The sequence below is a fragment of the Myotis daubentonii genome, chromosome 2 (assembly GCF_963259705.1).
Source record: "Myotis daubentonii chromosome 2, mMyoDau2.1, whole genome shotgun sequence".
Lineage (NCBI taxonomy): Eukaryota > Metazoa > Chordata > Mammalia > Chiroptera > Vespertilionidae > Myotis > Myotis daubentonii.
This window is the reverse complement of record NC_081841.1, coordinates 183,076,711-183,145,321: the sequence shown is the minus strand read 5'-3', so window position 1 is coordinate 183,145,321 and position 68,611 is coordinate 183,076,711. Positions and strand designations below refer to the sequence as shown.

At 40.2% G+C, this 68,611-nt stretch overlaps 2 pseudogenes; both read left to right on the top strand.

Annotated features, from left to right (window-relative positions):
* The first annotated feature begins 33,032 nt into the window (after positions 1-33,032).
* On the top strand, positions 33,033-34,642 carry LOC132226775 (lupus La protein homolog; annotated as a pseudogene).
* Positions 34,643-51,984: 17,342 nt separating this feature from the next.
* Positions 51,985-52,860, top strand: LOC132226774 (high mobility group protein B1-like; annotated as a pseudogene).
* The last annotated feature ends 15,751 nt before the right edge of the window (positions 52,861-68,611 follow it).

Sequence of the window (68,611 nt, the reverse complement as noted above, 5' to 3'; positions counted from 1 at the left end):
CATCTCTAATTAGCATAACAGGTGGGCCCGTTTTTCTGCACAGGGCCCTCTGTAGCATTTAAACATTTGCATATAAACTGTAATTACTCTGCTAGCTTCTTTATTCTAGCCCAGTAAATTTGTTTCCCAATTACATAATAAGAATGATCTAAATAAGAAATTAGGGAATTGTGGTGATGTAAAGGGAAAAGTATAGAATCTAGAATTAGGACAGCTGTTCTTCAGTCCTTAATTTACTATTTTCTGCCTGTAGCATCTTGAATGAGTAATTAAACATTCTCTATCCCCAGTCTCATCACCCATAAAAAGAAAATAGTATCTCATAAGGAGTTTCTTATAAGGCCAAACGATCCAATAAATGGGAAAGCTTGTTGATAACTATAAAGTTCTCTAGAACACATTTGTTTTCACCCCTGAGAGACAAGTAAGAAAATAGTGTTACTATGAGATTTGGGGTCAGACAAACCTAGATTCAAAATCTTGCTCTAATAGTGGTTCTCAACCTTCTGGCCCTTTAAATACAGTTCCTCATGTTGTGACCCAACCATAAAATTATTTTTGTTGCTACTTCATAACTGTAATGTTGCTACTGTTATGAATCATAATGTAAATATCTGATATGCAGGATGGTCTTAGGCGACCCCTGTGAAAGGGTCATTTGACTGCCAAAGGGGTCACGGCCCACAGGTTGAGAACCACTGCAAGATTTATAAGCTGTGTGGTGTAGGCATGTTATGGCAGATCTTAAATGGCACCCAGATCATCAGCCCTAAACCCTGGAGCTGTAACTATGATAGGATATCACATTCATAGCAAAACTATGTTGACATTGAGTTGGTATATATGGAGATTATGCAGGTGACCTTAATCTAATCACATGTGCTTTTTAACAGCAGGGAGTTTTCTTTGGCTGCTAGCACAGGTGAGAGCCTTAGTAATGGTAAAGCTATTGCTTGCAGAGGGTTATCATCTTTTTCCTTATCACCAGTAATGGGGCCCTTATTGCTGTCTGACTTGAATAATCCAGCTCTTCCCAGACTGATTCTCTTAGCCTCAGTTTCCCTCAGAGCTGATTGCAAGAACTTTGCTGGGGAGGTGGTCAAGGAGCCAGAAGAGAGCAAGCAAAGCAGAGAAGCAGTTTCCCTCAGAGCTGATTGCAAGAACTTTGCTGGGGAGGTGGTCAAGGAGCCAGAAGAGAGCAAGCAAAGCAGAGAAGAGTGAATTAACATAAAGATGTGTTTATAGAAGTTGGAGGTGGCCCCCACTGTAGGCAACCTGTTGCTTAGTTCTACAGGACTTTTGTCCAAGGAGAAGAAAAGAGGAAGCCTTTAACATTGGCTGCTGTCCCGCTCTAATCACTGGCTTCCACAGGACTGGGGGTAAAGATAATTCCTGTGTTCTGCATTAACTCAGGGAGTGTTGAACAGGTCCTCAAGGCTCCTCCATGTGCCAGGACAACTGAGAAGTCCAAGGCACAAAACGAGAGCCATATGCAGGGGCCTGTGGTGAATGCTGTCAGTAGCCAAAATAAAAGACTAGACCTAGAGGAACCAAATTGGTGCTCAAGAGATGACCAATGTCCCTCCCAACTCCATCATTCCCCACAAGCCAACTACCAGATAAAAGCAAGGGAAATCTCCCTCCCCGCGTGGGATCTCCTAGGAAATTTCTTGGAAATGAGTCCAGAGAAAGTTAGAGGAAGCATTACAAAAATCCTCACCTGGTCCTAGCTACTCAGGAATCATAGGCTTCTCAGCAGCCCTGGCCACTGTTGGCTGCTCCCTCCTTGAAACTCTTATTCTACCCTGGACCTCTAAGTCTCTTCTCATTCCTGATTTTTCTCTTACCTCTCCGGCTTCTGCTTTACTGTCTGTTTGGCAGGCTCCTTTTCCGTGTCTAAAATGTGGATGTTCCCCACACATATTTCCTAGGCTCTCTTTCCTTCTCATTTCAAGTGTTCTTCCAGGGGAAACTTATATGTATGTTCATGCTTTAACTACCTCCTCTGGACAGGCAGTGCTAAATCGTATGTCCCTATTTGTCAGACAGACCATTAGGCCCCTGCTCATTATCTCCACTTCTACATCAACAGCATAGTGGAGTCATAACTGTATGTATCTGCAAGAATTGGTCTGAACTGACACCGAGAAAGACTGATCGGCCAATGAATGTTTGCCCCTATTTAATATAGCCCCAGAGGAAAGAGGAAGAGAAGCATCTTATATTGAATAGTCACTTGGCTCTTTCAGCAAATTGTGACCAGACTATTTCTATCACTGATGGGGCCACAGTCTCCCCCCAGGTCTTTCCACTATGAAATGTCCTATGGGAGGTAGCAAAAGAGATCTTTCATGAAACTTAAGGAATTTTGCTTTATTAGGGCATGGGTTGTGTTGGCCTTCTTTGATCCCAGAGCCCATTGAGTAATGGCTAGAAAGATGTATGTGAAAAAAGAAAGCATTTTTGCTTTAATACCTATAAAATGGTTTGGAGATAGGAAAGACTGTGAGAGGTGGGGGTGGAAGAAATTGGGAAGAGGAGAGAGATATCTTATGATTTGAATTGCTATCTAATCTGACACAGGAAATAAAAATATGGTGAAAAACAAAAAGGAATGAGGGAAAGTCTCTGTAACTTTATTTTGGAAAAGAAGATACACATCTCTTATGGGATGAATTGTGTCCCCCAAAATTCATATGTTGAGGCCTAACCCCAAGTACCTCAGAATGTGACTATATTTGGAGATGGGGTCTTTAAGGAGGTAATTAAAGTCAAGTGAGGTCATGAACATGGGCTCTAATCCAATATGACTATCATTATAAGAAGAGATTAGGACCCTGGCTAGGTAGCTCAGTTGGTTAGAGCACCAATAAGCCAAGGTTTCAGGTTTGATTCCAGTCAGGGCACATATAAGAAGCAACCAATGAATGCATAAATAAGTAGAACAAATAGTATTTACCCCCCTTCTCTATTCTTTCATCTCTCTCTAAAAAAAATAATAAAAAAAAGATGATTAGGACACAAACACACATACATGGGATGACACGGGGAAAAGACAGCCATCTACAAGCCAAGGAAAGAAGCCTCAGAAGAAATCAGCCTTGCTAACAAGTTGGTCTTGGACCTTCAGCCTCCAGAGCTATGAGAAAAATAAGTATCTGTTGCTTAAGCCACTTAGTTTGTGGTATATTGTTATGGCAGCCCACACAAACTAATACTACACTTTATCTTATGGTACCTCAAATTCAGAGATGACCTTATCTGAGAAGACATTTCTTCTCTAGTTTGTTCATAACAGAAAGGATTTATTTCCCTCTTGAAGGCTTGGCTGAATGAGTCCCAGGAGAAGCTAATACTGAAAAAATTTCAAATACAACTTCATCCTAGTCTGTGACTCCACAACTTCAGGTGAGCTATCAGGAATTCCTGTCTCCTATGCAGCATTGACAGTGAGACCCTCCTCCCCAGTCGGTTGGCAGGCTGAGAGGCTGACAACCTCCTGGGAACCTCCTTGGGTACAGCTGAGACTTATGACGCTTTATTTTAAATAGCTCTTATTGCCATGAACTTCCATAATCTGAAAACCTAACTCTTTCAGTGGAATGGATTACAAAGGCAATGTAGAAAATGTAACAACCAATTACTGCAAAAAACTCCCCCTTCATTTCCCCTTTTGACTTACCTTATTAAACCTGGCGGTTTGTAAGCCAAATCTTCCAATTTTTGGAGTCAATGGAAAGTGCCTGAAGGTATTAAAGCCCTGGACATTTATGAGACTGCACAACCAGACAAAGCAGAAGGATTGTTGACTTCCCAAACAGGCAACTTAGTTTCCCAATTATCTTCCTTAGGCAAATGGTGGACCTAAATATAGCATATTGTAATCTTTGCCATTTTTCTGCAGGGCTGATGCATCAATGTTTTGATCTCTTGTTTTCTCTCTGCTGATTATGAAAACAAAGGTGGGTGAGGGTGATCTAGAGGCTTGTCAAGTAAGACATTGTTAAATTAGAAGGGAAACTTGCATGATATTCCCAAGCTAGCAGCCATGAGGGGAAATGGGAGGTTTTGAGCTCCGCATGCCCAGGACACTGAGAAGGAATTAATTAACATTTCTAAATTTAGACTCTTCAGGCAGCATCTCTGAGTCACAGGAAGTCCAGTGTGTTATATTTCAGGGTGATATTGGTTGATAGACAATGGACCCCAATAAAACATAATGTTAATGGCAGTTGATAAGGGCCCATGGAGCAAGTCAGACAGACCCCCCACACTATTAGGGTGGGAGTGGGATCGAGCAACAACTGAGTGTGGCTGACTTCTAAGTCTATGCTCTTTGGAAGATGTCTCATCTCAACTCAAACCCTCTTACCTCCAACAGCTTCTTGGAAATCTCCAACTGAAGTCCTAAATGTACCTTTCCCTTAACATAATCCTGAGCCATCTAGCTTGACTCCTCAGTTTTTCTATGCTCAAATAGTTCTTAAACAGTGGCTGTATTCACTTATTGAAGAACAAAAATTAGTCATACTTTTGTAAATCAAATGCTCAGAATTTCATTGTGTCTACTTATTCAATTATTTTCTCTCTTTGCTTTGGAAATATTTATATTCATAAAATGCTTTGCAAAAATATTGTCAATAATTAAAGCCTCTTAAATAGACTACTATTTTTCATGTCTTACAGATGCGTGTGTTAAGTATTGAAATGAATACACAAGTAACAAACATCAAATAAATTATTTAAACATGAAAAAAAATAGTTCTTAATCCCCTACAATCAAGGAAAACATTTAAGGTGTGTCAAACCCCTTCATGTGGCACCCTAACTCCTGGCCACCTCCCTCGGGCCCACTACCCACCTTCTTCTCACCTGTCCTGGTGATGCATTTTTGTTTTGAACCTGTTTTTCCAATGTGGTTTAAATTTACATTCTAGTCTTTAGCCTCACATTGTAGACTGAGTTGTGCACCTTCCTCCCTAAACTCATTATCTCATATGTTGAAGTCCTAATCCCTAGTACCTCAGAATGTGACTTTATTTAGAAATATTAACTTTAAAGACTTAATTAAGATACAATGAGCTTACTGAGGAGGGTCCTGAACCAATAAGATGTGTGTTCTTATAAAAAGAGGAGACTAGGATATAGACACACTCAGTGGGAAGACCATGCAAAGAAACAAGGAGAAGGCCTCAGAAGAAACTAACCCTGCTGACATCTTTAAAATATATATACCTCAGAGATGAAAGGAGAATGGGAGAGAGAGATAGAAACATCAATGTTGAGAGAGAATCATTGATCGGCTGCCTCCTGCACACCCTCCACTGGGGATCAAGCCTGCAACCTGGACATGTGCCCTGACCGGAAATTGAACCATGACCTACTGGTTCATAGGTCGATGCTCAACCATTGAGCCATGCTGGGCAGGCTGACAGGTTAATTCTTGGTACCAGAAATCCCTATATATAAGTGTAGGCACCTGATTTTTTAAAAAGTCACTTTGGAGCAAAAATGATAGGTAATTACAATTATGATTTTTTTGTCAATCAATCAAAATTATACATATTTTTTGGTGTGCCACAGAATTTTTGTAATTAGCTTACCCATGCCATGAGATGAAAAAGGTTGGAAATTGCTACTATAGACAGCAGCATTATAAAACAAAAAACTAGTCAGTTTTAATAAAACACATTAAATTAGTTTAATTTATTCAAAATGGTGCAATTAATCTAAAGTCCTTTAATATCCTGACTCCCCAGAAGTTAACACTATGAGTCACCCAGCCCTTCTGAGGTGTGTTCAGAGCAGAGAAAGTGAAGGTCCAGCCTGCTTTTTGCCTGTCGAGTCTGTTCCGTTGCTAACAGAAGTCAAACATAGTTACTTTTAATATCTGCTATACTTTCCTCTACATTTCTTCTTTTTATTAATTGCAGGATAAAGGTTTGTTGTCTTAGATTAGAGATAAGAGAACCTCATAATCTCACTCCTCTCTTTCTTACAAAGAAAAAGACAAATAACTAATACAAAATTAGACAAAAGACAAATAGCCACTTCACAAAAGACAGGGAGGATAATCGCTGGAGTGTTCAGATATTCCTAGAAGGTGAGCATGAGAAAAAGGAATCCACTAAGGAAGAGTAGCCCCAACAAGACCTTAGGCCAAGACTAACGAAAGAAACTGCATGTAGGAATATGGTGAATGGACTTCAGATGCAGTGACATATGATGTTGAGGGCTTTCTAATTTTTTTTACACTATCCTCACATCCCTATTGGGGATGTGGTGGTGAGAAAGCTGCTGTTACTAGAGAGAACCAGGAGCAGCAGTTGATAAGAGCTGATCTACTTGGATGTTGGTAGGTAGCAGAATGCAAGCTAGGACCCTCAGAGGAATATACTGTAGTAAGGGCTGGGACCTCCCAATCATGTGAGAGTAAAGCTCATATTGACTGCCACATAGTAAATGGAAGGAGTCAGGAAGACTAGGTTTGCATATATAGAGAATCTTGCACATAGCAGGTAGCAAAGGCAACTAGCGATTATTCTGATCTTCTAGTTCATGCTACAAGAATGTCACGAAAGCCTTCATAATGCTGTTCAAACTGGAAAGGTCTATAAGAACATATGCAAAACCTATCCAAAAATAGCTTGGACTAGACACCTTACAATATAGAAGTTGTGATATCATGACTAAGAAAAGTCACTGTTTAAAAAATAGGACATTCGAGCAAAAATAATGACTTTCTTATAAAGTATGGAGGATGTTGTCAACAAGGAAAATGCAGGTGGAGGCTAAGAAAAATTTCAGAGAGAGATTTACTTAGAAACTGTATGAGTTGTGGAAAATTGCATGTCACCATAGAGATGCACTCTGTGACTTTTCTTTCCTGCTATTTCTCCTTTAATAGGGAGATGCAGATGTCAAATGACACATCTGATACCTTTTGCAATGTGAAACTGTCAGGGAGGAAAATGTAAGACTACCAAAGAGCATAAAATTCAAGTTTTTAGTGGATTTATTAAACACAAATACCTACTCCACTCCTGGCTTGTTGTTCAGTGTTATGGGAGTGAAACAGATTCACTGAAACAAGGCCGTGGGAACAAGATGAGTAGAAATACATATAACGTACTCCCTGGTGATTAAGAGGTGAGCTCTATGTAGGATGTACAACATGGGGTGTGACTGAGGGACAATTCTGGTAGGATGCACTCAGCTGTATTTGGATCAGCTCTATAAGACAGCAGAGACCATCAGAGGTTATTGGCCAGACTGACAGAGGGAGAAAGATAGTAGATAATGGTGACACACTTATAACTTGGAAGCAAGTTCAAGAAGATTTAAAACATCTGGGATGGGACCATCTGAGTAAGTCGAAGCGAGCTGTCTGGAGGCCACATCCAAATAAGAAACATTAGCAATGGAGTTGAGCTCAGTTCCTATCTTCCATTACCAGATCCATGGTAGCAATGTGGAATTTCAAAACCAAACCAAACCAAAAAGACCTATTGGTGTGGCTCGGAGTTTGTCTTTTCAAATATTTCCTGTTACGTTTGGTGCCACTGCAAGCATCATCTTTGGTAGAGGTTGTACTCCTCTCTCATGGGTGGCATGGGAAATAAGCATGCCAAGGACGTCTGCTCTGGTGAGGCCAGTGAGATGCTGAGCTGTCTGAAATGCCCATGTCTGTACTGCAGGGTCCAACACACAGCCCGGCTCATGCATGGGCCTTCTATGTGGGGAGGTGTTGCACTGCTTGTCTACTGAGATGCTCCATGTGAAATCAATACTGCCTTTATTTTCCACATTCATAATGTACCTCACCACACCCTCAACAATGATAGCTCATGAAATCTAACATCATTATTTCTATGAAGAAATGACTGGATGACCAATGTCTTGACTTCTTCTTCAGCAGTGATTTGTCTAAGTGACTTTAAAATTACTTCCAAAAGTACAGAGAGGAGAAACCAAGATGGCGGCATAGGTAAACACTGGAGATTGCTGCCTCGCACAACCACTTCAAAAATACAACTAAAAGACGGAACGGACATCACTCAGAACCACAGGAAGGCTGGCTGAGTGGAAATTCTACAACTAGAAGGAAAGAGAAAAGCATACCGAGACTCAGAGGAGGTGCAGTGTGGAAGTAAAATACAAAGGTGCGGTGGTGCATGCGGAGCGGGCTGGCGGCTGAGGGCGCGGTTGTCATTTTCATTCGGGAGGGAGTCTCAGGCTCTGAGCTCCAGTTCCAGGCGAGTCTCTGGGGACCCAGACTCAAACGGGAGAAGCGGGACTGTCTGGCATCGGTCAGAACTTGAGGGCAGCTTTCTCTCCGAGGTATTTGCAGCAATTACCGGTGCCGGGGTCCAACCCCAGCAGGTCCAGGGGTCCCCAAAGGTGTGGATGGAGTCGGCGAAGAAGGAATGACACAGGGACTTCTCCAGCCAGGTTTGGTCGCCATGTTCTAGTCAGGTTCTCTTGCCAATTTCTGTAGTCAGGTTCAGTCCAGGATCTATTGCCATGTTCTCTCCAGCGAAGTTCTTCTGTCTCCAGGCTCCCTGTAGGTTCTGTCTTCTGAATTCTGTCTCATGAGTTCTGTGTTCTGAGTTCTGAGTCTGAAGTTCTGTGTGTTTCTGTCTTGTTACAACTGTATTTATACCAGTTGATTCAATCCTATCAATCTCTATTACAAAGGTTAGGGCGTTTCTTATCTCCATTCCAGGGAGAAAAGATTATGTAGTTTAAGCATGATTGTTCGTAGTTAAAGGGATTCATTACCCGCCTGGCACTTAGTTGAGGGGTTTTATTCCCTCCCTAACTTCAGGGGAAAATCCCTACCTGGGGATTCAACCTTTCTCGGAGAGGTGACCTTGGTTAAAACACAGCGCCAAGAAGGTGAGCAAACATATTAAGAAAAAGTATGCCATATATGCCAGGTCCCTTGAAGCAGCAAGCATGGACCGGCTCCCGGCATACCGGGACATTGAGAAGCAGAGCCTCTGAGGACAGGACTGAGAGCAGCCATAACTGCTCGCTCCACCCACCCTGTTGATCGCCTGGGACCCACCCTGCCCAAGCCCTGCAGGGAGGCTTTTGCTGGATAGCCTCAGGCAAAGGCTAGATTAGCACCTCCCTAGAGGACAGAAGTTCTCCCACTGCGGACACAGCTGATTCACACAGCCAGATGGCCTGGAGGTCAAATCCCCCCCAGTGTTACCTACAACAATCAAGTCTTAACTACAACAAGACTGCACACAAAGACCACTAGGGGGTGCACCAAGAAAGCATAAAAAACGTGGAGACAAAGAAACAGGACACAAATGACAGAAATGGAGGAAAGCAAAATGCTGGATATAGACTTCAAAACCACACTTTTAAGGTCTCTCAAGAACTGTCTAGAAGCCGCTGATAAATTTAGTAAGGACCTCGAAAAGACTGGTGGGACCGCCGATAAATATAGTGAGATCCTCAAGAAATCTAATGAGAACCTTGATGTTGTGATAAAGGACCAACTAGAAATTAAGCATACACTGATTGAAATAAAGAATATTATTCAGACTACCAACAGCAGACCAGAGGAGCGCAAGAATCAAGTCAAAGATTTGAAGTGTGAAGAAGCAAAAAACACTCAACCGGAAAAGCAAAATGAAAAAAGAATCCAAAAATACGAAGATAATGTAAGGAGCCTCTGGGACAGCTTCAAGCGTACCAACATCAGAATTATAGGGGTGCCAGAAGATGAGAGAGAGCAAGATATTGAAAACCTATTTGAAGAAATAATGACAGAAAACTTCCCCTGCCTGGTGAAAGAAATAGACTTACAAGTCTAGGAAGTGCAGAGAACCCCAAACAAAAGGAATCCAAAGAGGACCACACCAAGACACATCATAATTAAAATGCCAAGAGCAAAAGACAAAGAGAGAATCTTAAAAGCAGCAAGAGAAAGAAACTCAGTTACCTACAAGGGAGTACCCATACGACTGTCAGCTGATTTCTCAACAGAAACTATGCAGGCCAGAAGGGAGTGGCAAGAAATATTCAAAGAGATGAATAGCAAGAACCTACAACCAAGATTACTTTATCCAGCAAAGCTATCATTCAGAATTGGAGGTCAGATAAAGAGCTTCACAGATAAGGAAAAGCTAAAGGAGTTCATCACCACCAAACCAGTATTATATGAAATGCTGAAAGGTATCCTTTAAGAAGAGGAAGAAGAAGAAAAAGGTAAAGATACAAATTATGAACAACAAATACTCATCTATCAACAAGTGAATCTAAGAATCAAGTGAATAAATAATCTGATGAACAGAATGAACTGGTGATTATAATAGAATCAGGGACATAGAAAGGGAATGGACTGACTATTCTTGGGGGGGAAAGGGGTGTGGGGGATGCGGGAAGAGTCTGGACAAAAATCGTGCACCTATGAATGAGGACAGTGGGGGCGGAGGGTGGGAGGGGAACCGGGTGGAGGGGAGTTATGGGGGGAAAAAAGAGGAATAACTGTAATAATCTGAACAATAAAGATTTAATAAAAAATAAAAATAAAATTACTTTCAAAAGATTCCTTATAATTTGTTTCCTTATTAATCTGCTAATCTAACTTTTATTACAATAGTATTTATTATTGCAATTGTCATTTTTATGGTGCCTTAGATCATTTTAGTGATTCAAATAATTTTCTTACTTTGCTTCCACCTCTTCCTTTACCGAGGCTCCTACAGATGGAACTCTCCTAACCACTTCCAGCTTGGGGCTACCTAATAAGAATCAATTTTTGCTCAAATACATTCTTTAAAAATGTTTAATATGCCTCAGTTTATCTTTTAACAAAAGCCAACTAGAGTGGCTTTCCAAATGATTTTAGAACATTTATTTTATCACTTTCTTGGAGTAATGTGTTATCTCCCATCTTAATTTCACACCTGCAATACCCAGTCTTAAACAGCAGATGTTATGACACAAAGCAAGGAGCTGGTTCTTTGGTTTTTGGCCTTTCGGAGGAAGCTGGCATCTGCTTCATGTCTTCTCTCTTTCTTGGCACTGTACTCACCCACAGAGGCCACCGCTGAGCATTTCGAACTTTCACTGGAGCATCACTCTAGCATGCCTTTTCCAGTCCTTCATGCACTCGCAGACACTTGCTATTTTTGATTCGAAGGGGGAGACCTTTTTTTTTTTCTAGAACTATATTAAATTCAGATTTTAAATGGTATTTATTTCACAATTAACCTCTTCAAAAAACAAAATAGCAATCATTCTCAGATTCCTTACTTATTCCTAACTTTTGTTCAGAATGGTGCACAAGACATGAGGAAACCCACAGAAATATCACTTTGTCTTTAAGTTGTCGCTGTCCTCTCTGTAGAAAACATATGGACGCTGGATAAAGAAATAGCTGGGACATGAGCTCAGGAAACAGACAGGCCAGGAAAGGTTTCTCACCCTCAGCACTTGACATTTGTGCTGCATAATTCCTTGTTGCGGAAGCTCTCCTGTACACTGTAGGATGCTTAGCAGCAGCCCTCATCTCTACCCACAGACACCAGTAGCACACTCCCCTGAGTTGTGTCAACTAAAAATGTGGCCAAATGTCCCCTGGTGGGGGAGGGCGTGAGGAGGGGGTCACCCTAAGTTGAGAACCACTAGCCTAGAGGTTTAAATTCCCATTCCACCACTTACCAGCTGAATGAATTTAGACAAGATGACCTCACTGTGCCTCAGTTCCTCATTTCTTACATTGAATAATAGTACTCCTTTCTGGTGTATATAAGGATTTAATAAAATAATACATGCAAAATAATATAAAATAAAATAATACATGCAAAATAATATAAAATAAAATAATACATGCTTAAAACAGAGGCTGGTGCATCATAAGCACTCAGTATTATTTGGAAAGAGAATTCCAAAGTACAATGCAAGGCTGACTGGGCTTGTCTAATGATGAAGTGACTCTGAGTGTAGATTTAAATACAGAGTTTTATGTACAGAGTGTATTACACAAAGGAGCTTAGCAAATATTAAGTAAAAGAATCATATGGAGAATCATAATAGGTGATGTTTTTTTTTTTTGAGTGCTTACTAGTTACCAGATACTATGCTAAGAGTATTACATATATTTTCTCACTTTGTCCTGAAAACAAAATAGTCCCATTTTAGTCCCTTTTTATAGTAGGAGGATTTTGGTCTCATAAGGATCAAGCAACTTGTCCAAGCTCACCCAAATTGAATGTGGCAGAGCTAGAACTTGAGTCCAGATCTGTCTGATGCCAAAGCTTATGCTCTTATATGCTAGTTTATATCACTTTAAAATGAAAGAAAGCAGTTTTTGAGAAGTGGAACCCAAGATCTAGAGAAATTAATATCTTGTTTGAGTTCCATAACTCATCAGAGGGTCAGAAGTCAATGGTTGTATTCCAATGATTTATCACCTCGGTCATGCTATTTTTTTCATAGATTTTTGTTTCTAAGTGCCCATACTCCAGTGAATGTGCTAGGGTCCTCTCTTTTAATAAGCTATCTTATGTCTCTCCTTTCTAGAAAGTATCATTGTTGTAGGACCATTGACTCTAGAATTCTGTTCATATGCAGACGATGCAGGTAGGCAGAGACCCTGTCATTTCTCTCTAGCCATTCACAGTAAGGACAAGGCTAACTGTCCCCTCTTTTGTGGGGTTAGTCACTATCTCCAAAGGTTTACTAAAGGGGGTACTTCCATGGAACTTGCACACAAACAACAACAAAAGAAGAATTATCTTAATTCCTAATTTTCAACCCATCTCAAGGAAACCTGTTAAAGTGAAGGATTCAAAGTAGGAAAGAACGGCAAACTACTGAAGTAAGCATTGTAGTGACTGCTTTTGTAAAATTAGCCATAACAAGCTGTCCCAGGCAAGACTCATTCTGCATATACTAGCTAATGCTGTATTTGGTGCTTTAAATGTGCCCACATATATTTGTGCATTGGCAACTTGTTGGGCAATAATAAAAATCATTAGTCAGATTTCTGAATGGTTGCTTATCAAATTTCTGGAGCTCACCAATGTGTCCTGATATAACAGGAATTACCACTGGAGAACTGAGCAGTAATACTTTGCATAATCAGGCTTTAAGAGTTCCATGCTATTATAGACAATATGCATTTGGACATTGCCTCTGGGTCACATATCAAAGGATAAAGCAAGAACTCAATTCTGGCACACTCTGCTATTTGCATTCTAATGCCCATTCTTTCTCTTCTTTCTTACTAACAGAATCCCAAATTTGACCAGGTTTGCAGTATGCTCAGATAAAATAATTTGACACAGTTCTGCTATGCCATAAGCTGAGGAATTCTGGAAGGCTTCTGATGATCTAATCTAGGCAACACTCCTCTTCCTTCCCCTTCCTTTCTTTTTGCCTGGAATGCCGACCCAATGACTGGAGCAGCAGCAGTCCTGATGTGTGCCTGAAGCCCAAACCAGGCACTAAGAATGTGAGTGGAGGAAGATAGAAGGAGACTAACATGAAAGTCAGCAAATCTGACCTGCTGAATGCATTTATACAGCCTGCAAGAGAAGTGGTTTTTACACTTGTAAATGGCTGGGAGGAAATCAAAAGAAGAAGAATATTTTATAACAAATCAAATGATGTGCAAATTCAAATTTCATTGTCCATAAATAAAGTTTTATTGGTAGACAGCCATGTTCATTTGTTTACATTGTCCATGGCTGCTATTTATTTGTTCATTATTTATTTGCCTACTTTCTATGGATGCTTTCTCATTCCAAGGGCAATGTGTTCATACAACCCTCAAGGCTTAAAATACTCTCTTGCCTTTTACAAGGTTTTCCAGTGCCTGCTTGAATAACATCCTTGACCACCTAACTCTAGACTTTATAGTGTGATAAAAATAAATCCTTGGTTATACAATCCACTATTATGGATATTATGTCACTTGCAGCCAAAGGCAATCTAACTGATGCACAACTAAATGAGATTTGATGAACCGGAAGAACCAAGGGTGGTGTAACGAGGATAAGTGGCTGGAGGACATTCTGCAAATGTCAGGCCTCTTAATCTATTTTCCTGTAATTTCCCAAGAACTTTCCTTGGAATAGGTTATGGCTATAAGACTAGAGAGGCAAGAAGAGGTGAAAACTTTAAAGAAAGAGAAATCCCTACAGGACTCAGCAGCCAAGTGGATGTTCAGAGTTAAGGAGAAGGAGATTGGTGCAGTGAAGCATCTCACGTTTCCTGTAATTCAGGAACCTGGGCATGGTTTAGCTGGGCCTCTCCTTCAGGTTCTTGCCCAGGATGAAATCAAGGGGACAGAGACTGTAGTTATCTGAAGGCTTGTCAGAACTAGGATCCACTTCAAAGCTCCCTCACATGGTTATTGTCAGGGATCGGTTCAGTTTTTTGCAGGTTGTTGGGCTGAGAGCCTCAGCTCCTTACTGGCTATTTGCCTGAGGCTGCCTTGCTTTGCAGCTCACAACATGACAGCGGGTTCCATCAAGCAGACAAGTGAGAGGCCAAGAGATGAGTGGGAACAGGACATCCCAGCACTCATTAGAAGTGAGTCACTGAATAGAGCCCACATTCCAGGTGAGGATATTAAGCAAAGGTGTGAATACCAGGAGAGGGATCACTGGGAGCCCTATCAGCAGCTGCTCACCATACTCAACAGAGTTAGCATTCCAGAAAAGCCATGGATTAATTTCACTTGGATCATCTTTGCTGTTGGTCTTGTGAAAAGCGAAGGAAGTGAACCCAGGACCACCTTGGAGTACATTTGGATGACACTCCCTGTGTTCATGCCCTCACCAGCAGGTGGTGCTTGCTCCCAGCTCCTCCAACACATGTGAAACCCACCTCCACCCACCTCATCCCTACCTTAAGAATTCTTGATCTTAGCCAAACAAACAAGAGAAAAAATTCTAGCCTTATAATCTAGATAATTTGGGGAAAGTTTCTCCCTGTGGGTAGTCAACCCTTTTATCTTAAAAACATTTGTTGGTTTTCCCACAATCTGAATTCAGAAATGCAGACTGGCATTCTCCTGAGTACCTCTGCCAATGAAAGCAAACTGAGAGTCCTCGGCTTACATCTTCTGTCCAGTCATGACTGTGGTCTTTCCCACTCTCCCTTACTTTCCTCCTTAGCTTTCCTCCTCCAAAAGAGGGCTCCCTCAGTTCACATTCCCTCCTCCGAATGCGAGGCACTTTCTGAAACAAAGAAGCCTTTGCCCAACCCTAAGGCTGCTCAAGTGGCCACTTCTGTCCAAATAGGCTTCAAGTTGGTGCTACAACCATCCGAGGGTCTGCGATTTAGACTCCTTAACATGTGCAATGCTGCTTTGATCTTGGCAGACAGCTGTCCTCATTTGAATGCCCCCTGCCTCTTCTTCTAAGCAGACACTCGGCTTCTCTTTGCTGAGCCAAACCAAAGAGTTAATCAAACCCCTGAAATGAGCCCCAGGGAGTTGGAAACATGGAATCATGCCCTGCCTGCCTGTTCTGCAAATTTAAAGACACTGGGCTTCCAAAGAGCTGATACTTGAAGGTCTTTTAAGTGTCCAGAATACTAAATGGGTTGGTGTGTTTTCTTTCAATAGCTGAAAGAGGAATATGAGAAGGAAAACGTAAAATATTTTCATTTCTACTTTTGGCCAGATCTATTCTGATTTAAAAACAGGCTAAATCAAGAGGTTCAAAAAGTAAAATATGCTCAAATTTATACATATCCAATAGTCACACTCAATTCTTTACAGAGCTTTTCTTAATGCACCTTTTTCTTTTCTTTTTTTAATGTAACATAGTCTTCCTGGACACCCAGAAGTGGGTCAAAGTGACGATCCAGGAAGCTAAACAATAACTTCCCACTCTGGCTAGTGTGCTCAGTGGTTAGAATGTCTGCCCGAGCACTGAAGGGTCATGGGTTCGATTCCTGGTCAAGGGCACATACCTGGGTTGCAGGTTTGAACCCCAGCTCCAGTCAGAGTGTGTGCGGGAGGCAACCAATATGAGATATCTCTCTCTCTCTCTCTCTCTCTCTCTCTCTCTCTCTCTCTCTCCCTCTCTCCCTCTCTCCCACCCTCATTTCTCTCCCTCCCTTCTTTTTTAAAAAAATGGAAAACAATATCCTCCAGTGAGGATTAACAACATAAAAATAATAATAATAATAGTAATAATAACAATAATAACTTCCCTACAATTGGCCTCAAATGGTCAAGACTTAACTAATAACTGAAAGTTTCCCTGAATTTTTACCTCATTTCCAAGCAGAGAATACACACCCCTAACCAATGCCATAGGCACCCCAGTTCTAGTTAGCCGCTTCCACCATCCCCAGATCAACAGCCTCAGATCAGGGCACACAGGAGCCTTCCCTTTTCTCCTCTCTGAAGCTCTCCCACACCTCTGCGGGCCTTTGAGTCTTTGCCAAAATGCAAGTAACAGTGGCTGACTCTCTTGCTATAACAAGCTCTGAATAAATTGCCTTTGCTTTTCTCATATGGTTAGTCTTTGTTTATTTCCATACAAACAGCCTGAAAGGGCTAAGGTCCATCTGGGGAGCCTAATAATGAGATCTCCAACAAGTGCAAGAGAACTCCTGGGTGAGACCTTCGGTGAAAAACACAGTCACTCTCACTGTAATTGTAGTTCAGGTCTCTGTCTGTGTCCCCAGGCCTGAGGCAGCCTCAGAAGGAAACAGAAATTAAGGCAGCTCCCTGAGTGCCAGCACTGGTTCCCCACCTTGATTCAGCCCCTGGCTCTTCCTATGTCTCCCGCAAGTCTCAAAACTCCCCGCACCTCCTGTAACAATGCTTTTTGAGTTCTTATCATTAACTTACACTATGTGTATACTTTATTTTTCCTTGTTTTGTGTGCTACTTTATTATTATATTCTTATGCAATTTTTCCCTCCTCAATTAGAGACCCCATTAATCTTAATCTGTGATCATCATCCTTACCCAATGTTTTCAGGAGTAATTTACACACTGAGACCTTCTGATCACTAATATAAACTGACTTTTAGGAGAAAAAAAAACACACTTGTTTTAACAGGGATTTGGAATGTGTGACTCTTTGCCGGGGTCGAACCCCAGCGGGTCCAGGGGTCCCCAAAGGTGTGGACGGAGTTGGTGAAGACTATCCACCCTCTTCCTACGGTGGAGTCCTTTCCGTCCCGAGTGTGGGGCGCTTGCCTGGGAGAATGGGGGGCTTACCTAAGGGTCCCTGTTCGGGCGCCAGATGCTGGGGTCCAACCCCAACGGGTCCAGGGGTCCCCAAAGGTGTGGACGGAGTCGGCGAAGAAGGAATGACACGGAGACAGCGTTCAGTTGATCAGCAGCCTAGCCAGGATCTCCAGCCAAGTTCTGGTCTCTATCTCCAGAGAGGTTCTGCTTAGGATCTCCAGCCAGGTTCTGTACAGGTTCTCCAGTCAGGTTCAGTCACCAGGTTCTAGTCAGGCTCTCTTGCCAACCTCTGCAGTCAGGTTCAGTCCAGGATCCCTTGCCATGTTCTCTCCAGCGAAGTTCTTCTGTCTGTAGGTTCTGTGTAGGTTCTGTCTTCTTGGCTCTCTTCTGAGTTCTGTGTCCTGAGTTCTGTGTTCTGAGTTCTGTCTTCTTCTGTCTTCTGAATTCTGTGTTCTAAGTTCTGTCTCTTTCTGTCTTGTTACAACTGTATTTATACCAGTTGATTCAATCCTATCAATCTCTATTACAAAGGTTAGGGCGTTTCTTATCTCCATTCCAGGGAGTAAAGATTATGTAGCTTAAGTGTGATTGTTCGTAGTTAAAGTGATTAATTACCCGCCTGGCACTTAGTTGAGGGGTTTTATTCCCTCCCTAACTTCAGGGGAAAATCCCTACCTGGGGATTCAACCTTTCTCGGAGAGGTGACCTTGGTTAAAACACAGCACCAAGAAGGTGAGCAAACATATTAAGAACCGTATGCCATATATGCCAGGTCCCTTGAAACAGCAAGGATGGACCGGCTCCCAGCAACTCTTGCAAATGTATAGAAGTTTGTTTTAACAAAAGTGAGTCTAACTTGTTTGCCATAGTGAGTCAAAATGTCAGTATGCATTCATTTTGTGCATATGCTGGTTTAGAGTTTTAGTTAAGGAATAACTATCTAAAGATGTAACAGATAAAACCCTAAGTCTTAGTGGCTTTCAAGAATAGATGTTTATTTCGCTCACACAAGGCTTATTTCCAGTGGGCACATGTCCTCTGAGCAGTGATCCAGGCACCCGGGCTCTTGCTACCTATGTCTCCATCACCTTAGATACCAGGTTCCCCACGTTACCATGCTTGCCAGCATCAAGCCAGAAGGGAAAGACCATGCATGGAGCCAGACCTAGAAGTATGAACATGACTTCTAGCACATTCTGTCAGTCAGATCTCAATCATGTGGCCACACCCAACCACAAGCAGGGCTGGAAAATGTGAGCTAACTCTGGGCTCAGAGGGAAGAAAACGTGGGTTTAGTGAAGAGCTACCGAGTTTCTGCTACATTTAGGGCAAACAATCTTCTCTGCTATGAAAACGTCCTTGCAAATAGCACTCCCTTATCCTAAATACCTGGCTTAGTCTCTCAAAAACATGCACAGGCTAAGCTCTAAATTGGATTCTTCATACATCAAAGGATACGGTAAAGCTCCTGATACCTCGGGCTTCTCAGACACAAAAGACAGTTAACAGTGACAACAGCAACAGCCAATGCCCTGCTTTTCAAAAAGAGACTGTGCTTTAATTTTATTGCTTCTAGAAGCATTACAGCTTTCATGAACCAGTGAACTAGTTAATTGGCTACAGAAATAACTGGGTCTTGGCAGGTGGCACTTAACCAAATATTAAGAAACCATGACTCTGGGATATGAGCTTTCAAGGAGGAAGGATGTGTCATGGATCAACATGACACCATATGTGACAGTTAAGGTCAAGGGAGGAAAGAACATTGTAAAAAGGGAAAAGCTAGGAACACTGAGGTTTGTCTCACATTGGAAGGCATTCAAACCATAGGTTCTATATAGCTGACTTTTCGGTTACAGTTAAAATACATAAAAGGAGATGGTTTGTTTGCTTCACATTCTGTGTTTGCCCTTTTGTCCCAGCTATAAGTACAACCTAAGCAAATCCAATGAAAAAAGTTATTGAGATTTCCATTCTAATGCAGACCTTGATTTATTTTGACTTATTTGCAGAGTCTAGCAAAATGATCCGTGCCTTTTTATAGAAACGAGATGTCAAGGTGCAAAGAATGTCTTATCCAGAGGCAGCCACAGCCTGTCTCCCAGCCTTCTCCTTCAAGGACAGTCAAGATTGGTTCCATTTTATTAGAATGGCATGTGCCAAGCCTCATGTTCAGGTCTGCAGGAGTAAAAGTTGAGAGCCATACTGAATTCAAAATTTCCCCTGGAGTTCACCTAAAAATAAGGTCCATTTTCAGGTGGTTCAGAGAAGAAATAAGTCACAGAATAAAAGTAGCTTGGCAATTTTTTAAATGAGAAAATGAGCATGATATACAAACCTGGCTCAAATATACCAGCCTGTTTTCCACGATAGTTGGCCACAAATCAACGCTCAATTTTCTACTTGTTGTATTCTCTATCACAGTTCTCTCTCTCTCTGCCTCTGCCAATGTTCGAACGCATACTATCGCTGGGTAATCTCGCTTCACCACCTTCCCCATCCCAGGCCACAGACTGCTTTAATTGAACTGCAAAATTATTAGGGCAGATATTTACTAGTATAATGCGTATGATATCTCAAAAGCATGTATGTATACGTTGTCTTTTTCCTACATTTATCTCTTATTATTCACTGTCTTTGTTTCCAGTGCCTTTTGGCCCCTCCATTAGCTCTGGTAAATTGCATTTGATTATAGTTCAGTTCCTTTGTAGTGGGTTAAGTGCAGTAAAATGAGCAGAAAAGTAGCAAACAAGGCCTTGGGGTGACATTAACAGCCTACAATGGCTTATTTTTACCTCCGATATTTTCACAGACGATTCTGCCTGAAATTCACCAATTTGGGGTAATGGTGCTAAAAGTGAATACTATGAGAAATTGGGGTAGAAGCAACAGATGATGATGATGGTGACAGAGGATTATATGTGGATAAAAACCCAGCTCTGTGGGAAAGGCTGGTCAGAGGCTAATAATCCAAGAGCTAAAATGAGTCTTGGTTCAATGGTTCCATTAGTAAAAAGATTATGTTTTTAAGCTTACTTTTAAAAATAAAAAGAATATATCTGAAAATATGTTAAGAGACAAGGGACTTGGCTTCTGGGTTAAGAAACCCATTCTAGCTGCCGCTCTCCAGTGGCATGGAGATCTTTCACTTGGAGTCAGCAATCTCTTTTGCATAAGAGAATTGGACCAAATGTTCCCTAGAGTCATAGGACTCTTGGGGCTGATGGAATCACCAGGTGTGAGTTCATATCTTGAGGACCACTGTTATAACATCTGAAGAACTCATCCTTTTAAAAAAATATTACCCCAAGTTTTCGTTTTATAAGGAGCTCTATGTAGAGAGATTATGGCCACAATAAAATGCTCACTCTGGGGTGAGAGGAGTGAGAGAGTTGAAATTTAGGAAGGACCTGAAATCTGCAGCAGAGATCACAGAAAGTTTGGCCTGGCATCTCTCCCATTCCCTGCGTGGACCAAACACACTCCCCACTAACCTTAACCCTTAGTTCCCTGGACCCTCTAGAGCAGTGGTTCTCAACCTTCCTAATGCCGCGACCCTTTCATACAGTTCCTCATGTTGTGGTGACCCCCAACCATAAAATTATTTTCGTTGCTACTTCATCACTGTCATTTTGCTACTGTTATGAATCATAATGTAAATATCTGAAATGCAGGATGTATTTTCATTGTTCGTGACCCACAGGTTGAGAGCCGCTGCTCTAGAGTCTTCAATTTTACATCTCTCATGCCACTTCAACTAATTCCTGCCAAATGACTCTGGAGAGCACATAGAGATATTTTGTAAAGGCCCTTCACAAAACCCTGGAGTTGCTTACCATTTTTATATTTACTATGCCCAACATTGTCTAGGCAACCCTTCTGGCCACTTTCTCTTTTTTTCACCCTGAATGCCAAAGCATTGCACCATAAAACCATGGTAGCATGCCATTGGGGTCTCCGTATAAATTCATGCAAAACTTTTATACCTTTCTTGTCTCACAAGTATGTTACCTGCTGACATTATTGCTTGTTTTTTCACTCTTTTCAAGACCCATCTCCACACCCACCTTCCAATTTTAATCTTCTAGACTGGACTTAAACACCTATAAGGTTCTCAATTTTCTCTCTCCTTGGTCCTCCTATTTCTAAGGAAGAGGACTTAGTCCTCTTCTAAAGACCCACAGTTTCTACCTTAGTCCCTAATCCCATCCTCACACCATCTCTGAGACTTGGTTTTCTCATTCCTCTTCAACCGGACCTCAAATTTCTCTTTCTTTGATACCATAGGAGACAAGAATATGTCACCCCAAATATGCTTCTTTGGCATAAGGATTATGCTGAAAAAATGGCAGACACAACAGAAGCTCTGCAAACAGCTTGAGTCCCTTTTGTAAGAGAAATTTATGAAGAAAATCTCCATTTGTGAGTGTCTCTTTCTCTGTAGCAGGAAGAGAAGGATGACTCTAAATCACAAGAGAATCTTAGCAGTGGAGAAAGCTATGATTTAAATATTTATTACCAATCTTATCCTGTCTACTGTGCTTTTCTTGGTCACCTCCCCTTAACTGGCCTCCCCCACACCCTTTTGTCTTTGAGATGGTTGAAGATGGTTATTGAAGCTTGAATTTTAAGCCATATCTTTGTATGTATTATGTGTCATTGAGTCTGTGCCAACTCCTGGTGACTCTGTGAATGAGTGATGTTCACAATGCCCTGTCTTCGACAGCCCTGCTCAGTTCCTGTAGATTCATACCCATGGCTTCTTTTATGGAATCAACTCATCTCATATTTGGTCTTCCTATTTTCCTGTTGAGATATATATATATATATATATATATATATATATATATATATATATATATATATATATATATAAAATTGTCTTTTCCAAAGACATATCTCATGATATGTCATCCCATTGAGCCATGCCAATTTTCATTTCACTGGGTATTATGTACATGTTAATAAACTTGTATTTGTTTTTCTATTGTTAATCTATATTTTGTTTCAGGACCCCAGATAAGTTACAGGGTAAAGGGAAAATTATTTTTTTTTTATCTCCTAGGATACCATCCTTCAAAGTGAAATTAAATTAAATCTTTTTCTGACCCAGCTACACATAAGTTGTTTTCTTTTGTTGCTTCTATTGCCAAATACCTTGAGCTAGACAAAAACTTTCATATCTCTTTACTCATCCCACCAGCAAAAACTTATAGTTTCATCTCTGCAGAATTGCTTTCTCAAACACACACACACATTTTCTCCTGTAGGCAATATCACCACGATATTATATCACTTTGTTACTCACTGAATTTTTATTGCTTTTGAAACATTTATATACAGCAAACATTTATATGGATAAATCATAAGTGAAAAGCTCAGTTAATGTGTGCAAACTGAACATACCTATGTACCAGCACCCAGACCAACAGACATTACCAGGATTCTTAACTTCCTAGGCATGTCCTCTATGACATACTGACCCCTCCCGCAACAAATTAACTGACTATTCTGACTTCTGACACCATACATTTGTGCTACTGAGTTGTAAACTTCCTATAAATGGAAACATACTGTATGTATTCTTTTTTCATGTGTCTTCTTTCATCTAACATTGTGATTGCATGCTTTTCAATTTTTTGTGTGTTTAATTTTAGTTCACTCATTCTCCTTTCTGTAAGTTTATATTATGTGAATATACTACAATGTGTGATCTATTCCACTTTGGGGCATTTGAGCAGCTTTCAGTCTGGGGGATTTTATGAATAGTGCTGCTATGAACATCCTGGTACATCTCTTTCAATAAACATGTGTATACATTTTTGTTGAGCATACATTTAGAGGTGGCATTTTGGGGGGTAGGGAGTATTTATATATTTAATTTTAATATTATAGATACTGCTAAGCCATGTCGAGAGTGGTTGTAACAGATACATCTAACTAGCATTATATATGAGAATTCTAGTTGCTCCGTATTCTCCCCAACAATTGGTATTTTTTCCTTCTTCACTTTAGCCATTCTGGTAGTTGTGCATCAATTATTTATAATGCACTAAATCCAATAGTCTCATCTTCCTTCACTATTTAACATTGTTGATTTCCCTTTCTTACATCACAAACTCACTCATTTCAGGTCTAGTATATGCTAATCTTCATCATCTTTTCTGACATGTCCTATCCCTCTTTTATCCCTCCCAATTTGCAACATTTTTCTTTTTTCTCTACAGTCTCTCTCTCTCCCTCTCTCCCTCTCTCTCCCTCTTTCTCTCTCTTCATATCCTTTACTACAGTTTCAATTATCAACCCTGTGACTATCTTCTCTTAAGTCCTGATTCCTTCAAACCTTGACAATTAGAACAGTCTTCTTTCATTTTATTCATTTGTTCATTCATTTGTTATTTGATCCTTTAGTAACAGGATTCTTTAATCCTTTGTTCATTGCTTAAAGTACTTTAATAGGAGGTAGAGATATAAACTCTAGTAAGAAATAGTCCTTGCCCTCTGTTGTGGACTGAATTGTGCTCCCATTCCCAAATTAATATTTTAGAGCCATAACCCCCAATGTGACTGTATTTCAAGATAGGATCTATAAATAAATAATTAAGGTTAAATGAGCTCATAAGAGTGGTACCCTAATCCAACATGACTGTTTTCCTTATAAGAAAAGAGACACTGCGGACACTTCTGTGCATAAAACAAAGGCCATGTGAGGACAGAGCCAGAAGGCCACCATCCACAAGCCAAGGTGAGAGGCCTCAGAAGAAACCAAACCTGCCAGCACCTTGATCTTGAACTTCTAGCCTCCCGAACTCTGAGAAAATAAATTTCTGTTTTTTAAGCCACTAAGATGTTTTTTGTTATGGCAGTCCCAGCAAACTAATACACTCTTGAATGGTTTACTATCCTGGAAAGACAATACAAAGTAAATCAACATTATAGTACTATGTGAAATACACTGTGATTGAGTTTTACAGGGATACCTTGGAGGCACAGAGAAAGCACTGGGACAAAACAATAAGGGTAAGAAGTGATATAAGATGTCTTCCCTTAGGAGATGATGCCTAAACAGGGCAATTAACAGAGATTATCCAGACAGAGTGCAGGGAAGGGTATTCCATAGAGTAGAACCTATACATGCAAAAGTATGGAGAGCATGGCATATCCAGCAAAGCTAAGTAGTTTAGAAAGGGTTGAGGACAGGCTGTGAGAGAGAGTAGAATCAAAAGATGAGGCTGGAAACATACGTTGAGGGGATGCTATACCTTGCTAGGAAGTGACTAAATCAATAAATCAAGGAATCCATGAATGTACCAGGGTAATGCTGTTTAATTTACTGAAAAGATTATAACTGAGTAAAAAATCCTGTTTTAGTATCAAAACTAAGGCAGCCATATGTCCTAGGTTTTTTCCGGACTCTGCTGATTTAAAATATTTTGCCTTATCAAACCATGTGTCAGAACACAGCCCAATTTAGGGTTAGGAAAATTTTGTTACCATAACTTCATTCCATCCCACACACCATATTGTTTTTTCCAAATAAATGGTGATATTTTTTTCTGGGTGGTATCTTATACAGAAAAAGTCCCAGTTTGTGATTTTGCACTTCAGACTTATGAATATTGAAATGCACAACTCCAGTTAAAGCCAGAACTGAAACTCTGTGCTACAGGCAAGGAAAATAATCTTCCAACAGCTACATTTGTTTAATTAACTGGTTGTACCCTAAAGTACTAAGTAAAAAAGAATTAATGTCTTATTATAAGCCTGCGATTTTTCCCTGGAAACATACATTGAGTGGGGTGTGTGTGTTTTCTTGTTGTTTTTGTTTTTGTTTTCATTTACTGAGGTATTTGGGATTTGTTACTATCAGAGCAGAAACTTTAGCTACATTGTCCAATCAGGCGTAACTCTTATATATCTAGGGGCTTCATATAACCAGGTCTCAGCAGATTGCCAAATGCCAGGAAATCAATCCAATAATCAAGAGAAGTTTAGGAGGAATTCCAAGCCTCAGGTTTATGTAAAAACAATTAGCAGTTCCAATTCACAGCCCACAGCAGTGATACTTCCAACAAGCTTCCTTCCTCCAGGCCTCTTTGCATCGTGCAACCGCTCCAGTGCCTCTCCCTTGCCAAGCCGCTGACATTCACCCCTTCAGTCCTACCCTAACTCTTTGTCATGGATGCTGTCTTAGTTCTTGGCTTTATTTCTACTTTGCCTATTACTTGAATGCTCCATTACCAAAGGACACCTGGAGCTTAACCAGGCCAATAGGAAGCCTCCCCGGTTTCTTCCCTTCATTTGATTCTTCTCTCTACTTTATAATTCGCCTATTTCGACTTTATAATATGCCTGGGAATGGGAAGGCAGAGGTCAAGCACTCCTCAGAGGATGAGGAGAAGGCGAACCAGCAACAGTGAAATTTTATTTGAAAGTTAGTGAGTATGGAAGTTCCTGAAAAAGAAAAAGGAAGGATCGAATGTTCATGTGTTCTAGCAATGTCACTTGTAGGTATATATACAAAGGAATATAAAGCAGGCTCTCATACAGATATTCATACACCAATGATCGCAGCAGAATTAGTTACAATAGCCAAAACCATCCAGTCAGGACTAGGGTTAAGGTTAGGGTTGGGGTTAGAGTTAGCTATTTTGGTGGAAGCAACCGAAATGTCTATGGACATATCTATATATATAAAAGTCTAAGTGCCTGTCCGTCCAACTGGTCGCTATGATGCACACTGACCACCAGGGGGCAGGCGCTCGACTCAGGAGCTGCCATGACGCCCACTGGCCATTTAAAAATAAACGGCACCACGGACCTGGGCCAACAAACTAACACTCGGCTTCCCCCAAGTGGGACACAGGCCCCGTCACCACCCCAGAGTGACACCCCACCAAATCACAGCCAATGCTGCCAAGACCCCATGGTGCAAAATGCGGCCCACAGCCCAGCCCGGAAATGGGTCATTGTGGGCACGGGGTAATGACGTCATGTAGCAACACCCGGCTTCCCCTCCCTAGCGACTAGCCTCCTTGGAGTTTCTTCAGCCCAGGAACCCAACTTGCTTTATCGCCAGATGTAAACATTTTACAGCTTAACCAAACATTTTCCCATGCCTCATCTCATTTGATCCTCACAGAAGTCCTGGAGTAGGTAGATAGGAAACTCGGTAGAATCCTATTTTCTTTTCATTAGCAAGACACAAATAGCGATATTAAAATATTTCTTCTAATTAATTTATTTTCAATGTACATAAATCCATGCACTGGGATGCTAGTGAATTAATATATAATGAAATTTTATTCAGTGATTACTATTCTGATGCACATAATGACATGGATGAATCTTAAAAACACTATCCTAAGTGAAATAAGTCAAACATAAAAGGATAAATATGTGGGATTTTATTTATATAAGATAGCTAAAATAGGCAAACTCATGGTGACAGAAAGTAGAACTGGTTACCAGGGACTAGAGAAAGAAAGTAATGGGGGTTATTGTTTCATGAGTACAGAGATTCAGTTTTGGATGATAAAAAAAGTTGTGAAAATGAAGAGTGATGATGGTTGCACAACATTGTGAATGTACTTAATGCCACTTGACAATTAATAAAATGGTAAATTTTATATTATGTACAAAATAAAATGATTTTTAAAAGCTCACGAGAAAGAGAGAAGAAAGGATATTAATAGCATTCTCATTAAACAAAATTTTAGGTAAGAATGAACAGAGCCCTCTATTGAAATAACAAAATTTCTGACTTTTAATGAAAGTAAGAATAATGCTTTATTACTCTATAAAATATCACACACATTGTTTTTAACCTATAACATGATATAATTTCCTTAATGTATGCATTATTGCTGACTGGTTTCATGTTGGTGTGCTTTAAGATTATTTTTGTTTATTTTTAAAATATATGTTGCCAGGTATAATATTCTGGAAGAAATTAGAGAGGCAATATGAACAGAAAATTTTGTCTCCATCTGTATCCACAATTGCAGAAATTCCAGCCACCCTAAAACATGTCCCCACACAGTTCTAGGAGTCCTTAAGACTCACTTTGGTTGTACTCACTAGTATCTATGGCCACCATTTGCCTCCTTATAGAGAGTGCCTGGGAAGGTACATGAGCTAATTGTCGGCTGAGTCCAGTGGCATTAGCAGAGCCATGTCCTGGAAACATACCTTGCCAGAGGCAGGTATGTTGTCAGCCTGACCTTTAGCTCAGGCGCCAGGGGGTGGGTTTCATTATCTAAGTTCAGCCAGGTGCCAGGAACTGACGCAATTATCCAGGCTCAGCCAGGAGTGACAATTACAAAGAAGCCACAAGAATGAAGAATTGCAGCTTGATCTTTAACCATGATTTCACATAATTTCCTTTGTCTTACACTCTAGTAAAACTTCCTGGTATCATGCTGTATATAATCCACACAGCCCTAGCTCTGGGTCACTGTCTCTCCATCTAAGAACAGCATCCCACCTGGCAGCAGCTTTATTTAAAGTCTTTGTGTCTCTCTCTCTCTTTTTTTTTTTTTTCTTTTTCTCAATCCCCAGCCACCCCTACTCAGGACTTGTCTGCTCTCTAGCCATGCTGGTCGCGGCCAAGAGAGAAAACTTATACCTCCTCTTTTTTTCTGGCTATTGGAATGATGTATCCAATTGCTATAGAAATTATTGTCCCTGAGCCCACCAATTTTGTGTATTCAAGATGTCCTTTCCTGACATGGAAAGGACATATGTGTGTGTGTGTGTGTGTGTGTGTGTGTGTGTGTGTATCTGGAAGCTTGATACACATGAAAGGTGATCCAGCACGTGTTACTCATACATAGTTTGCACTCAGCATAATGATTTTAAGATTTACCCAGGTAGTTGAATGAATTGGTTGTCTGATTCTTTTTTTTTTTTAATATGTTTTATTGATTTTTCACAGAGAGGAAAGGCGAGGGATAGAGAGTTAGAAACATCAATGAGAGAGAAACATCGATCAGCTGCCTCTTGCACACCCCCCACTGGGGATGTGCCTGCAACCCAGGTACATGCCCTTGACTGGAATCGAACCTGGGACCCTTCAGTCTGCAGGCTGGCACTCCATCCACTGAGCCAAACCAGTTAGGTGTCTGATTCTTTTTATTGCTGAATGGTATGCCCTCAGCACTATGGAGAGACCACATTTTATTTACTCATTCACTTGTCAATGGGCATACAGGTTGTTTCCAGTTTGGAGCTATCACAAATGAAGCTGCTATGAACATTTATGTTAAAGTATTTGTGTAGACAGAGTTTTTATTTCTCTTGGCTAAATATAAAGTGGTATGGGGTTGAGTTATATATTAGTGTATGTTTAACTTTTTAAGAAACTGTCAAACTATTTTCAACTTGGCTGTACCATTTTATATTTCCATCAACAATATAGGAGCATTTCAATTGCTCCACATCCTCACCAACACTGGCTATTGTCAATATTTTTAATAATATCCCTTTGAGTATATTGGAATACTTCCTGTGGTTTTAATTTGGATTTCCCTGGTGGTTAACAATGTTGGACATCTTTTTATGTGCTTATTGCTCATCTTTTTTTGTGAAGTATCTGTTTAAATCTTTTGCCTGTTTGTTGCTTGGCTGTTGTCTTACTTTGTAGTTATAGATTTTTAGTTTTGTTTTGTGTATTCTAGATAGAAGCCATTTGTTTAATATATGTATTGCGGATATTTTCTTCCAGTCTGTAGCTTCATCATTACCACTGGGCTCACTAAATCTTTTCCCCATTTTTTTCAAGTCATTCAACCAGGCAAATACTTAAAGCAATCACTAGAATCATGCAAAGAGAGCCTGGGAAGCCGCTCCAGGTGGCTGCAGGTTAAAATAGCATTTGTTGTGTTTTTATGGCTCAACATATGAAGAACACATCCTAGAGCTTCAGTCGTGCTGTTAAAAAGAACATTTTCTATGCAGCTAGGATAATATCTCCTTTCCTATCAGATAATGGAGATAAGATTACTCGATTGAACGTGTGGGTAGAAATGAAAGCCCTAGCAGATGTTTCTGACAGCTGTTGTCACTCTCAGGAGACACTGAGAAGAGATGGGTGGAAGGTGAAAGTATGTTGATGGGTTTATGAAGGGGAGGGTTTTCAAAAGGCAAATCGACTTGAAATTTAGCTTTTCCCAGAAAGAAAGAAAACAAAAGTAACAGCAATGATAAGAGCCACAATTGGCGGAAGGAATCAAGCTTCCAGATACGAGAGAGAGAGAGAGAGAGAGAGAGAGAGAGAGAGAGAGAGAGAGAGAGAGAAGAGTGAGAATACAAGGAAAAATGAACTGCTGCTTTTTTTTTCCTACTAAATTTATGTGTGTCCTATTTCAGTATATTCTAGACATTAGAATATACAGCTGACTATTATGCTTCCTTTAAATCCTGAAAAAACTAGAGAAAATGTCCAAGATGAAGACTGCAGGGAAGATGAAAGTTACTGAGACACAGAGTGATCAGAGAGAAATGGGCCCAGGAAATCTCACCACATCTGCAGCCAATGTCGGTGAAGACAAAAACATTTTTTCAATGGTGACTTAGGCATAGCTAGACATTTTGTGGACTCTCTTCTCTCCAGTTCACTCAATATTCTGGGGTAGGCAAGGTAGGTGAATGTTGGCATAGGAAGACCATGAGCTTTGGCATCAGACAGGCCTAGATTCAAATTCCAGACCTAAGGGTTTAAATGAATCTGAACTTAGTTAGAGTTCTTAATTTATTCATTTATAAATAGAATATTCTAGCACATTAACACATTGGCATAAACAGTATTTCTTTGATACAATTAATGAGAGCATTAAAGAAAATCAAATATGTTCATTCCCTAAAACAGATTATCAATACAAAGTGGGCACTCATTAAATTTTAGTCATTACTCTCACCCTAGCTTCCACTAGCCCTTCATCAAAATTCTATTTAGAAATTCTATGTCTTTTTGAACATTAAAAATTCTTGGGGAATGCTTTGGCAAGCAAGAAAAGTTTGGCTAACAAAAGTCACACTCCATAAAACTTCAGGGATTACCTTACTTAATGCATCCATATTTTTGCCTGGCCTTCCAAGAAACTGTAAATTAAAAAGCACAATCATAGGAACTAGAGAAGCCTGAGATATTGGTACATTTATTTGTTCTCCTAACCACATGATAACGATAGCTTCTATTTATGAATTTGTGCCAATGTGCCAGCATCAAGCTAAATATTTTGGTACAATAACCCCAAGTTGTAGATATGATTGTTGTTTCCAGTTTACATGAAAGAGACCAAGACTGAGAAAGGTTAGTTTTCCCAGGGTTGTCTGACTTCAAAGCCTATTGTTTATAACTAGTTGTTTATAATATTGCTCCTATCACATAGCTTCCAATTTCTGAATTTTATTTTTAAAGTGTTATTATAATTTAATCTTTTACTGTATGCTACTCAGTGGGAAGTAGGAAAATATTGATTATAGATAAATATTTCCAAGGTACATAAATTATCTGAAGCCCACAAATCAAAGCTAAAATAAGCAAGCGAGGCAAACAATGAACTAGACCTAGACAACCAGAGCAGTAACCTGAAAATACAACCCATAGGTACAATTTTCAGCCAAACGCCTAATGTTCACTGCCACCATTGAATTATTTATGGAAAACAATACAGGACCTCTCTTTCTAGCCAAAATAGCATGGAAGGCTCCATTAAGACATCAAGAAGTGAAATTATAAAAAAGGTAAAGTCAACTTTAAAAACTTGAAAAGTGAAATCAATACACAAAGTCATGAAAGACTGACAATATGATAGTGTTTGGAAAGGTGATCTGCTTTATCTGTCCTCTACCGTGGCTGGTCCCAATAATGATGCTTTCTCACTTCTTCAGCTAAAGGCCCTGATTCCTGCCAAAATGCAGAATCCTGGGAGGGCTAACAATGTTCCATCCATCATCGAGACCTTCACCATAATAACATTTCCTCTCTCAGAACAGGGGGCGGTTCAGAAGAGAGGAGCATGAGACACTGCATGCCTCAGGTAAGTACAGATGGGGAAGAACCACTTCTCAATTTTGCCTGGAGTAATCTCAGCTATACCTTTGGCAGTTTAAATGGACATTCTCCAGCCCTCAAGCCATCCAGGAAAATAAGCCATCTGACAGAGGGCTAAAGGGTTCTTATTTACACAGCAAAATGTTGCCAATAACTTTATATATGGGTAGAATGAAAACTACTGATTTAGCTTTTTTTCTTTTGTGAGACTTCATTAGAATTTTTTAATATGGACTAGAAAAGGGCAATTCTGCAATAGTGGCCACAGATGTTATCACATCCAGTTATTCTGCTACACCTGGTTCAAAAACAAGGTCGCTGAATGGCAACATAAATAGGCTTGAGTACGTTTGTTTAAAATTAGTTTTAAATGGATTCTCTGCAAAATATAATCACAGGAAAAAAAGCAAAAGAAACATTTGAAAGAGGACAATTTAAAATATGTTCAAGGAATAAAATAATTGGAACATAATTTTAGGAACTTCCACCACTGACCAGTTGATCCATGGGGGAGGGGGAGGACAGGGGGAGGAGTTGGTCGTGTTACATCACTGGGAAATAGAATGGTTGTTTATTACACAACATTATTGAAACAAGAACTGACATAAAATTATTATGAGAGAGGATGTCAGTTGACAAGAGATTTCAATACTTTTTGTGCTCTGGAAGCAGATGTAGGCTCAGTAACTGATGGGCCAAAGTGAAGAAAACCATGGCTCAGAATTCAAGTGGGGGAGTTGCAGACTAACCACTAAGTCTCTGGAGAGTCCCCTCACTTAGACATGCTTGGGACAGCAAAATACAGAGATGAGGCATCGGGCTCAAAACGGGGAGAATTCAATGGAAAGTCGTAGATACCTCCTTCCCTCACAGGTACAGAACTACATGTCTACTCTCCCTGGAGAGAGTGAGAGAGGAACAAAAATGAAAAAGAAAATGGGATGGAAATAAAGAAGAGAAGAAATAAAAGATAAAACCACAAATCTCTTTTCTCTTTAATTGAATCTGGGGGAAGATGAGACACTGCAGTCAGTTGCTCTCAGTGATCCTGTGGCCTGGCTCTGCAGGACCGAGACCTTAAAGATAGCCACAACTGCCTGGCCGGCATGGCTCAGTGGTTGAGTATCAACCTATGAACCAGGAGTTCATGGTTCAATTCCCTGTCAGGGCACATGCCTGGGTTGCAGGCTCAATCCCCAGTGTGGGGCATAAAGGTGGCAGCCAATCAATGATTCTCTCTCATCATTAATGTTTCTCTCTCTTCCTCTCCCTTCCTCTCTGAAATTGTAAGTGGACAATCAAAGGGTCTCTGCTGCCTGTCAATACTTAAGCCAATTAAGCAGAGACAGTGTTGAATCATATATGAGCATGTATTCCAATACTGCTGGCAGTATGGGAGAGCAGCAGGTCATCCGTGAAAATCTGCTCTGCAGCGCCCCCTGCTGCTTACATAGGGTAGGACCAGGGATTACATGGGGAAGTAGGGATTACTGGCATGGGGAAGTAGGAGGCTGGGGTGGGACTCCATTGTTTAGGCAACAAAGTTGTTAATCTTTCCATGATAATAGACAATTATTGAATGAGAATGGTTCCAAGGTTGATTCCCAGGTCCAAGGTTGACTCCCAGGTCCTGGGGGCATACTACTCCCAGCCAGGTCAGAATGTCCTGTCTTTAACCAACACAAGGCACTCATGATTAATATTTACCATAACCATAGCTAGCTCCAATATTTTATTTTTGCCCCTAACAAAATCAATAAAAATATTTTTTTTTTTTAAAAAAAGAAGATAGCCATGATGGCCAAAAATAGTGATGAAAAAATGGCTGCTCTGGAGGCCAAAATCTCTCATCAAATTGAGTATTACTTTGGTGGCTTCAGTTTTGCCATGGGACAAGTTTTTAAAGGAACAAATCAAAATGGATGAAGGCTGGATAACTTTGAAAATAATGATAAAATTCAATAGGTTAAACCCTCTAGCACACTTTAATGTAATAGTAGGATCATTGAGCAAATCAAAGGCAGAACTCATAGAAATAAGTGAAGATAAAACTAAAATCAGAAAATCTCCAAACAAATGCCTCCCTGACGTGACTGTGTATAAAAATGATGGCATTTCCCCAGAACTTGACTTGGAGTGATGAACACACAAAACAGAGTACAGATGATGTGTTGTACAGTTGTGTGCCTGAAAGCTGTATAGTTTTGTTAACCAGTGTCACCCCAATAAATTTAACAACAAAGGAAAAAAAGTAAATAAATAAAAATAGTGTAAAATACATATCTGTTTATTTTAAAGGCTTCCCTACTGATGCAATCCTTGATGGCATAAAAGAATAGTTAGAGCAGCCACGGTGGCTCAGTGGTTGAGCATCAACTTATGAATCAGGAGGTCATGGTTCGATTCCAATTAGGGCACAACCCAGGTTGTGGGCTTCATCCCCAGTAGGGGGCATGCAGGAGGTCAATTATCAATGATTCTCTCTCCTCATTGATGTTTCTATCTCTCTCTCTCCCTCTCCCTTCCTCTCTGAAATCAATTAAAAAATATATTTTTAAAAAAGAAAGAAAATATTTTATTTAAAAAAAAGGATTTCAAAAAAGAATAGTTAGAAGATAAAGGTCAAATACTAAATATTCAGATGAGAAGAACACTGCACAAACATTTGAGGAATCAATATTTGCTGTGCTTAATAGCACTGAATCTGCTAAAAAGCTGTGGAGATCCCTGGACAAAAGTATAAAGACACAAATCTGCTAATATTTTTCAAGAAATATTACTGTGAAAAGAAAAAAACACATGAAGAAAGCAAAGTAAAGTGGAAGCTAAATTATGAGCTAAATGAGCAAGAAGAAAAACAAAAGTTAGCAGAAAATGCTGAAATGAAGTCTGAAGAAGAAAAGATTAGCTGCTTGCTGAAATTTTCAGGGTACCCAGATGCACATCCTTTCCTCAGATCATGGTGAAATAAAATGGGTAGACTTTTTCAGAGGAGCAAAAGAGGAAATAATTCTATTTAAAGAAAAAGCTAAGAAAGCACTGGATAAAGCCAATGATGGAAATAATGGTAAGCTTATTAATTAAGGAACAAACAAGTGATATGGGAAGTACTAGATGAAGATATGAAAAAATAAACATTGAAAAAAAATCATAGATCATCAGGAATCCCTAAACAAATGTAAGTTTAAAAAATTGCAGATTTAAGGGAAAAGGAAAGGGAAAAAACTGCCCTGACTGGGCCTGCTAAAGGAAAAGTACAGTTTCAGGGGGGAAAACTAAATTGATAGCAGGATGAACATGGTACATCTAGACCAGAAAAAGAGCAAGAAAAGAAAGAGACAAAAGAAGAACCTGCATCAAAACAGCAGGAAATGGTGCCAGGGAACACTAGTTTGGTGTAAAAAAAAAAAAAAAAAAAAATGTTTTGATTCATTTTAATTAAGCTTTTAAAAAGAACAACAAATTAAGTCCACTTCAATGTCCACCTGTAAGATGGAAAATTTTTGTTCTTTACCTTGTCTTTATTATCCAAATGAGGGTTTTTAATGTACAGTTCTAAATTATTTCAGATTATTCAAATATCAAAAGAAAGATTCGTATACTAAATTGCCTTTGTAATATGAGAATGTATTAGTGTAAACTAATAAAATATATACTATATAAAAAGAGCAAAAAAAATGAATCTGGGTAAAGCCAGGGCAAAAATTGTGGGTGTAGATGCCTAAAAGCAGAGCTTTCCACATTCTGTTATGAATGTATGAATGTTGACCCCAATATACTGCTGACTCCATATGTACTCACTATGAACTGAAGCCTGACAGCTGATGTGACCCAAATATGCCCAACATCTCAAGGAAAACTTGAACATGGCAATTAAAAAAAAATTTTTTAATAAAAAAATGACACCTGTGAAAGCTACCATTATTATAGTTTTAGTTTATTACTCTTTTGTTTTCATTAAGATTTAAAACCCAAATGTATAAAACAATACTAGTAATTATAAACTTATGTTAAGGGGCACATAATGTATTAAGATGAAATTTATGACAATAACAACATCAAGAGAGGTACAGAGCTGGATAGGAGTAGTTAGTGTATATTATTAATGCTAAATTGGTATCAATTCAAACTAGATGGTATTAATTTAAGATAGTAACTGTAATTTCATTTCCATGGTAACCATTAAAAATAGATTTTAAAATATACAGAAAAATTTGAAGAGAGCCAACATTTTTCACTAGGAATAAAAAAAAAAAAAGAACGCATTTTTGGAGGAAATGAGGAGGAAAAAGGATATAAGAACTAAATAAAACAAATAGCAAAATGGCAGAAGCAAGTCCTGCTAATCAGTTTGAATCAATGGGTCAAAAAGGAAATCACTAAGAAAATTAGAAAAATACCTTGAGACAAATAAAAACAAACCATATGTAGTGAAAGAGAAATTTTATAGCTGTTAAAAACCTATAATTAAATTCACCAGTTAAAAGTCAGAGATGACAAGATGGACTTTTTTTTAATGACCCAACTACATGCTGCTTACAAGAGATTTTTTTTTTTAGACCCAAAGACACGAATCCGTTGAAAGCGTAAGGATAGGAAAGATATTCCATGCAAATAGTAAACAAAAGATTTGGGGTGGCAATGTGAACATCAGATAAAATATATTTTAAGTTAAAAACAAAGAAGGACATTATATATTGATGAAAGGGTCCACTCATCAAAAATATATAACAATTATATGTATCTACACACCAAACAAAAGAGCCCCAACATATATGAAGCAAACATTGACCTAATTAAAGGGAGAAATAGCAGTTCTACAATAATCCATCATCTTTGGTCTGATTGTGTGCCGGGGTTCTATTTCCAGCATCTAGAAGGGTTCAGCAATCTGGAGAAGGGCTGTGTGTAACTTAATACAGAGTCCAGAGATGAAGCATAATTTTGAAAGGTGCCAGGGTCCAACCCCAGCAGGTCCAGGGGTTCCCAAAGGCGTAGACGGAGTCGGCGAAGAAGGAAGGACACGGAGACAGTGTTCAGTTGATCAGCAGCCTAGCCAGGATCTCCAGCCAGGATCTCCAACCAAGTTCTGGTCTGGATCTCCAGAGAGGTTCTGCTTAGGATCTCCAGCCAGGTTCTGTGTCCATGTTCTCTTGCTAGGTTCTCCAGGTTCTCCAGCCAGGTTCAGTCACCAGGTTCTAGTCAGGTTCTCTTGCCAATTTCTGTAGTCAGGTTCAGTCCAGGATCTTTTGCCATGTTCTCTCCAGCGAAGTTCTTCTGTCTCTAGAGAACGTTCTGTGTAGGTTCTGTGCCTAGGTTCTGTCTCTCTTGGTTCTGTGTTCTAAGTTCTGTCTCTTTCTGTCTTGTTACATCTGTATTTATACCAATTGATTCAATCCTATCAATCTCTATTACAAAGGTTAGGGCGTTTCTTATCTCCATTCCAGGGAGTAAAGATTATGTAGCTTAAGCATGATTGTTCATAGTTAAAGTGATTAATTACCTGCCTGGCACTTAGTTGAGGGGTTTTATTCCCTCCCTAACTTAAGGGGAAAATCCCTACCTGGGGAAACAACCTTTCTCGGAGAGGTGACCTTGGTTAAAACACAGCGCCAAGAAGGTGAGCAAACATATTAAGAACAGTATGCCATATATGCCAGGTCCCTTGAAACAGCAAGGATGGACCGGCTCCCGGCAGAAAGGCATTTGGGGGGCAGAGTAGCTTAGCTAAAATGAACAAAGTTCTCCTCGTCTCAGGACCCCTTGCTATTTATCAACGCAATTTGTCCTAAGGTGAGGTAGAGATATACACTTCAAAGGGTAGGGTTAGGTACAGAATCCATGGTCAGATTGGAAGAATTTGCCTACCGATGTTCAGGAGTTTGGCCAGTAGGAGGCAATAACATGTAGATTAAGATGCCCTGAGCTGTCTGGCAGCAAGCAATCATTTAATGCAGTGGTTCTCAACATTCCTAATGCCTAGACCCTTTAATACAGTTCCTCATGTTGTGGTGAGCCCCAACCATAAAATTATTTTCATTGCTACTTCATAACTGTAATTTTGCTACTGTTATGAATCGTAATGTAAATATCTGATATGCTATATGTGTTTTCCGATGGTCGTGACCCACAGGTTGCATTCTTTTCAGGTTTGTGGAAATGACTTTTAGCCATTCCCAGATAATTCAGCCCTTGCTGACATGCTGGAATTGGCTTCTGGCAAGTGTGGATATGTTACTGAAGCCCCATCAGGTGTCCTCATCTAGTGTCCTTTGAACCTGCTCCAAAACTAACTGCAGGGCCTTCTAGAGAAAGCATAAACCACACATCCAGTCCACCCAATGACAGACTCTTCAGTTCTCCTTCCAAAATATGTGTCCAATGGGCTCTCCTTTCCCATCTTCACTGCCCAAAACCACCACCACCAAAAATATTCTTTATGTGTGGACTAGTGCAGATGCATCCATCCATCCATCCATCCTCACCCTATCTCCAGCTCAGTCTCCACTCATCACACGGAGTGATCTTTTCAAAATGGATAAAATCATGTAATTCTCCTGCTTGATGCCTCTCTCTTACTCCAGAAATAATCCAGAATTCTTCACCCAGCTTACAAGGTCCTGCACGGTCTGCACTCTCCAGTTTATTGCCCGTCTCCTTCTTGCTGTGATGCTCCATGGGTGTTGCTCCTCTTTTAATTCCTCTTCTCCCCAGGATCTTCACACATGCTCTCCCGTTCGCCTGAATGTTCATCACTCCCGCAAGCCCCCACCTCTGTCCTGACCTGGAGGAGTCCTTCAGGTCCCAGGTGAAGGGGCACGTACCTTGGAAGGGTTTTACAACCTCTCTCCTCACCAGCCTAAGTCTTCTACTGTCCAGTGTCCTGTTCTTCCTTAGTAACAGTCAGTGCAATTATAACTGAACTGTGTTTAATTATTTGTTTAATTTATGTATCTCCCAGTTGACTGCACACTCCATGCATAAGGGTAGGGGCTAGAGGGAATTGCAGGCTACTGTTTCTTCACCCTTTAATATAGGATTTGGCACATAGTAGATGTCTCCTAAATCATTGTTTAAATGAATTAGTAAAATGAATGAGTAAAAATAATTTCTCTCCTCTCTAGAAAAAAAAAAGATAAGCCTTATATTTGTGGCTATCTACTACTTTGCAAGTAGCTTTTTATTGTATACTTTAAGCTGCTTAGAAATTTTAATTGGGACAAATAATGGCATGGAACACAATGCATAGAGGTAGAAAACTCATATAGCATGAAGAAGAACTCTTTAAAATAGGATTCTTAAAATTCTATGCACCAGTGAATCTGTTCTAATTACAAATCATCAGAGGAGATAGCAAGTGGTTCTGATGCTAGCATTTTTAATGAAGAGCTTATTTAACATTTTTAAACCCCAGGTAACAATATTTTTGAACTTCACAGCACAATCACATCATGAACACAAGGTTGGATCACAAAACCCCTAATAAAATGAGGTGTGATTTTCAATATTTCAAGGATCTCGTTATATATTCTTTTGGCCAGTCACTCTCATAATGCTACACATGTAAAGCAACGTGGAGTTTCCATAGCAATGGCTTTTTCCCAAGAGCTGCCTAGTCCTTCCATGGTGCATGTTTTTCTGCTTCATTCAGACTACAGCTAAACATTGGCCCTAAGTTAGAATTTAACAAGACTGCAGTGACAATTTTTCAGAGGAGCAATACTGAGTGTGTGGGCTGCCAGCCAGGGCAGCTCCTGGGCTGAGCAGGAGCCCACTGTGCCACCCATGACCTCTGCAGCATCTGCCCTTTAATCATATTGCATCATAGTCAGGTCTATTTTTTTGGAATGTTTTCGTGAGAGTCACTTTAAATTCATGAAGTAGCAGTTGCAGACCCCAGTCTCTCCATATGTTTGAAAACAAAAAACAAAAAAAAACCGACTTCAGGACATTGAAATGCCTTGCCCAAAGTCTTACAATGTCAAATCCTGGTCAGGAATTAGCACTTTTCACCTTATTCACTAATTAAACTACTATACAATGAGTGCCTACTATTGCCAGGCACTGTCCCAAGTTCTTAAGATACATCAGGATTTTTGTTTGTTTCTTTTGTTGTTTGTTTTTTAAATGACAACGATGTCTGCTTTTATGGAGTTTACATTCTAGCAGAAAAATATACAGGTTGTAATTTTATTTTATTTTTTTTAAGTTTTGTTTTGTAATTTTAAGTAGGACGGTCAAGATAGTTCTCCTTGAGAGGGAAACATTTGAGTGCAGACTTGAAAGAGGTATAGGAATTAGCCATATGAATATCTCTGGAGGACACATCCAGGCAGAGAGAAAAGACAATACAGAATGGGAAGGCATTAGTCCAGACAAATATTTTTTTTTGGTGGTGGGCATGGTGTGGAGATTATTGGCAGTGAAAATGATGAAAAGAGAACCCATTAGTCATGAAATTTGGAAATAAAACTGATTTGTCTCATTGATTAATTGAATGGATGGTTATGCTTTCTCCAGTAGGTGTGGGGATAATTTTTGGAACCTCAGAAGACACTGGATGAGGACACTTGATGGAACGTTGGTAACAAGTCCAGACCCAGACCAATGTTGAGCAGGTTTGGTGGCTGAGATGAAGAACAAGGAAGGCATTGCTATTAGAGTGGAGGGATGAGGGAGATAACTGTATCAGATACCAGAGGGGAAACAGCCTGTGGAGCCAGGCAGGTCATTGGAAGGACTGGCTTTTACTCAGGGAGGTGAGGAGCCAGTAGAGAGTTTTGAATGAGGAGAATCATTATTTTCTCTTGGGTTTCACAAGGCTGCTAGATTGATAACAGTCTGTCCAGGACAAGGATGGAACAGGGAAGCCAATAGGTTACTGTAGTCATCTAGATTTGAGATGATCGTGGCTAGGACCAAGGTGTTGGCAATGGAGGTGGTGAGAAGTGACTAGAATCTGGGTGTATTGTGGAGACAAAGCCAACAGGATATGCCGAGGGTTGGTTATGTGGAGTAAAAGAAAAAGGAATTAGGGATAGTCCTAAAGTTCTTGCCCTGAGCAACTGGAAGCATGGTATTGCCAAACACTAGGGAAATGAAACTATGTGGACAGGTGTAGGAGGAGAAACAGAGGGTCCGTTCCAGACAAGTGGAGTGTAAGCTGTCCACCTAGGAGGAGATGTTGAGAAGGCTGTTGGCTGTGCAAGTTTGGACTTCAGCAGACATTCATTGGCTGAGATATGATAGCCTGGTATGGTGCTCTTCCCAGCTTGATGTACTTCCTACAGCCATAGCTTGGACTTCTCCAGAATGAGAAACATGGTGGTGAAGTTAAAATTTCAGTACTCCCCTGCTGCCCTCCAATCTGCATGAGTCTTATTTCCCAGAAATATAACCAGTTACCCTTCATCTTACATAAAGGGACCCTCAATCAGGGATCTCCTTACCCAACTTCACATGGTAGAAACCAATACAGAACTTTAGACACAGTGTAAGATGAAACTTCATAAACTGACTTTGGTACTATTGAATATGGTAACATTTCTCTATGGTATATTAATCATTTTTTCTGCTTTATCAGAAGGATGCAATTTTGTTTTTTATATCCTTGTAGGAGAATTTTCTAAAAGCCTGGGGAAAATCACAAGTAGCTGAGTGATGCAAAAGCACCATGCTCAATGCATCTAAATAACCTTGTCTTTGGTTAACAATGAATCAATGCCAATGAAATCATCATATTTTAAAACTTTTCCTCTAAATGTGACATATGCATCCCCATGTGTCAGCATAATCTGTGCTAAAACATTTCAATGAATGACAAGTTGATTGGCCCCAATTTGAAAAGCATAGTGTATAAAAACATAATTTTGGGGGTAGTCAACATTATGACAGATTCTATATTCTGCTTATACACAAAACTGATTTGAATTGTTTAGGGAATTTTGATAGTCTGTGAATGCTTTCAGCAAAGAAAATTAGCCAGATAGGAGAGGGAGGAAAAGGAAAAATGGAATTAAAAATTGTTGGACAACTATTGTCAGCCAGAAGTTGTTTGAGTGAAAATGGTGGGGTGAGGGATTGATTAATAATCATTGTTTTTACAACCAAATGAATAGCATGATATAGTTGAAAAGAACATCAGCTCTCCAAGTGAAGAACCCTAGTGCAAACCCCAGCTTTGTCACTTACTATAAGATGTCAAACAAATTGTATCACTCCTCTGACCTCCTTTTATTTGCATCCCTAAAGGAGGATAACAATAGATACTTTCTAAGTAGTTGTGAGAATTTAACTAGGTTTTATTTGTGTACACACACACACACACACACACACACACATACTCACCCTTACTTAGTTCTCAATTCACTCTAATACAAATATTGTATTAGGGAGACTCCAATATCAGGTGGAAAGTATGTGAGCCATTTGGTAAGGTATGAACCGCAGTTTAGAGAATCAAGAAAAAACAACAAGCATGGGTCATTTCTGCTAAGATGCCATACAACTTGGAGACTTGAAAGGATAAATAGAACCCAGCACAGTTTCTCTCTTCTGTCCACTCTACAACATCAGTCACATTGGGACTGTCTCCTGTGGTCTCCTCATTCATTTTCATGACTTTATGTCAAAAGCCGTGGCCTTGTTGGTTAAAAGCTAACACAAGAAATTCTGATAGAAAGTAAGATTTAATAGTGATAACATATCTTCATTATTCAGGGAATGGAGAGCATAAAGAAACTTTTAAAGAATTTGTCAACTGTTCTATCAATATCCATCTTGTCCCCATATTAATGGGAAACAAGAGGTCTGCTCTGCAAACTGCAGGCCCATAGGAATTTGAATCCCTTTATTACTTTCATTTTCTTCAACCTGGTGTGAATAACAGTAAGGATGAGGGCCAATTCCAAATCCTGGACTGCTAACTAAAAGCCCAGAAAAATGAGTAGCATATGGAGGCTGGGGATTAAGCAAGAAGATGAGATGGCGACTAGAATAAAAACCCTAAAGGAAGAAAGGAGGTGGACCAGAAATGAAGGAAACTTTGTTTTCCAATTTGATCCCTCAGGGACCTTAACTTTTAAATAAGAATGGTGCCTCTAATTTTCTCTTTAAGCAAATATTGATTGGGTGTTTTAGAATGGCTGTAATGTGAAAAATTCAATGGCTCTATTAAAAGTAAAAGCAAATAGATCAGCTTCTTTTTAATTGAATTTGCCATTAGAGCTAGGTAAAGGTATAAAAAAATAACAAGTGAGGGTGTGGAGAGAGTATGTGCATGAGTTTTCTTCAAATTTTTTTTGTCCTACTCTTCCCTTGCCTAACAAAATTATCTCAAGAAATAGACTTACGTAGCATCTGTATTTGGAGAATGAAGAAAACTGAAGTGAAAAGTTTTTAGTTTTTTGTTTTTTTATTCTGAGCTACAAAAGATGGTTCTCCCTAGAGTAGATGGGACTAATTCTACAGGACAAGGATATCCACGTGCAATGGCACATGCTGAGAGCAGAGAAGAGCTGAAGGCCACATGCAGGCACATCTGGGGAGAAGTGTCATGCAATAGAGTCAAGGTCAAGGACTAGGAGCTATGGTGCCAGTGGTTTAGCTTAACTGTGATCAGAGATGTTTAAAACCTGGTCTCCATGTGGAAAGGCCTCCACCTCTGAAAACAGCTTCAAGTAGTCTCTTGCTTGGAAGAGGGAAGGGTGGGCCCGCTCTGTATGAGTCTTAAAGGACAATTTTTGCCCTTGGTGCACTTTTCTTGAGGTCCTCTTTTCTCATCTCTTTTTGTTTTAAGAAGATTGAGAGTCAAAGGTAAGATCAGATGTATAGTGAGAAGAGGAGCCACATTTAGTAGAGGTCCATACCAGAGAGACAAAGTAACCCTTATAATTTACAAGTACTCCAGCCCAGCTCCTGGAGGCTCTCTCTACACCTGGAACAACCCATGAGGGCTGTGGGAGAGGCGATCAGAATCACTTGGGGGGATATATCTTAACAAGAAAAGTGATGTGTACTTTTAACTTAGCAAACTGACCACACACATACTTTTCTGTGCTTCCTATATTTCTACCACCTATTATTCTGACGTCACAAAACTACAATAAATTCCATAAAAATGAAGAAGAGCTAAAGCACTCCACAATTTTTCAGATTATCATCTCTCCCTCTGCTTCTGAGGTTTGACCCAGTCAACAAATAAATGCCATTCATAGTTCATTGTGAAATATTTGTTTATTACCATTGGATTTTGAAGCAGATGCAGCCTATTTTAATATTAGCACATCTCTTTTTTTTTAATATATTTTATTGATTTTTTACAGAGAGGAAGGGAGAGGGATAGAGAGTTAGAAACATCGATGAGAGAGAAACATCAATCAGCTGCCTCCTGCACATCTCCCACTGGGGATATGCCCGCAACCCAGGTACATGCCCTTGACCAGAATCGAACCTGGGACCTTTCAGTCCGCAGGCTGTCGCTCTATCCACTGAGCCAAACCGGTTTTGGTAGCACATCTCTTATTATGACTCAGTTGAAAGAACCAAGTATTTGGTTTGGTTTGGTTTTCATTCAGCACATCATGAAAACTATTTTTTTTTAATTTAAAGATGTATAAAATGGGCCCTGTGGGTGTGGCTCAGTTGGTTGAGCATCATCCTATGCACCAAGAGGTCGCCGGTTTAATTCCCAGTCAGAGCACATGCCTGAGTTGTGGGTTCCATCCAGAGTGTGGAGCATGCAAGAGGCAGCTGATTGATGTTTCTCTCTCATCAATGTTTCTCTCTCTCCTTCTCCCTTCCTATCTCTATACAATTAATAAAATATATTTTTAAAAGATGTACAAAATGGGTAGATACCCCCAAAGAATACAAAGCATGTTCTCAAAGAGATATTTGTACACCCATGTTTATAGCAACACTATCCACAATAGCCAAAAGGTGGAAGCAACCCCGATTTCCAACAGCAGATGATTGCACAAACAAAATGTATATCTATAAAATGGAGTATTATTCAGCCTTTAAAAGGAAGGCAATTCTGACACATGCTACAACATGGATGAACTTCGAGGACATTATGTTAAGTAAGATAAGCCAGTCAAAAGAAGTCAAATACTGCGAGATTCCAGTTATATGAAGAGACTAGACTGCGTAATTCCAGTTATATGAAGAGACTATAGGAGTCAAATTCATAAAGACAAAAAGTAGGATGGTAGCTGCCAAAAGCTAGGAGGAGGGGAGAATGGAGAATTATTGTTTAACGGGTATATTATTTCAGTTTTGCAAGATGAAAAGTTCTGGAGATTCATTGCAGAACAATGTGAATCTACTTAAGCACTAGTAACTGTATACTTAAAAATGGTTAAGATGGTAATTTTATATTATGTGTATTTCACCTCAATTAAAATGAATAAATAAAATGTACAGAGTACAAGCTATTATTCTATTAGATGAAAATGACTTTGGGAAAGAAGTGAAATTTCAGCCGGTAATCCTTGACAACAACAACAAATGGAATTGGGAGCTGGAAGTCCTGGGAAGGGATTTAGAGGCAAAGGGACAAGCATTCAGAAGCTGATCAGAAGCCATTGGCATGCTCCCAGTGGATTCCTGACATATTGAGGAATGGCGCTAGGAATAATGGGAAAGCATTGACAGCAGAACTCTTGGAAGGTCTAGAAGGTGGGAAACTGAAGAGAGCAGGAGTCTGGAAGCTAGGGGGGTGGCTTTGGGCATGGATGAACATGAAGGTGATAGCGAGCCACCGTGGGAGTTTGAGGAGAGAGGTGACACTGTCAGAGCAGCAGGTGAGAAAAGAGAATTTGGCAGCTGCATGACTGCAGGGGAGTCATGCTAGAAGCAGGGAAGCCAGTGAGGAATGGATTGTGATTATTAGTCTTGGAAAATAAGCATTTCCTTGCCATTAAATTGATCGTATTTACCCAGTCCTACAATAAAATGGCTCAGTATTTTACAGTAAGAAGTCTCCAAGGAAACCCCAATATTCAAGTCCCAGGTGCAAAATGAAAATATAATAGAAAGCCTTAAAAGAGAGAAAAATGGAGGAGAAATATAAAGACTAACATATCAGTCTAGTGATTTGTATTGGAGAACTAGCATTCTTTTCTTCAAATAAAAAATAGCTGGGCTATTTAACTCTAGCAAAAAGCAGTTTTTATAACATTGATGAGTATTTCTTCTTAAGGCTTTTAAATCACCAAAAATTCTAATAAGAGTAGCATTCACAGAACAGTACAGAAGAAGGAAAGTACCAAACATCTTATGGAACAATAAGGGTCCCTTTTCCATATTATGGAGTGTGGGGTATGAGTGAGTTAAAGGAAAAGGAAAAGGGAGAACCAAGATGGCGGCATAGGTTAACGCCGGAGTTTGCTGCTTTGAACAACTACTTCAAAAGTGTAACCAAAAAACGGAAGGGACATCACCCAGAACCACAGGAACGCTGGCTGAGTGGAAGTCCTACAACTAGGAGGAAAGAGAAACGCACACGGACACTCAGAGGAGGCGCAGTGCTGAAGTCAAATTCTGAGGTGCGGAGTGCGAGGAGCGGGCTGGCGGCCGAGGGCGCGGTTGTTGTTTTCAATCGGGAGGGAGTCGCAGACTCTGAGCACCAGATCCGGGCGAGTCTTTAGGGACCCAGACTCAAACGGGAGAAGCGGGACTGTCTGGCTTCGGTCAGAGCGAGTGCAGCTTTCTCTCCCAGCTTTGCAGCGGGTGCTGGGACTCAGAGAGGCAGAGCCCCTTGGGACAGGACTGAGAGCGGCCATAACTGCTCTCTCCGGCCCACCCTGTTGATCCTGTTTGACCCGCCCCGCCCAAGCCCTGCACAGAGGCATTTGCCGGATAGCCTCAGGCAAAGGCTAGATTAGCACCTCCCTAGAGGACAGAAGTTCTCTCACTACTGACACAGCTGATTCTCATAGCCACTTGGCCTGGAGGTCAAACCCTCCCTGGAATTAGCTACAACAATCAAGATTTATCTATAAGACTGCGAACAAAGACCACTAGGGGGTGCACCAAGGAAGCATAACAAAATGCGGAGACAAAGAAACAGGACAAAATTGTCAATGGAAGAAATAGAGTTCAGAACCACACTTTTAAGGTCTCTCAAGAACTGTTTAGAAGCTGCCGATAAACTTAATGAGCTCTACACGAAAACTAATAAGACCCTCGATCTTATATTGGGGAACCAACTAGAAATTAAGCATACACGGACTGAAATAACGAATATTATACAGACGCCCTACAGCAGACCAGAGGAGCGCAAGAATCAAGTCAATGATTTGAAATGCGAGGAAGCAAAAAACATCCAACCAGAAAAGCAAAATAAAAAAAGAATCCAAAAATGCGAGGATAGTGTAAGGAGCCTCTGGGACAGCTTCAAGCGTACCAACATCAGAATTATAGGGGTGCCAGAAGATGAGAGAGAGCAAGATATTGAAAACCTATTTCAAGAAATAATGACAGAAAACTTCCCCCACCTGGTGAAAGAAATGGACTTACAGGTCCAAGAAGCACGGAGAACCCCAAACAAAAGGAATCCAAAGAGGACCACACCAAGACACATCATCATTAAAATGCCAAGAGCAAAAGATAAAGAGAGAATCTTAAAAACAGCAAGAGAAAGAAACTCAGTTACCTACAAGGGAATACCCATACGACTGTCAGCTGATTTCTCAACAGAAACTTTGCAGGCCAGAAGGGAGTGGCAAGAAATATTCAAAGTGATGAATACCAAGAACCTACAACCAAGATTACTTTATCCAGCAAAGCTATCATTCAGAATTGAAGGTCAGATAAAGAGCTTCACAGATAAGGAAAAGCTAAAGGAGTTCATCACCACCAAACCAGGATTATATGAAATGCTGAAAGGTATCCTTTAAGAAGAGGAAGAGGAAGAAAAAGGTAAAGATACAAATTATGAACAACAAATATGCATCTATCAACAAGTGAATCTAAGAATCAAGTGAATAAATAATCTGATGAACAGAATGAACTGGTGATTATAATAGAATCAGGGACATAGAAAGGGAATGGACTGACTATTCTTGGGGGGGAAAGGGGTGTGGGAGATGTGGGAAGAGACTGGACAAAAATAGTGCACCTATGGATGAGGAGAGTGGGTGGGGAGTGAGGGCGGAGGGTGGGGCAGGAACTGGGAGGAGGGGAGTTATGGGGGGAAAAAAAAAGGAACAAATGTAATAATCTGAACAATAAAGATTTAATTAAAAAAAAAAAGGAAAAGGAAAGTGTGTGTGTGTGGGGGGGGGGGGGGGCATGTCTGCGCATACAGTGGGAAACATAGGAGAGAACCAAACAGACCCCAGGAGGAAATGACAGTGCTGACTTATCCGTAGGCTTTATTGTCAAAGATGTCTGCTGGCCAAAAATGAGCTCACAAAATAGCATGAATGTGGCTAAAATTAAGCCTATATTTAAGCACCAGTTCCAAACACTGTTTTGACGTTTCAATAAATACATGTCTAAAACAGGATGAACACACTTAGTGAAAGGATTAAGAGGATTAGAAATGATATATGTAGAGTGCCTGGAATAATGCCTGACACATAATAGGTCCTGACTAAACTAACAGTATAATGAAAATGGATTGTAGTGTGTATGTGTGTGTGTGTGTGTGTGTGTGTGTGTGTGTGTGTGTGTGTGTGTAATTGCTTTAAGCAAATTTACCTTGTCCCACACCGTTGCAACAATATGCATATACTGAGCATCTATTATCTGCCAAATGCTAGGTACTAAAGGGATATGGCAGGGTCTCTGCTTTCCAGAGCCTCATCTATTGATATCAAGAAGGTCAAGTACACAGGTGAAAATCCCAGTTGATGGCAATGGGAGGACCCTGGTAACCATCCACCACACCACAGCACCCAGGCCAGGTGCTGGTCAGCCTGTGGAAGTGCAGCACTGCCCCCTACTGGAAGTAGGAGGCTTACATTACCAGAGTCAGAGATGGCCCTTTTCCCCACCTCCCCCACCGCCACCCCCAAATTGCTCAGTCATAATACTTCAGAAAGTGGGAAAGAGGAGCGACAAGAACTTTGTCATTGGACAAGGTCGGGGTGGCCAGTTGACCCAGAAAGGACAGACATCTGCCAGTTCCCCCTTTGTAGGCACAAGCCATATCCAAACCCACAGGGAATCCTAGCAAATGCAAAGATCCAAAGAACCGAGGGTGCTATTGCTAGAACAAGAGGCTCAATGAGAAGAATGAATGAGTCTCCACACCCCCACAGGCCAGCCCACATCACTACTTTGATCTATTGCAAACATGTTCAGCAACCTCCAATGTTCTCTGATATGGACCATTTTCCATTCAGCCAACAATGTTCATGCCCTTTAGCTACATGATCACCCCCATTATGTCAGATATTCCCAGTTCCATCAGGGAAGCTAGAACATAGACATAGAGTAACATGTAATTTCACATGGTACTGCTCAGGGAACACTAACATTAGGTGGGTTGTCAAGGGAAGTCATACAAGGATGTGAGGCTTCAAGTAAGCCTCAATAGAAAAGTCCTCTGACAAGGGAGAGAAATGGAGGAGCCACAGGAAGACTTGGGTTTATGTGGAGGAGTTGGGGGAGCAAAACAAGTCAGGAGCCAGTTCTCAAAGCTACATAGTGCCAGGCTCACTCTGTAGACAGTGGATTCTTTTTTGAGCTGAGTATCATCACACAGAAAATGGAATTTGAGGAATATTCATTGGCAATTTCAACTCGAGGTACCCCGGTGGAATTCTTTTTTCTTGTCCCTCCCCATTTCATAAAGTCTTCGGCTGAATTTATATCTCCCTTAATAATACCACCATCCACCAATTACCCTACATAGGAACTTGGAAGTCTTCCTTCTCTTTTCCTTGTTCCTGATCTTGATATCTATGCAGACACTAAGTTTTCTCTATACTGCCTTCTCTAAGTATTTCTCAAAATCCTCCCCCTTTCTATCCCTGCCAGCACCTCTATAATTCAGGCTCTCACTATCACTTGGTCATTTTGCCTCAAATTTAGTAGTCTTCATTTTATCCTCTGCATTGCAGTGGTCTCTCTCAGATTCAAATATAATCATGTTACCACCTATTACACTAATTTATCAGCTCCCTGTTGCTTTCCTAAGGAAGTCCTTGGCTTGTCACATGATCTAGTACTCACCTATCATTCCCTGTTCTAAATAACTTCTGTTCTAGCTTTATCAAACTACCTGCTGTCCCTTGTTCCAGGCTGTTTCAGACATCGGGGTCTTTGCATATGCTGTTTCAACTTCAATGGGCCAGATTGTTTTATACCTCAGCACCTTTGCATGTGTTGTTCCATCTTCTTGGACCACCATTTTATTTCCTGCATGTTCTTTCTCCACTTAGTATTTACCTATTCCTGGAGACAGGAATCCAGGCGCAAACATTACCTCTTCTATGAAGCTCCTCAGGCTGATTTTAGGACTCCTCTTGCTCTCTCCATGGTGCACTCCACTACCTTCATTATAGCATACATCATGCTGGATAAACTGAGGACTTGGATGTCTGTTTTTCCCCACTGGGCCATTTTATGCAGCCCTGTGTCTCCAGCACCTATCAGAGTTCTGGCTCCATGGTAGACTGTCAATAATTGCATTGCATTTAATATAAGAAAAACATAAACAAATTGTTTTTAAAAATCTGTGTCACACAGAAAGAAAATATAATAATATAAAAGTTCACTTGGAACTCTCAAGATCTTATAACCTGAGCATCCCTCTAAATGGAAACTTTCAAGAGCAAAATGGAGCCATAACCTAGAAAGAAGTTTTGTTTGAGACCCATGTGACTTGACCCGTTGTGTACCAGCACTTACAGTGTTAGATGATAGAAGCAGAAATATTTATATGCCCACATATATGTGAGTTCACTTTGTTCTGATTGTATTCTGTCTTCTTGGGCTTAGCATAGCCCCCAAGTACTTCAGTTTGTCATATATGAAGGAACTCTAGTTATCTTGCAGCTGCCCCAAGATATCTGCTCAGTATCTTCCATCGGCCAAATTGGTGCCCCATTGAGCCCTCTCTTTCACCTCTGCCGCCAAATGCCTTTCCCATCCTTGGATGTGGAATATACCCAAATGTCAAGACCAGGCAGGGCTCTGAGCCATCCTGCTGTTTTACAGAGCCAAAGGGCTCCCTGCATCATCTCAGGTACTTTCAAATGAACCCAGAAAGACAAGTGGAGGGCAAGCGAACACAAATATGCACCTGTAAAAATAGCCCTGTGTCCACAGCCGCTCATGAGCTAGGTGGGAGCAGTAACAGATGGCTCCTGTCTAATTTTCCAATCCCTCAGGTTGTATCTCTCTCCTTCTCTTCCAGCTCTTTTCCTGGAACTTGGTTTTGGCAGGCAGTGGATCCCTTGGAATCAATAGTATCCTTCAAAGTCATTCCAACATGGTACAGCAATCAAGGCCAACCCACCCACACGCTACCGAGAGTCAGAAACACAGGCTAATAAACATGAGTCATGCCCAAAATACATCAGTAACCTTGTTGGGGTGTTCCTGTATTTGTTAAGTTTAACAAATGCAGGAACATTTAGTTGATCAATGTCCCTTTTAAAAGTAAAGCAAAAGAAACTAGACTCAGATGAAAGTTAGCAGATATTTAGGCAATGTTATTTGTTGATTGCCAGCCACGTGCCTGGGCACAGCAGGCCATGCTGTCACAATTCCTGCTTCCTGCCCACCACTAGGGCACCACCTATGGCCAATCAGTTTCCTCAGTTAGAAAAGCATACGGAACTTTGGATAAACATTGACTAAAGCTGATCTTCATAGCAGGTGTTCCCCAGAATAGACTACCAGTGTCCCTCCAGTTATTAATGTTTGTAAATCTTTTATAGTGATTTTAAAACTGTGAAACCCAATGTTTTCAAAATCACTCAAGCTTCCTTTTGAATTCTATTTTGATAGCATCCTCTGTAAACTTCCTGAGTCCAGTCATTAAAAGAGATTATATTTCAAAGTTTTATACAAGTGAAACATTTCATATAGTTCCCCATATTTCATTTTCCTTATCATATAGGATAAAGGAAATGTACTTAATATTTTCACCAAGCACCATGTTGATGCCCCCAGATCCCTTTCAGATGACCTAGTATTCCATACAGATATTATCATCTTCGATAAGCAGCAGGAGTGAACAAATTTAGGAGATAGCATGCTAAGAAAATTGGACTTAGTCTGTCAAACATTCTTTGAGCACTTACTACATAAGCATTGTACTAGGCCCTCTAGAAGACTATTATACTGATGAGGTTATCCTTAACAGAGCTTTCTATGTAATGAGGTAAACAAGTAACTTCAATGCTTAGCAGGATGCAGGGGGTGAGGCACACTTACTGAGCACTGCATATATATAGCAGGAGCTTGATAGTCGTCATTTCATTCATCCCCACCACAGCCCTTTGATGAGATACTATCACCCTTCCAAAGGCGGGGAAAACTGAGGCTCTGAGAGGTAATATAACTTGCCCAAGGTCACACAGAGTAAAACATTGATTATACATAAGCCTAGGTCTGTTTGACTCTACACAACCCATGCTCTTTCTCTAAAATGAATCATGTTCCTTCTCAATAAAAGTAGTAGCATGCTGATTGCAGTACACTGAGCTCCATAGAGACAGCACCGGGGCATGTGTGAGCTGGCCAGGCACTGGGTGACTGTATGTCCGCTGAGGAAAAATAATTAAACACGGGCAAAGGAGATCCTAAGAAGCTGAGAGGCAGAATGTCATCGTATGCTGTCATCGTATGCAAACCTGCCGGGAGGAACATAAGAAGCACCCAGATGCTTCAGTCAACTTCTCAGAGTTTTCTAAGAAGTGCTCACAGAGGTGGGAGACCGTGTCTGCTAAGGAGAAAGGAAAATCTGAAGACATGGCAAAGGCGGACAAGCCCCGTTATGAGGGAGAAATGAAAACTTATATTCCTCCTAAAGGGGAAACAGGAAAGAAATCCAAGGATCCCAATGCACCCAAGAGTCCTCCTTCAGCCTTTTTTTATTTTGTTCTGAGTATTGCCCAAAAATCAAAGGAGCGCATCCCGGCCTGTCCATTAGTGACGTTGCAAAGAAGCTGGGAGAGGTGTGGGATAACACTGCTGCAGATGACTAGCAGCCTCATGGAAAGAAGACTGCTAAGCTGAAGGAGAAATGTGAAAAGGACATTGCTGCAGACCGAGCTACAGGAAAGCCTGATGCTGCCAAAAAGGGAGCTGGCAAGGCTGAAAAAAAGCAAGAAAAAGAAGGAAGAGGAAGAAGACAAGGGAGATGAAGAAGAGGAGGAGGAAGATGAAGAAGATGATGATAAATAAGTTGGCTCCAGCACAGTTTTTTTTTTCTGGTCTATGGAGCATTTAACCCCCTTGTACACAACTCACTCCTTTTAAAGAAAAAAAATTGAAATGTAAGGCTGTGTAAGATTTGTTTTTAAACTGTACAGTGTCTTTTTTTGTATAGTTAACACACTACCGAATGTGTCTTTAGATAGCCCTCTCCTGGTGGTATTTTCAATACCCACTAACCTTGCCGGGTACAGTATGGGGGTTGTGAATTGGCATGGATTTAAAGCAGGTTTTTGTTAATGCACAACACAAATTAGTAATATATGGGGATGGTAGCTCTTTCATCTTCCAGTTGTCTCTGATGCAGCTTATACGAAAGAATTGTTCTGTTAACTGAATAGCACTCTGTAATTGCAAAAAAAAAGTTGCAGCTGTTTTGTTGACATTCTGAATGCTTCTAAGTAAATACAATGCTTTTTATTAGTATTGTTGTCCTTTTCATAGGTCTGACATTTTTCTTCTTGAGGAGAAGTTAGTCTTGCTTTTGCCCATTTAGGATCATATGATTATTACAGCGTTTATCTTTTCATATAGTTAGCTGATAAAAAGCTTTTGTCTACACACCCGGCATACTTGTGATGAGGGTAATGAGAGTTGAATTGAGACAGTTTTCATCCATAACAAACTCAAAATTCTTGGTCAGTTGATTATTTTCACATAGCCCAGTTACATTTACAAAGTGAAAAGTAACCACTCTACTCACAGCATGGGATTATTAGAATCAAACATTTGAAAGTCTGTCCTTGAAAGACTAATAGAAAAGTATGTTTTAATCTTTACACGAGGACTTGACATTTTTTTTAACTCCCATTACCATGTAATGGCAGTTATGTTTGCAGTTCCCACGTTAACGAAGGCCTGAGAGTGTATTCCCAAAAGCGTGAGCTTAAAATATAAGACTGCCGTATGAAGTCTTTTGTTGACATTAGTCCTGGCAAAGGCTCTGAAAAAAAAAAAGTGCTCACTGTAAATGTATTCTATTTATCTAAATATGGATTGCTTAGGAAACTTGAGATTCCATTAAATATATTTTTAATTAATTGGGCCAACTTTTAAAATTGTATGCCACATTTAAGATTGAGTATATTTTCCAAATTATAGTTTGCCCCTTTATAAATCAAATAGACATGAGGGAAGTAAACTTTGTATCACAGATTGAATTGTCCAATTTCTTTGAATTTGATTTTTATAAAACTCAAAACTCATTAGGGTCAGATGTTTATCCGCTTAGCTGTTTAGGAAACAATTTGACAATTTTGTGGTTTTGGACATTATCATTCTCTTATGGTGCCAGTGTTTTAAAATAGTGTTCTTGTAATTTTACACGCTTTTGTGATGGAGTGCTGTTTTGTTATATAACTTTGACTTGGATATTTGCATTTGCATTTGTTTATGTAATTTCAGGAGGAATACTGAACATCTGAGTCCTGGATGATACTAATAAACTAATAATTGCAGAGGTTTAAAAAAAAAAGTAGTAGCATGCTGGGGTGACTAAGCAAGAAGGCGTTAAGGATGCTGGCTGGTATCAATATCGGAAAGAGCTTCCGGGAGGAGGTAGCAATTGAGCTGAGACTTGAAGGAATGTGAGTTCAATGGGAAATTCATGAGGAAGAAAATGTCAGACTAAGGAAACTAAAAGTGTGTGAGCTCTTCATTCAACACATTTACTTAACACGTATATGTGTTGAACCCAGCTCCAGGTACTAAGGAGACAGAGGTGAGCAAGACAAGCAAATACATTCCTTTCTTCATGGCACTAAGGTTCCAAAAGAGGAAAGAGGCCTAAACAAACACTATAACCAATTATAGACACTACAATTGTGGCTGCAAAGTGTGCAGAGCATCAGGCTGAGAGTGATGTTGAGGCAGGGAGAGAACAGGAATCTTCTAGATGAAGTGATCAGGGAGGGCTGTCTGGGGTGTTGATATTTGAACAGGGAGTGAATGGAATGGAGAGCAAGCTGTGCCGATGTCCACAAGAGGAGCTCTCCGGGCAGAGGCCATGGGGAGGGAATGAGCTTGCTCGGAGGATTCCAGTATGGCGGAGGCAGGCTGAGCAAGGGGGGCTTAGTAGGAGATGAGGCAGGGAGATGAGCAGGGGCTGATGCCGGAAGGTTTTGGATTTCAGTCTCAGAGTGATGAAAGGCCCCAAGAGGGTTCTGAGAAGGAGCATAGCATGCTATCATACATTTTAGGGAGATTCCCCTAGGAGCTGAATGGAAAATTGATTATGGGGGCAAGAGGAGAAACAGAAAGCTGACTTCTGAGACAGTAGCAGTCCAGGTAAAAGACTATGGTGGCCTGGAAAAGGTGCAAGCAGGGCAAGTGGTCTGCTTTGGAATATATTTAGGTGATAGGTCCTACCAGGTTTCTGGTCTGTTGAGGAAGAAAAGGTGCTAAGAGCCTAGAATGAAGGATAATTCTACACACCTGAGATAAAAAGATTGACAGCGAGCCAATGGCTCCCTGAAAGAGGGGAGTGACCAGAAGGTACGTGGAGGAGTAAAGATCTGCAAGTGACTTTGAGAGTAAGAAGGACCACAACCCAAATGAGAGTGTCTATTAGAGAGGGAAGGTTTCAGTGAGAGCCAGGAAATTGAGGAAGGATCTGTGTCTGGATTAAGGGTATATCTGAAGTTGTTTGCAATTAACTAGAGACTCTGAAGAGTATAGTGGAAAAGGTTGGGAGGGGGACAATTACATCTGTTTCAGGGAGAAGGAAACACAGAGCCACAAGGGGTTGGAAAAGATGGTGACTGGAAAAGTATTTTTTAGTTTGGATGAAAAAACATAGGTGAGTCATGGGGGCAATAACTGGCCTAGACATTTCCACAGAACTGGACCTGGAAGTCTCTGATGGATTGAGTTCACTGATGAATTGAAGACTTGGACCTCTCTGGAACAAGCCAGCTGCTCCTGGAAATCCTAGATCGGGAAGGCTGGCAATGGGATTATTTGGTTCCCAGGAGCCTCACCAAGTGCTGGATGTAAAATTAGCTCCAGATGGATGGAAAGCCTTTCTGGATGACAGCCTTCACAGCTTGTCTTAACTGTGACTCCAAGGGAATTAAAAAAAACAACAACAACAAAAAAAAAACCAGCGTCATTGATTTTAAAATAACTCTAGGTGAGATAGTTGCCTGTACTTTCTGTTTCCTTTTACTCAACTTACACTTCTCAATCCACAGAGATCTGATTTCTACCCATTTCACTTCATCAAAACAGCTCTGGCTGAGCTCACTAGTGGCCTGCCTCCATGTTGTTTGTTCCAATTGGCATTTTTCAGCCCTCATCTGACATCTAAGTCTTACTGACCAACCCTTCTTCAAGAAACACTTTCTTCCTTTCTAATTCAACAGTGACATTGCCTCTCTTGGTTATGCTCCTACCCCTTTAGCCACTCATTTTCTCTGTCTCTAAAATCCTCTTCTTCTTAGCCTTTAAAATGTGGGAGTTGCTTAATCCTTGATTATAGGCCCTTTACCCTTATCATTTTATCTCCCCTATATAGGCAAGCTCATTCATATTTCAACTGTCTGATATAATGGTGGCATGTTAAAAATGCTATGGGAGTGTTCAGAGGTCTACATGACTAAGGCATGTGAGAGGTTGCTTGAGTTGGGTCATTGCTACCCAAGTGGAACATGTGACCTTATGGTGGATAATGAAGCCCAAGGAGAGTATATGTAGGGGGAGAAAGAGAATTTAAGCTAGACAGAACTCTGGGGAAACTTTTCACTGGACTAGAAGATAAATAGGCACCAGTAAGTAAAGGTACTTGCTGTTATCTTTCATCATGATTACCATTATTCTACAAGTTTTGTCTGTACATTTCAAGACCTGTATTTATTATCTATGCATTAGTTTTTATTAGCATTTCCTACATTCTGCCCATTGCCTTTGTTCAAAGCACTCATGCCTACTTTTCCCTAAGCATACTACCAGGCTTTGGTTCATCAATTCAATCCATCAACAGCAATTCTTATTGATTGCTCAAGGATGTGTGGTGATGTTGAAAGCACTATAACCCATCTTTATCCTCAGAGATTTTGATGGAGTATTGCATCAAATATTATTATTGCAATAATTCTACAAGTTATTGTTGTAAGCTTTTCCATCAACATCTATTAGAAAAGACACAAAGGGACCATATGTTTATCATTTATTTTATCAAGGGAACAACTACAGAAGATCACTTCCAGCAATCAACAATAATTATTACATGCAACTAAAAGGAGTATGTTCTACTTTGGAAAATCCACAATCTAGCCAACACTCATGTATTTGCAAGGCAGTTATCTACAGTGTATTTCACAGAAACCCTGCTGTTAAGCTTATTGATCCACTCTAATGAATTACCTGTTTTGTTGACATCTGCACTCTCCAATTCCAAATCTAACTACATATTTCCTTGATAACCCACCTTTCCATTTTCTTTTATTTTCAGACTGTTTTTCAGAGAATCCATTCTAAAAGGGGTGGTAACACTCATCTTGGGACCAGAGTGCCTGAGTCAGAGCCTTGCCTTGTAATTCATTCAATCATGCACAAACCTCATTTTTCTCATCTCTGTATCTTTGTGAATAATATTACAATCTTACCTCACCTCCCCTAAAAAAGCAGGTGATGAGAGTATTACTATTAGGGAAAGCTTTGGAAATCTAAACACAGCCATTGCCCTTGCTCAGTGGAAAGTTTAAGAGAGTCACCTGTTCTCTGCAGCTTTATGGCGGGAACGGCTTCGTGGAAGCCACCATTAATTTATTACAAGTGTATTTTCAGAATATTAGACACATCTAGCTTCTGGTCTACCTGTCGACATGTTCCACCCAATGAGATCCTCAAAATTGCCCAGGGAGATAAGGAGGGAAGAGACTATTGTTCCCATTTTGCAAATGAGAAAAAGGAGGCTCAAGGGTGAGCAAACTGACCAAAATTACACAGCTAGAAAATAAACACCAGAAATAAATTTTTCAGATTCTCTAATTTATACTTGTACACCTTCCCACAGCTTTAACAAGATGAAATAAATTCTTTCTTGGTGCAAGGAATGACAATTTAATAACCTGAGTTAATGCACCTCTACAAGGGTTCATTTCTCCCCAACCTACACTGGGTAAAGTCTATTCGAAATTCTCAAAAACTGATTTATAAGAATCAGAAGGTGCACGAAGCTTTACCTATACAACAAAAATAATAATACTTAGCATTCACATGTAGCTTCACATTTTGTAGATATTGACAATAAACAATTAAGCATTTATTTATTTCCTAAATGGCTATTATAATTATTCCAGAACATAAACCACATAGGCAGGCTTCCTTTTTATTGGATGGAAATGTTTTAAAGATCAATTTTAACAACACTACTATAAATGTGCAGAGCTCATAGCCTCATTCTGATGGGAGACATTCTTCAAGTCTTGCGCATTTAATTTACAACAAGCTTCAATAAATTGTTCTTTTTAGTGGTCTCATGTTATAGAGGTCAAACACACACACACACACACCCACACACACTCTGAAGCTTAGCTGTAGACAAACACTATACAGTGCATTCTAGTCATTTCAGCTTGGGACACAGAAGACTCCAAACTCACGAAATGAAACGCTATTGACCCCGTTTAAAATTCTTCTCAGGTTTTCAGGGAGAGAAAGTGATTACAACGCAGCTTTTATAGGTATTTGTCTGCATGAGTAAGACATTGCCTAGTCTGACACACTGTGATGTTTGCAAGGTAAAGGATGTATTTGAGATGAGAGGACTTTGTATGTGCAAAGTGGTATGGAACAAGAGAGCCCCACATGTCAACTCTTTACACATGACCTTGGCTTGGCTGCACTAACTGGTTTTTATGAGTTTTTATGAAGTAGAAGCCCAAGCCCCCTTTTTAATTACAAAATACTTCTCCCTCCCCCACCATCAGATTTCTACTCATTTCAGCACTGAAAACATGCCATCACAATTCCTAGTAGCTTGCTTCTGTTTCCGCTTCAGTAGATACCCCGTAGATGGGAAGTCACAAAACAGCTTTGCATCCCATCAAGTTGCCTCCACCCCAAAACAGCTGCAATGCTTATCTAATTAAACCCCAGCGCCAAACTGTGAGCTTCTGCATCAATCATTAATATTGTATTTTGGATCACTTTAAATTCTGACTGGGGGTATGTGGCTCCCCGCACACGGGTCTCTAAAGGAGATTTTTTCAAATAATCTTTAAGCGGCATTGGAAAAATAAAACAAGCTGCCTGCTGTTTGACAAGCGTGCCACTACCCTGCTGCACCCTGATTAGCTGTTAATACTAATTGAGAGATGAATATTATTTATTCCGCAACGCTAGAGATGTTTTTTTATTCTTATGAAAAGAAAAATACAGTTCTCCTTGCCTCAGAAATGTGGCTTCTTGCCCAAATTTTAAACAGCACCAAAAGAATGGTGGTTTCTGGGTCTCTCGCCATCAGTTTGCAGCCATTAAATGGAATCACTTTTTTCCTCTGGAGGGCCATCCACAGTTAGTGAACTGTGATCTCCATGTGGGATTTGCACATTCCTACCCTACATCTGGAACGTGGAAATGCTCTTACAGAGATCTGATGGCCCAGAAATATTTATGTAAATCTCTGTCCTGCCAAGGCACATGTTGATGCACTTGGGTTCAAGCTCATAAAACAAGAGGAACGGTTTCCTACATCGCTATTCTAATAGACTAAAGCCAACAGGCCAAGCCAAATGGGACAATTTAGACAAAGAGAGACTGGCGAAATCCAAATGAATGTCTGCTTCCTGCTAGCACTCTAGGAAAAATACCAAGCAGCAGTGCCAAAGCACACTGCTCTTCTTTGTTTGGAAAAACACTGACCTCCTCGAAATCAGAGGGCACAGTCAGCACCAGGTTCAGTAAATATATATGCAATATAGACTTCCTAACAAAGAACAATCGACTGCAGAAACACAATACACATCTAGCTCAGCATAAATACAGCTTAAAAATCATAAGGATATAGGACATAATGTGGGAACCATGAGGTTCTCATTTCCATAAGCCCAGGCTGAATGGGCCTTTGCCAAGCTATTGCCCAGCACTTAGCCAATCAGTTACAGAGTGATGGGGAGTCTCAGAGAATACAAATAAGAGGAAGAGCAGGATTCAAGGGTGGCAAAAATATAAGGAAAGATAGAAGTCTTAGGGTGCCGTACTGCAGAGATAAGGCCAAAAGTTCTAGGAACAATCTGAAGGCCATATGAAAGATCCTCATGGAGGGAGTAATCAGAGGTGTCTCTCAAGTCTGTTGAACAAGTCAAAAGATCAGGGTGTGGAGATGAGGACTGTGTGGATTTAGCTCAGCTGAAACCGCATTTCCCAGAATTCCTGTGTGTGTGTGTGTGTGTGTGTGTGTGTGTGTGTGTGTGTGTGTTTATCATTCTAGGGGGGAAGGCAAGCAACATTTTGCAGGTGATACAGAAGGACATGAAGTAGCAGTCATATTGCCTTTCAGTCTTTGAAGGCCAGAGCAGGGCTGGAAGGAAGCTCTGTTGCAGCTCCTGACATTGCTGTTGATCTGCCTGCTTACCTGGTTGGCTGCAGCAGCTCTGGCTCCTGCTGAATCCCCTCCTTCAGCCTCTGTGACTCCAAGGCCAGGAGGCTACTCAGCTTACTCACAAAGGGTGCCAACACCCCATCATCAAAGTTGAAGTTTAGAATCCTATGAGAGACCAATTCCAGTCCATCCTCCTGGATTCCAGCTAGTACCCATAGCTCCTGGCTCATCCTTGCTTTCCCCACTTCACACCAATCTTCCCTCCCACACGTACTCCTAACAGTGGGGCCACCTTGACCACACTCAGAAGGAAGAATAACTTTCCTTGACCTGTAATGGTTTAATACAATATTGTAGATAACACCATGCAGCTCTGATATTGGAGCTCAAGAAGAGGTGCTACAATATTTTGTAATAAACCATCTCTTATCCAGATACCTCGTGTTTTTTTTCCTATCAGAAAAAAAAATATATATATATATATATACACATATATATCGTATGGCCGGTAACCTGTTAACTTGTAAAGTAGGGTGAGATCTCACAACCTTCTCCATTTCAGACTTAGCACTTTTACATGGAGTCCTATCATTTCCACACCCTTAAGTCATTCTTTGATAAGAAGAGTTATTCCAGAAGAACAAGCCCCTCTCCTTGATTCCTCTACTTTGTGAGGCAAAACAAGAATGTGCCAGATTCTCTGCTTTGACTAGATGAATTTCTCAGAGGTGTCTGAAAAATGGATGACTCCTGTCAGTGTCTGACCTTTCCTCTGTGCCATTTCTACAATTCACATGAGGAAAAAACCCTCTGTATCCTTCTTTTAGAAAGTCTTCCACAGTACCCTGCCAGAATAACAGCATGCCTCACAAGGCATTCTGCATAAATGCAGAGAGTGCCCGGAATAAAAATGGATGGACTCTGAATCCCACTTCATCACCTACCACCTCAGTAACCTTGAGAAATCATGCAAGATTTCTGAGCCCGTTTCCTTACATGAAAATTTGAGATAGTCATGCTTGCTCTGCCTACCTTACAGAGTGTGAGTATCAGATGAAAAGATGTATATGCAAATGATTCACAAATGTAAAGGACTATAGAACCCAACTCATAACAGTTAATGAAAAAATCTTGATATAATTAAACAATAAATTGAAAGTCAATTGTCATTGGTAAACCTGGTGTGTGTGTGCCAGCAATGAGCTTCCCATCTGTGACAGGCCCTGCCCTTTTGCTTCCCCATTTCAAGAGTCTACTTAATTCCCTGACTAGTACTCTAGTTTTCTCCCCATCTGAGACAGAATCTAACATTGAACATCAATTAGCATGACTAGGCCCTTCAGACCCTATTAGTTCTCAAAAATCTTTCTCTAGAGGACTGGATTCTGCTCCCATTATTCCTTAGCTACTAGAGGGATCCTTTCCCATGAAAAAACAAATTACCTAAGATCATAATATCACATACTCTCATTTTGCTGTCTGGCCTGTCTCTGTTATAATCATGATGCCCTCCTGCTACATTGGACCCCCACCTTCTCTTCTGATATTAAAAACTATTATCTCTTCAGATTTGGAAAGTTGTACTTCATTCCCAGCTGAACACTGGATCTTGGACCACCCACTGCCCCTTCATGGGCCAGCATTAGAGGTAATGTCTTTTTTTTACTTGCCATCTCTGTATCAGTAACACTAATGGCCCTAATTCTTTATCTGTCTTTATAGTCTCACATTTTTGTGGGCGAGGTATAATTCCTCATCCCTGCATTTGACCATGCAACTTACGTCGGCCAATGGGATGTTCATCAGTGTAACACAGAGTCTTGAAAAGCACGGACATGTTGCTTGCTCTCAGGCACTACCATGACCATGAGAGCTTAACTAGGCTAGCCTGCTGTAAGACAAGAGACACATGGGGCAGAGCCAAGTTGCTCCAGTGACCTCAGCCACAGCTGCCCTAAAACAGCTGACAGCCAACCAACCTTCAAATATACACGTCCATCCAAGAAACTAAATGCACAACTAAATAAACATTATTTAAGAGGGAAGTAACAGAGTTGGGGGATGGTGATTACGTAGCATTACTGTGGCATAAATAACTGATTCAGAAATCGGTACACAGAGTGAGGTATTGCTATAATAAAAATCTAAAGTATGTGACATTGGCTTTGTACCCAGGTGGTAAGTAGTACCTACAGAAATGGAAATGAAGCTTGTAGCAACCTGTAAAACATGATGAGAAAACTGTTGTAAGAGGATGGTAAATTGGTTATTCACATTACTGTAGTGGCAAATCGGGCAATGGAAGATAGAAAATGTCACTGATGAAATTCTGGACTACGGCAAAGAAATTTCAAGGCAGAATATTGGAAGTGTCATCTGACTCTAACTAGCTGTATATAACAAAGAATTACAAGGAAAAGCTGAACTCAGAAAATAACTGGACAACTTGCAAGTTGGACTTAGAACAGAGAAGTGCCATACTCTGTTAATTTTCATCTCCTACCATTTAAGTCAGTAAAATATTCTCAAATTAAGATATGGCCATGGGTAAAGACAAAATTAAGGGCATATTTGTGAAACCTTTTGTTAAGACTTCTTGGGTCATTGGGGAGGAGACTTGTAGACCCTCTAGGTTCCAAAAAATGGCATTCAAGATTCTTAAGGACATTGTCCCACAGCAATATAAAATGTACAAAACATCAGGGATTAAAAATATAGAAAAAAGCATCTCTCCAAAGAATTGCAGGTTTGGTTTTTGACACAGACTACCCTGGACTAAAAGGAACCATGACTGTTCAAAACTGAAAAGTGGCTCTGCATCCCCAACTTTCTATAAACAAGAAGCAGGCCAAAAAAGTTTTTCAAAGGCTGCATCTCCCAAGCCCTCTTTAGAAGTGGCCACATTGGAAAAATAAGGACATCTCAGAGGACAGAGATAGGAGCTGTGGAGAATGGTGGACTGGGAATCAATCATAGAAAGTAGAATCTAGCTCTACCAAAGGCATAGTCCCCATTCCCAAAGTGAGTTTGGCCTTGTGACTTCCTTTGGCCAATGGATTAACAGGTATGTTGCAAATAGAGCATTGGTGCTTGCTCACTCCTGCCCTCTGCCATCATTATGAGGCTATGCCTGGGTCATCCTGATGGGAAGTAAGAGATGTATGGAGCAGATCAGAGCTGCCCCAGTCATCCAAGCTGAATCCATTCCACATCAGCTGACAGCTAGTCAATCACCCGAAACATACGAGCAATAAATTCTTACTTTTTTTTAAGCCATTGAGTTTTGGAGTAGTTTGCTGTGCAACATAGTTGTGAAGTAATAAATGACCAATACACCAGTCCTCCACCTGCCTTCCAGGCGGCCAAGGTCTTAATGGGCCTCCTCCCTACAGTCACTCTCTTTATGACTATTATTTTTACCAGCACTCTTAGTTCTATTCTCAGCAAGCTTGTTACAGATCTCTATAGGTTTAATATATAGCACCGCCTATGCCACTTTTCTATGATTAGAGATGTTTTCTATAATCAAGGTACACCCCTCCCCAGGGCTTTTTCCTCTGCCACAACATTCCAAGTGTGTGTCCAGTTCTAGGTAGTGGCGGGTCCTTGAGCATGTTGGTGAAGCTCTCTAGGTCTCATTTACCTCATCTGTAAAATATGAATATAGCAGTGTACTTAGATATAATTTACACTTATTTAGCACTTCCAACATAAAGACATCAAATGTGTTTCTGTATGTCCTCTATTGTCCTAAAATAGAGTGTGGTAAATGTTGTTATTTTAAAGATGAGGAAATATGGGGCACAAAACTTTTCCGAAGCTTCCAAAGTCATATGTAAGTAACAGAATGAAAGTCTTCTTAGGCTTCCTAAAAAATAATAATAATACAATTTTTTTTATGTGGGGAAAATGATAACCACAAAAACAAACAAACAAACAAAACTAGTAAGTGCTTCAACAGAAAGATGTCTAAGTTTACTCTTCTCATAATTAAGGACAATTTGTAATGTTTGGCAGTAAGGACTATCATATGCTTGAAATTTGATAGACTTGGAAGATGTAACAGCCTTGCTTGCAAGTGACCATTTTCTGGGAATCAGGAATTTTGCCTCAGGCACTTTCCCCTCCTCCAGACAATTGAAACTCTGGTGTTGGCAAACAAGTCCTTTATGCCAAGCATTGCTCTTTCACTCAATTGTTCATTCAGCACAAATATTTATTGATTATTATCTGTGTGCCAGGCATTGTGCATTCACTCTGCCAGGCGTGCAATTTAGAGCCAGAGCAGTCTGGTATCTGAGCTTTTAAGGCCAAGAACCAAACACTTATGTCTGGCATTTTCTAATTAAGTAAACCATTGTTATGCAATAATTGCAGGGCCTCCAAATACAATGCAATTGGTGACAAGCTGACTGGACTCAAAGAGAAGTCGTGAGATTCCCCCCAATTCCTGGCTCTATTAGGGGATGATTCCCAAGTCCTATGAGGCTGCACACCAAGCACAATAGCTGGCCCACAGCAGCAGTTGTTTCTCCCCACTTGTATGCATTTGAATCCCCTAGGTAGGGAACGCGTTAAAAACAGAGGTGTCCAACCACCCAATCCTCCCAGGAGATGCTCATCCAGTGGTGGGGGGCGGGGGGGGGAGCGCGGGAGAGGGGAGATAGCTGTCATTTTTCAAGCTCTACAGGTGATGCTCATACATAGCCTGGGATGAAAACCACTCCGTGTGAGCTCTCTACATATTTTCAATGTATAAAAAAGTGAATGAACAAATATTATTAAAGCAAATGGTACCATACTTTTTAAAATTATTTGATACTCTGCTAGGTATGAATTCTAAAGTCAAGAGAAGAACAGGAGGAAATGTATGATTAGCATTAAGTGAGAGACAACAACATATACTACAGTATGTACATCTATAATAATAAAAGCATAATATGCAAATCGACCAAATGGCCGAACAACAGAACAACCATCCGGAGGACCTTCTGGACGAAGCCAGGCTGCGAAGGCCTACTCTTGCACAATGTTCGTGCATCGGGCCTCTAGTAATACTATAATAGGACGAAAATCTTACCAGAAGAGTAACATTGAATCTCTTAGGTTAAAAATGAGAACATTTTTAGCATCAAAACATTTCGTAGGCTATTACAAGAAAATATTTATACTTTTATAATCTTTTTTAAAAATATATTTTATTGATTTTTTACAGAGAGGAAGGGAGAGGGATAGAGAGTTAGAAACATCGATGAGAGAGAAACATCGATCAGCTGCCTCCTGCACACTCCTACTGGGGATGTGCTTGCAACCAAGGCACATGCCCTTGACGGGAATCGAACCCGGGACCCTTCAGTCCACAGGCCAACGCTCTATCCACTGAGCCAAACCAGCCAGGGCAACTTTTATAATCTTTGTACTAAGAAAATACATTTATAAAAACAAACTTTTATGAATTTGTTAATACTTTCAAATAATTTGAATTTTGTTCGTTTTAAGGGTTCACTTACATTTGAAAAATACTAATCCATACATATGCAAGATATTTTTTGTTCAGTTTGCAAACAATGGTTAGTGGATGTGTAGACTCAGGAAGTAACTCAATGACCCACTGGAATTCATTGTCTGTAAATCGGAAACTTTGGATATAGACACTTAACCAGCAATAAGAATATAAAGAAATATTTACTCAAAAGAGAAAGAGGAAAGATGAAAATAGTGGTAAGGAGCACTTTAGATTTCTACTATGGATGAAAGGGGCCACATACTAACCTGACAAGCTCAGGGGAGGCCTGCATGGCAGTCTTGAAAACTCAGAGACCTAAAGTAACTACAAAGGATGGTCTGAAATTAAACTTTAACTAAAAACAGTTATGATGGGTAGTTACATCCTAGGCCGGTATCTTCACTGACAAGGTCAACCTTTACCTTAACTGAGACTATCTGTCTTTTTGCATCTATGATAACATACCCTTGAAATGTCTGGGTAACTTGTAACTTCCTTTTTTCCGGAACCCTGAAGCACAACTTAATGTGCCTGGGCGCCAGGACAGATACCACAAATTCCTTCATTGTTTTTGTTATCATGTTAATTGTTGACTGTTAACTATCCTGCACCCACCTAAGTATGTGTCTATCATTTTGCTTTTTATCCAATCCCAGAGGTTATGCTGTTTTGCATTCTCCCACCTCTCTCGTCTATCACCAATGGATTTTATGTAACCCACCTATGTCCTCTCCTTTGATTGCAATGTATAAAAATAGATGAAAGACTGCCATTCTCCAGAGCATTATCCCAATCCATTGAGATACTGTTTCCCACCAATTGTCAACAGTTTGGCTCAAATAAACTCACAAAAATTCTTTACAAGTATGAATGTTTTTACGTTAACATTACATAGTGGCAAAATAATTTACCAGGACCAAATAAAATTTTGGTTTTTTAATGTTACTATTTCATAGAGTAATTACAGTATATATATATATATATATATATATATATATATATATATATATATATATATATATATTCATGCTCTGAGCAATAAAAAGTGATAAAAAGAATATCTGAGGTAGAACAATGCATAAGATTAAACATTACATAAATATATCTGGAAGAGCATGACCGTTAGGTCTGATAAATAATTGAATCAATACCCCCTCCCCTGGGAAACTGACCTTTAGATTATTTCCCAACTGACATTCCCTTTCACTTAGAACACATTCCATTTGCTAAAGACCAGTAACTTTTGTTAGGTTGCGGGAACTGGCTCTTCAGGTCATTTCACTATGGACATTCCCTTTGCTGAGACCACATTTCACTTGTGGTGACCACATTCCATTATCTCCCCTCCGGGTATGCATAAAGAAGTCTCTGCCCAGAAAAAAGCCCTCCAAAAGTCCTTTAAAAGCCACTGAATCCCATCACTGGGTGCTGGAGCCATCCAGGCTCAGCCACCTGGTGTGTGGATGGTCAAATAAATTTGTAATCCCTCACCTTTCTGGCCTCGTGTGTTCCTCCTTCGGCGACCTAACAACTTTCCCCTCTGGACTTGCCCAGGATCCAGACTCACCCAGAGAATTCTCCTCCTTAAAAGCTGGCCTAGAGTCCTTTAAAATCTCTGACTCCCAATCCCTGGGTTCTAGAGCCATTTGGGGGCTCAGCCCACCCGGTTTCCAGATGACCTATTAAATTTATAATTCTTTACCACTTTCAGCCTCATACATACCTCCTTCAGTGATTTTAACAATGACCAGGGGAAGAAAAAAAACGCTTGATCATTCAATTTTTGGGAAAAGACACTATTATAAAATAATAGCATTGATTAGTGAAGTAACATCAAATGCATAGCTTAAAAAAGTAAAAAACAAAAATCCCATAAGAAGTCAAAACATTTTTTTAAATGTATCTGTTAGGTCGGAGAGAGCCCAGGATTGGACACATGCAGACATGTGATGAGATAATGGACTCTCCCTGGCATTTCTAACAGATCAGCATGCCAGACACAGATACTGACTTCTCCCTGAATCAACACGACCCCCACACAGATACTGACTGCTTCCTGAATACCCCTGCTGACCCCCTGTAGCGGAAACTTCCTCAGCTGAATACCTCACCCAACCGCAGTATAAAAAAAGTGCCCCCATCCCTGTTGGCGTGAATCCACGTGCCCTGTCTTTGGGGTACGTGGGTCTCCCGGGGATGCAGAAATAAACCTTTTCCTTTTCTTTCTTTTTCTGATTCACTGGACTGTCTTTATTTCCTATGCCGCCTCCTGAGCCACCTAACCTAACAGTATCTAAAGTCCAGGGGAAAAATGTATACCCAAGATTAAGATCAAAAACTGGTTCTTAAGTAGAAACCATTTATGATTAAAAGGCAAAGCAAAAGGGACTATTATAGAAAAATATGCGTTTTATTATTGAATGAATACGCTGTTGACTCATGAAGGTCACAGAAGTCATGTTGTAAAAACTGATCTGTTGCTCTGACTTGTCTTCATGCTTTGTTGCCTGGCCCTGAGCTGTTATCAGGAAATTATTAAGCTAAAGAGGTAAGTGGTAATACTCAGACTCAACAACACTCAAGGCTCACATGCCATAATTTCACCTTTTCACACACACACTTCACAATATTTTTGGCCATTTGATAAAGATTATTTCATTTATAGGAACAAATCTAATCTCCTGTAATATATTTCTATTTATATAGAATCCAAATCCCCAATAATCCCAAACAACCACAATTATCTCATTTTCTATTCATCAACAGTTCCCAAAGTCTGTTGCTCTGAAGGTCCGCCAAGATTCTCCTCAAAAAAAGAGGGGTCTGTAATAAAATTATTAGCATTGTAAAGATTCTGAGAAATTTTACATTTACATCTGTTCAGCTTTGTTTACCCCATCATTTCTCAGGTATTTTTGTCCT